General features: G+C 35.4%; 5 protein-coding genes across 6 annotated transcripts; 3 read left to right on the top strand and 2 right to left on the bottom strand.

Annotated features, from left to right (window-relative positions):
* Positions 1-1,679: 1,679 nt before the first annotated feature.
* Positions 1,680-3,518, bottom strand: LOC135838725 (G-protein coupled receptor Mth2-like). Its single transcript, XM_065354474.1, has one exon. The coding sequence runs from the start codon at positions 2,829-2,831 to the stop codon at positions 1,983-1,985; it is 849 nt and encodes a 282-aa protein (XP_065210546.1). The 5' UTR covers positions 2,832-3,518; the 3' UTR covers positions 1,680-1,982.
* A 9,308-nt stretch (positions 3,519-12,826) lies between these two features.
* Positions 12,827-25,637, top strand: LOC135838729 (uncharacterized). Of its 2 annotated transcripts, XM_065354477.1 has the most exons (9): positions 12,827-12,929; positions 13,000-13,071; positions 14,052-14,245; positions 14,705-14,829; positions 14,921-15,018; positions 17,829-18,076; positions 18,163-18,422; positions 18,546-20,076; positions 24,148-25,637. In XM_065354477.1, exons 3-8 carry the CDS (start codon positions 14,069-14,071, stop codon positions 18,676-18,678), a joined length of 1,041 nt encoding a protein of 346 aa, XP_065210549.1. In that variant the 5' UTR covers positions 12,827-12,929; positions 13,000-13,071; positions 14,052-14,068; the 3' UTR covers positions 18,679-20,076; positions 24,148-25,637. The 2 variants fall into 2 exon arrangements, with proteins under 2 accessions (XP_065210549.1, XP_065210548.1); XM_065354476.1 differs by lacking the exons at positions 12,827-12,929; positions 13,000-13,071; positions 14,052-14,245; ... (2 more) ...; positions 17,829-18,076; positions 18,163-18,422 and having other exon boundaries at positions 19,745-20,076.
* A 2,404-nt stretch (positions 25,638-28,041) lies between these two features.
* On the top strand, positions 28,042-35,412 carry LOC135838724 (calcium/manganese antiporter SLC30A10-like). The gene is made up of 7 exons (XM_065354473.1): positions 28,042-28,209; positions 28,551-28,751; positions 29,003-29,127; positions 29,212-29,321; positions 34,433-34,602; positions 34,678-34,952; positions 35,067-35,412. The coding sequence occupies exons 2-7, from the start codon at positions 28,566-28,568 to the stop codon at positions 35,242-35,244; spliced, it is 1,044 nt and encodes a 347-aa protein (XP_065210545.1). The 5' UTR covers positions 28,042-28,209; positions 28,551-28,565; the 3' UTR covers positions 35,245-35,412.
* Positions 35,413-39,219: 3,807 nt separating this feature from the next.
* LOC135841188 (uncharacterized) lies at positions 39,220-47,213 on the top strand. Its single transcript, XM_065358025.1, has 9 exons — positions 39,220-39,835; positions 39,937-40,419; positions 41,805-41,935; positions 42,057-42,101; positions 45,113-45,219; positions 45,320-45,512; positions 46,303-46,459; positions 46,577-46,698; positions 46,778-47,213. The coding sequence occupies exons 1-9, from the start codon at positions 39,721-39,723 to the stop codon at positions 46,955-46,957; spliced, it is 1,533 nt and encodes a 510-aa protein (XP_065214097.1). The 5' UTR covers positions 39,220-39,720; the 3' UTR covers positions 46,958-47,213.
* A 3,774-nt stretch (positions 47,214-50,987) lies between these two features.
* LOC135838728 (uncharacterized) lies at positions 50,988-61,945 on the bottom strand. The gene is made up of 3 exons (XM_065354475.1): positions 60,068-61,945; positions 59,483-59,645; positions 50,988-54,796 (listed from the first exon to the last, which is right to left on the bottom strand). The coding sequence occupies exons 1-3, from the start codon at positions 61,499-61,501 to the stop codon at positions 54,648-54,650; spliced, it is 1,746 nt and encodes a 581-aa protein (XP_065210547.1). The 5' UTR covers positions 61,502-61,945; the 3' UTR covers positions 50,988-54,647.
* Between the last annotated feature and the right edge of the window lie 10,144 nt (positions 61,946-72,089).

The raw sequence follows: 72,089 nt of genomic DNA, 5'->3' as shown, positions 1-72,089 counted from the left end.
CCAATATTATTATATAGCTCAATTTTTAATATAATAGTAAAAATTGAGGTGGGGGCAGAGGCACTGGAGGGGTGTGGTTGAGGGTAGCATTAAATTGGACGTCATATTCGTGTTGAGGGGGTTCGATTCATATGGAAACGACACCTCATTTACCAAAAACAATAATTTACACCAGAATTCATTGTTACCCCCTCTGTTAGTTTTTTCAATTTTTGACCACGACCCACCAAAAATTTTTTTTTGAAAAAAATATGTTTTGTAGGGGTCGAATACACATTTAAAAATGCTATTCCCATTTTTGTGCAGAATTATGATCATTGCTAAAACGGGCAAATAAAGCTAAAAAACGTCATTTTGGGGGGTAAATATGGGGGGAGGGGGGTGAACATTTTTGTGGGGATACCTCTTATGGATGTTTCCAACATACCAAAAAATCGAAAAAATCGGTTCTCATGGGGCTGAGAAAAAAATTTCTATTGTAATTTCATAAAAGGGGGGGTTTCTCAAAAACGGGGGGTCTGGGGGTCTGAAACTTTCGTGACGGAAGGTGCTCAAGGGTACCCACCTTCCATGCAAATATCAACCCTGAAGCTCTCGGGGGCAAATTCGCCATACTTATCCACCTATAGCCTTTTAATTTTCCAAAAAAACGTCATACAACCTTTCAAAAAGTCGCTGGAGGCGCCAAAACGACTTGAAATTCACCAGCAGTCAACTTCGTAGCGTATTGAAATTAGTTTGCAGAATGAATTTCGACTCTCCATCTGAGTTTGATGAAATTTTGTGAAAATTTAAATTTTCGAAAATCTGCTGGAGGCTCTAGTAATTTTCAAAAAGTCGCTGGAGGCCCTAAAATTACTTGAACCCACTTGAAGTCGTCTTCAGAGGGTGTTAAAATTGGAGGGTGGAGTAAATTTCAGCTTTCCATCGCCATTTGATGAAATTTTGTGAAAATTTAAAGTTTCAAAAATCTGCTGGAGGCTTCAGGAATTTTCAAAAAGTCGCTGGAGGATCCAAAACAACTGAAATTCACCTGCAGTACTTCGTAGTGTATTGAAATTAGTTTTTAGAATAAATTTTAGCTTTACAACTCCAATTTGATTGAATTTTGTGTGAATTACGAGTTTCAAAAATCTGCTGGAAGCTCCAGAACTGCTCAAAACGGGTTGAAACCGTTTCCAATTGATTTGGCATGTCGAAAATATGGTATATTCCAAATTTCAGCTTTCTTGGTCAATTTGGTGAAATTTTGATTGTTCCCCTCATTTTTGGCCTCAATTCGATTTTCAAAAATTCACCAAAAATCGAAAAACCCACTTTAACACTTGAAATTTTGACAGGTGATGAATTTTTGCATGATCTTTCGATCTACCTTTGTGAAAGTTTGAAAAACTTCGTGGAAGTCCTATGTTAAAACGCAAAATCTGCAATTTCGGCTGACCTGTCAATCAAAATGGCCGCCATTTTGTAAGTAAGGCCAACTTTTTTTTGGCAAGTTTGCTTTAAAATGTTCCTTAGGATGTCCCCTTTAAGAAAAAAGTTGTCCCGGAGGATCGCCGGGGGGGGGGGGGTGCAATTACTCCTATTGTCATATGCCGGACTAATAAGTATATCCAAATTTTGTATTCGGTTGCTCGATGCTCACTATTCGGACACCTTGGGCAACAGAAAAATTCTAATACAAATTGGTAAAAATTTATTAAGCAGTAGGCTACATCAATGCATGAAAGTTTTCTTCGTTCTAACCTAATTTGCGCGATAATAATACGAGTAATTTCCGATCTAAACATTTTATATGTTCATTATTTTATACCTTACGAATAAGTAGTTTTGTTTGTTTTTTCAAAGGCCCTTTTTAAAAATATTTTCAATCGAACACAAACAATAAAAATAAACGCAGAAGTATTTTGGTAAGATTGATAGGCAGGCAGAGAGGATTCACACATTTAATGTAATTGCCTCATCATATTATAGGTAATAATTTATATACATTTGAGAAATCTAACGGAATCGAGCACTTGCTTCCGGCAAGTAAATGCCACAGCTATGAACAATCCTTCGAACATGTTTATAGTTTGAAAAGCCAACGATAAAACATCCCATCCGGAATAGAAAGCTAGCTCTTCCAACGTCCACGTGAACCCAGTTATCAGCACCAGCCTCATATACAAACTGAATCTCTTGGCGAATCCGCTATCGGTCGTGTTCAAATTCCGAACCGAGTGATTACTCAAGTAATACAGCGAGCTGCCGAAAAACAACGAATTCGAGAACAATATCACGAGCAGGACGCATTCCTTGATCATGGTCAGCAGAGGATCGGATCTCGGGCACGTTTTATCATCGGTGATAACAGCGTATTTGGCGTTGAATTGCGGCACGACGTAATCCAAGGCTAGGAACAAGGCTGGAATTAGCCAACAGCAGGCGGAATAGATATAAAACCGTTTCCAGCGATTACCGGTGGATAGGGCGCATTGCCTCATCGATGTACGAATCGTACTCCACGTCTCGTACGACATGATTAGCATCCACATGTAGGACGTTAGTACGAAATAATTCACCGTAGCTGTTATCTCGGTGCAAAAGTAATCTTCCAGGACGACGCTGAGCAATATGGAGCTATACTCCATTAGCAGAGATACGCAAAACGAGGCTAAATTATGGCCAGGCAAGTTGTGTAATTTATTGGCTAATAAATGCACCACCAAATGTATACAGATGAATACTATCGATACGAAGATACCGATTAACGTGACCGTATTTATAACGTAATATTGAGGCGTACTGAACCTGTGTCCGATGTCGTCGGACACGGAGCCATTTGCCATTTGACTGGCATTTCTTCACTTCACTTTCGACGCCCAAGTAGGCACGTACTACCTACTCGTAGGCCTACCGATTGATAACGTCGTCGCACTGATAACCGAGATCGAGATCGAGATCGCACTTGATACAATTTGTTTTCGCGATTTGCTCCAACTTCGCATTTACCATCACGGATGCGACACTTTTGGGCGATCGATGATGAGGCGAATCGCCCACTATACGCTGAGACGATTGGCGAAATTTATTACACAATTTCAATGTCAAATCGGGCTGTCAAAATGGACCACTGCACGATACCTACAATTACATCCCTCCACGACTCGATCGCGAATCGTTGACTGAAATGTACGTTTAAATTTTCTCATTCAACGCAGGTGACCGCCTTTTCGATCGCAGATCGCGTCATCACTATACTTTGGCGTCGCTAGCTCACTGTGTAACCGTCTATTGCCAATTTTTTTTTCACTATCGTGTCACCGTCGCCTTTACCTTGAATTTCCTGGAGAGTGCTCGTCTAAAATCGCAATCCTACGAGTGGTTTGTCTGAACAGAGCTTTATACAGCTCGTGGTAGGTGGACGTGTTCAAAAAAACAGAGGAAAGCTTACCCTTTTTTTAAATGAAAGTCCCAGGTACACATATCTGATTCGAAAGTTTATTTACATCGCGACATACACCGTGTTTTAACCTTAAAATAAGCATCTCGTAGCGTGCAATGTCATTTCCCCTGCTAATGTAGTCTTCTCTAGACGTACTTGGCTCGATCTACGAGTATATGTGTGACGATGCAAACCCAGTGTTAAAAATAGCTCGTGGGCTGAGCCGAATTAATAAAACGGCCGAAATATTTTGTATGTGTAGGTATTTGCGAGGCTTATATACAAAGTTATACGTACGTACGTCTCGTTGATAAGAAATTTTTTAGAGGGGATAGGCTGGTTTTTTCGTCATTTAAACGTAATATTACGTCAGGACGTCTCGTTAATTTGTTTTTTAAAGCGCCCTTCTGCGGGGTCGTCATGCTTGCGAATATTTTTTGGGTTTTTCTTTGCTCCCACCCCTCCACGTTCTATCAAAGTTGTTGAATTTTTACTTACCCAATAGGTATTCAAATTTTTAAAATTGTGGAGTCAAAAAATAGATAGACTCGTCGTAAACAAAACATTATTTTTCATTTCTCAAAATACGAATTACGATGCAAAATAGTCAAAGTCTACCTTTTTGCCAAAAGTACATACTCGTAGCTAAAAATTTCACCTTTTGTCAAAATCCAAATAGCCTCGTTTCTCGCCAAAAATGAGTACTTTTTCTGAAAAAAAAAAAATCCAAGAAGTATCCATTCCCCTTGCCTAAAATAACCTAAAAATCCAGTTTTTTTGCCTAAAAAAATATAAATGAGCCAAAAATTTCTCCCATTTTGAACGAAGATTACGGAAAATTATCACTTTTGACCAATAATTGTCAAAAATTTGTGCTTTACCCCAAAAATAGTAGATCTTGTTAATTGCTTAAGATTGTCAAAATTTGTAATAGTGAGAGTGAGAGAGCCTGCGATATAGAAGGAGTATGATAATGACTGAGTATGAAAAAAATTCCTATAATTTTGTGTTAGGCTAATTCTAAGAAATATTCGTTAAGAGAGGAAATATTTCTTAGACGCCTGCTTAGCTCAAGATGGAGAGACTTTAGTCAATCAAACTACACTATTCACTTAGAACAATCCTTTTGTTACCTTTTAGATTATGAAATGAAGAGTGATATTCCAAAACTCGCTTTGTCCATTTTCACAATTTTTCAGGAGAGAGGAAAAACAGTTTCCCTTTAAACGGGTAAATTGGCTTTTTAGGCGAGTTTAGCACTTTATTTGGGTGGATTTATGATGTAGGAGTGTAGGTATACATTTCATCCACTAAATAATGCTGAAAAAAATTTCAATAAAAATGAACAAAGCGCGTTTTGGAACATTATTTTTTTTTAAATTTTTATTGAATTGGCTATTTAGGTGAGTTTAACACCTCATTTTGGTAGGTTGATGATGTAGGAATGTGAGTTAATACTTCATCTACCAGGTACCACTGAAAACCCAACTTTGATAAAAATGGACAAAGCGAGTTTTGGAATATCACTCTTCAAATGATAACGCAAGGAGCATTTATGTACAATTATTTTAATCAAGAAATATATACATAGATGAGCATATTATACCAAATAATTTACAAAGGGTCAAAACGTAAATTATTCTGTATTGCCATGAGATTCGATGGCGTCAGCCTAACCGGCCAAGATTAGGCGGCAAGATTACAACACACTCGAGTTAGGCTCGGAAGATTGGTCTAGGGGGATAAATTAAAGTACACATAAAAGCGAAATAAAACAGCTTCTAAGGTAAAATAGATCAATTGACAGATAATTAACACATCGTCATCTACCAATTGATACAATTACATAAGATATATTATTAACGTAATTAGATAAATTAAGGGTGCACGTAACCCTGATTAAAAGGATACACAATTACCTAGGTTGGTCTGAGTACATTTCTGTTTTGAATGTTCACATTGCCTGCCTCTCCCTGGCGACCCCAATAATAGTCGCTTTGGCAGGTCTGGGTCGGAGTTCCATTTTTGTAGAGACAAAGGCTCAGATTTCCGGATAAATCTGGCCAGTGACTAAAAAAGTACCACGATCTTACGCGGGAAATTAACAAAGATCGCGTTATTTAAAATAGTACCATGTCCGTACGAGGAAATTAACAACGCGACACGTTATACGTACAGTAAGTCCCGCTTATTAGAATCGCGGATAATAGGTAGAATAATTCGGTTAATGGAATGGAATGTGCTGGGACAGAACATGTGTATCTTCTTACATGCACATGTTTCCGTTTATTGGAATAAAAAGAGCATTTTATTCGGTTAATATAATTGAAAAATCTTCAAAAATGGGAAAAAATCATGAATTTTGGCAAAATTTTACAAAAATCAAATGAAAACATGTGAAAATGGCATAAAAACGCGAAAATAAATATTTTAAATAGGTAAAATTTGGTCTAAAATGATGGAATTTTTTTTTTAATTTTATAAAAATTGTACAAAAAAGTGTTCAAAACATATTAAAAGGCTAAACGTAACTAAAAAACCGAAAAAGTATTAGAATCAACTTCAAAACACATCAAAAAGTGATAAAATCTCAACATAATTTGGAATTTTGCATTTTTTATCTTTCCGCTTTATAGAATACTCCGCTTTATAGAATCAAACATGCCCGGTCCCAAATCGATTCTAATAAGCGGGACTTACTGTACAAAAATCACCATCTACGGATGGGTACTTCAATGTGTGGTTTCAAGAGAGCCTAGGCAGGGCTCCCTGGTCACCTATTTAGCTGGTTAGAGGCTTAAGAGAAACTATCGCGAACTCGTTACTTTTAAGACTGATTTTTCTAGCAATACGAAGCTGGAGCTGAACCTCTGCTTCGACAGAATTGTTGCACGATAGCCTTGAGCGCGCCCCTACAGTAAGATTCGCATAATCTTGCCTAAGATCGGCAAGATCATAAAACTACGTTGAGGAGAAATTACGTTAAGACCATGTATAGACGGTCAGGGCAGTCCTGCTCATCACAAATTTTCAGTTTTTGGATCATTTCATGTCAACTCAACCAAAAAAAGGCAATTTTGAAAATCATGTCTTTCGATTTCGCTCAAATTTTTTTTACAATATATATACCCATCTAGTAAGTAAGAACCCCGCGATTAGTTTGGTCCCAGCCCCCTCAGGTGGCGGGTGGGGAAGCTTCCATTATTTTCACATTGTCTCGAGGTACTCAACTTCAGCAGCACATTCCTCCAAAACTTTGATATTTTGATCAAAACTGATTTCACAGTTCGAAAGGGCATTGCAATCAGAATTTTTTAAGCATTTTTAAATTTTCAAAAGTTTAAAGTTGAACTTTCAAATTGAAAGTTCAAATTTCAAAATGGCGCTGTAAGTGGGAGCTACCATTTAAAATTTTGAAAAAATTTCCATAGATTTACCTTTTCATGCTTTTTCGAAATATTCAAGTTTCGTGATGGGATCTCTCAATGGAGGAGGAGCGCATCCCCACCTCCAATTTTGGGCGAAACTTTCGAAAGAAAATCTGGGGCATATGATATATCGAATTGTATGTTTTTGGTGACGCTGAACACGAATATGACGTCAGATTTTTGATTGGACCCCATACACGGTCCCAACAATTTTTTTGGATTTTTACCTATTGGGGGAGGTGTCTGGGGGCCATGTGCGAGGTTGATTTAAAAAACTATGGCTATATTAGTGTTCAGCGATATAGAAAACATAATATTTCATGTGTCACACTAATGTAATCCTTTTTTTTGTGGGGTTACCTCCTTTGGGGAGGTACTGGGGGCCGTGGACAGGTCCAATCAAAAATCTGACGTCATATTCGTGTTCAGCGTCACCAAAAACATACTATTCCATGTGTCGCACGTATAAAACACTTTTTTGAACTTTTACCCCCTTTGGGGAGGTGCTGAGGGCCATGGATGGGGTCCTATCAAAAATCTGACGTCATATTCGTGTCCAGCGTCATCAAAAACATAGAATTCGATATATCACATGCCTCAGATTTTCTTTCGAAAATTTCACCCAAAATTGGGGGTGGGTGTGCTCCCCCTTCATTAGAGATCCTATCTCGAAACTTAAATATTTCAAAAAAGCATCAAAAGGTACATTTGTGGACATTTTTTCAAAATTTTACATGTCAACTCCCACTTACAGCGCCATTTTGAAATTTGAGCTTTCAATTTGAAAGTTTAACTTTCAACTTTTGAAAATTTCAAAATGCTTAAAAAGTTCTAAATGCAATGCCCTTTTGAACTGTGAAATCAGTTTTGATCAAAGTATCATAGTTTTGGAGGAATGGGCTGCAGAAGTTGAGTACCTCGAGACAATGTGAAAATAATGGGAGCCCCCCACACGCTGGGACCAAACTGATTGCGGGGTTCTTACTTACTGGATGGGTACATATTGTAAAAAAAATTTGAGCGAAATCGAAAGACATGACTCAAAAACGTTGATTGAGTTGACATGGAATGACCTTTTTCGCAAAAAACTCAAAAGTTTCATTTTTTTTCAAAAATTATCCAAAAGTCTTCCCTATTGCAGAAAATTCTAGCTTTTTCGCAGTTGAAAAGCCTCGATTTTTTACGTAAAATTGTCGTAAGTTGCTAAGTGAAAAATCTCATTTTCGAAAAAAAAATGCGAAAAGATGTATGTATACTTAATTTCTTATTCTCAAAAATAGCTGATTTTTACTAAATTACCTATTAAATTTTTGCTTTAAAATTTGTTTTCTTCAAAACGATCCAAAAGCCCGTTTTAGGGTATTTGCCTGAAGTTGCCAAAGTATCTCTTTTTGTCAAAATTCTCTCAAAGTTCTTCTTTTTGCTAAAATTTTCAAAATCCTGCTGTTTGCTGAAAATTGTAAAAAAAATGCTCACTTTTTAACAAAATTTCTAAAAATAGTAATTTTTTCTAAAAATTTCGAGTTTTTACTTTTTTTGAAAACAATTGTGCAAATGTCTACTTTTTGATCAATTTTTTCGATCTTTTTCAGTCACAAAATTACTTTTTTTGGGGGAAAAATTGAGTACGAGCCCTGCCATCGCTTCACTCGGGTCTGTTTACCTACTTTTCATTTTCAAAATTAAAATTTTTAAAAACTCGTCATTCAAATTTTAGTGATTTTCACCTCTCGAAACCTGAAATTTTAAAAGATTTTGCCCTTGCTTCGTTGGGGTCAATTCTTATCTCTAAACCAAAAAAAAAAAAAACTCCCAGTTTGAAACTTCCATAAATTCGAAAATGAAAATTACAATTTTTTAATGATCCCATACTTAATGACAGTGGCGTAGCCAAGGGGGGCGAAGGGGGCCATGCCCCCCCCCCCTTGAGAGCGAAAATTTGAAAGAAAACATGCAAAAATGGACGTTTTTTCGTTGTTTGTACCCATTTTTCCCAAGAATTTTCGCTCTCGCTTCGCTCGAGCAGTAATTTTGCCTTCATTTTCATGAAATCACCACACATTACAATATATTTCTAGAAAATTACCCCTCATTTCGAGTTTTCGTGCCTAAAAATCTGGTTTTGCCCCCTCCTTGAGAAAAAATCCTGGCTACGCCACTGCTTAATGAAGTATTATCGTATATCAGTTGACAAAATTGTCGTTTCATCTTTTATTTGTATTTGTATTTTTTTTTTTTTTTTTTTTTGGTGTTTGTAATTACTTGATTATTACACCCGTCGTGTGAGATTTAAATCGAGTTGTTAAGGTCAAGTTTATTAATTAGGTCTAAGAATTTTTTAATTTCGGAAGGGTCGTCTGGTATGAATATGGATCTTTCATCTATTTGTAGGGATAGTCTGTGCTGATGTAAGGAGGGACAGCGAAATAGTAAGTGTTGGACAGATATAAGTTCTGACGTGCAGAACTGGCATGTGGGTTTTGGGGCCTTTTCATAGAGGTGATTGTGGGTGAGTTTTGTGTGGCCAATTCTCAATCTGGTTATAATGATTTCTTCAAGTCTATTTAGTTGAGATAGGTTTTTCCAAGGCTGAGTTGTTTTTTTGTGGTGAAAGAGTTTGTTTGATGTTTGGAGGGACCAAAAGTTTTGCCATTTCTTAAGTGTGTTTCGGGTGAAGATAGATTTAAGGTCGTCAGCTGTGATAAATGTGAGTTCATCTTAAAAACTCGTCATTTTATTCGACAAAATTGGTATTTTTTTTTCTCATACCAGTCGGCAAATTTTCAGTTAACACCCCCTCCTCCTTCTCCACTCCCCCTAAAAAAGTCCAGTTTTTTTCTTGTCAATGTCAGATCGACATACGTAGTACATATTTCTGCAGAAGTGAATAAAAAATTTGAAAAAAAAAACAATTGTAGCACAACTCGCATTTAAGTATCCGAACCTGAGAAAAAAAACAGTGTGAGAACGATTCGGAGGAGGAGGTAAAATTTTGATGGCCCCATTAGGTCCATCCGCCAGGTCATTGTGTTAGAAGCCCCCTGAAGATTAGTTCTGCGTCAGAATGATTTTAAAATTATCATCTTCTCCAAAGAAAATGCCTGCTGGCTACCAAAATAATGTTGGTTCTCCTCCTGTACGAAGCCCCTGCCCTTCAATGTTGAGAAAATAAAACAAAACTCCTCAACATTAAACCAAAATCGGTGCATAATTTATAAAAAGATTCAACTTATTACGATAGTCAGAATTCCTCTTAATGGCTTCCTAAAAAAAATAATAGAAATAAAATAAAAATGGAACAACGTGTTTTTTAAATGTTTCATTTCTGTATCAAAAATTTGCTTCGAATAATCTCATTTTCAAGAAAAAACTGTTCCCTGTCCCTTGAACAATGTCGATCCTTCGTTTTTTTTAAATCATTTTTTTCGACTTTGAGGGACTTTATAAAAGAGAACCAAAATCCTTTGGGTGACCGGGGGGGAGAGGGGAAGGTTTCTCTTAAAACTGTGCTTATTCAAAAAGATTATGCCCATAAATGAAAATTTCAATTTTTTATATTTTTTTACGTTTCCCAAATTTGAAAGTCCCATACAAGAGAGCCTACATCATTTGGAAATCCAACGAAGGGTTTTTCTTAAAAAAGGGGTCAGATATGTAGAACAATTCTAATGTGGAAATGAGATATTTCCAAGAAATTTTCCATGATGTTGATTTCTTTTCATTTTTTCTAATTTTTTCCAGGGGGGGGAGGTCCAAGCGTAAACCGAACTGTTAGAAAAATCGACCAGTAATAAAATAGTACTACACAGCAACTAGCAACTCGTTTGCGTTTTCCAGATTACTGCTAAATCTGAACCACTACCAACTAGAAAGAAAAAAGTTTCCAAAAAAAACGACCTAGGTACCTCGAAAAAAAAAAATATATTCGTCGAGTAATTTTCCTCTTTCACCCTCTTACCACACTTCTCGGTAGTCGGTACCGAACCGTATGTCACGCGTTATTTTCTCTATAAAATTTAATAGGTACTTAGTGCCATAGAAAAGTGTTACCATTTTTTGGACTAACAAAGAATTTTGTCGCTGAAAAGACGAAATGGAGGCAGTAAATCGAACAAATATTTTTAAATGGCGCACACCACCATAAAAGTGAAAGGGCATAAAATAAACTTCCGGACTTTTTCATTTCGCCTTTTTTCCTTTTTAATGTTTTTGTTCGATAGACCTGTTCGTTTTTTTTTCCTGCACCTTTTCGCGTGCTTTTTATATGAAAAGAAAATCGGATCAATGGGTAAGTGTTGAAAGTATTTATACCTACCTTTTAGACAACTTATGTACATAAACAGTACCAGATGGACTTATTTGGATGCATTATACAATTGAGTGAATTATACAGGGTGACTTGATGAGTCATGAAGTACACGAAAATCTGATGAACGTTACTCAGATGAATACGTGTAAGTTAAGTATGAGCATTATGTATTTGTATAGTATACGTAATCCAACTTTTATCAGGCAGTCTAACAAGAAACCATTTAAACTGGCGCACTCTAACTTCAGCGAAACGAAGTTTTTTTTTAAAAGAAAATCGAAAGAGCATATCTTTAAACTTCTGTAGCTGAACTTTCTAGTGCAAAAGTTTACTTTTGGATTTTTGACGAATTGCTGAAAAGTAAAAAAAAAAAAATCAAAAAAGCTCCGAATAATTATTACAAATTTTCAACTTTGAGGACACATTAGAAATGATAAAAATTCAAGGTTTCTCGTGCAGTAAGACGTAAAAGTCCAATTTTCAAACAATTAGAAGAATAATGATACAAAAACCAAACTTTCGTTTGAAAAAAAGGTCATAATTTTGCAAAAACTGTTTGATAATTGGATAAAAGTCGAAAACATTTGAAAATTGATGAAACTTGCCATAAAATGAATAAAAAAATTGAAAAGTTGAGTAAAATTTTGCACAAAATATGCTTTAAAATTTATTAGAACACCACGAACACAGTTAGAATGAAAATGAATAGAAACATGGCAAAAATTCAGAAAAATTAATTTCCAATATAGTATTTTTATGTATTCGATTTGGTTTTGTTTGGTCCCCTTATCCACCTCCCTCATCAACAAAACTTTCAACTCCATCAACAAAAAAAAATCAATTAAAAAAGGAATCCAATTCAACCGTCTAATTTCAGTTCGAGTTCAAAAACTTCTCGTCTTCTTGGAAACCATCCCCCTCCCCCCCCCCCAAAAAAAACATAAGCTGCAAATTTTCAACAGAAAGAAATTATTTTTCGATTTTTAAAGAATGCATTAAAATTTTTTGACTATAAAATACGATGACATTTTAGGTGCCTTTCATATTTGATCATCTTTCAATTTTTTTTGTAATTTAAAATCACAACCCTTTTATTTTAGTAAGTAATGTAAACAAAAAAAATGTGATTTTAAAGCGTATTTTGGGCGAGGGGCGAAAAATAGGTTCAAGAAAATTTGTTTTTCTCTCTTATTTTACCAAATTCATTATAACATGATTTTTGCGGTGTTTCGTCGACCATTCTTTACTTTTAACTTTTTTCATGACATCGCATCGTAACTCATTTTTTTTAAAAGCAAATTTTAGCAAAATTTTGGTCAATTTTTCAAATTTTATCGTTTATTATAATTATGGGGATTTTCAGGCCTTTTAATACTAATTTTACAATTATTTCGATACTTTACGCAATTACAGCAAAATTACATTTTGTTTCGATTTTCGATATCATTCATTAATTTTTTTCTCATTTTTAGCAATTTTTTTTAATTTCAGGTCGGTAGAGGGAGGTAAGAAAAATGTTAACGTATCTAGCTTATTTGGTAGAATTGGATATTTGAGTTGGTACATATCATCATCAAACTCCTCCTCCTCCCCCTCCCAGAAAAATGTCTTTAGTATGTTACTGGAGTTCAGTAACGATGCCAGAAAGATGGAAACAAAAGTTGATATTATATCTGAGCTTCGCTGGATATCTACGTACTTTGTTAGACTTAACAAAACTCATTATCACATGAAAAGGTTCAATAGGCCTAAACACAGTAGATAAGTAAGTACAACCACTACAACCAGTGTTGATGCCATTTACGTACGGTAGTATAGTAATTTTTAGCACATAGATTAGTGATCATAACTGTCAATCGTCGGAGAACGGAGAACGTTTGGATCCTCGTCTGGTTTCTTCGTAAAAAGTGAGTCATTAATTAATTTTCTTCATACCATCTCCATAAACTACTGCATGTACTTACAGTGTTTGTGATTCGGCTGTTTGTATATTACTTTTGTTATCAATCAACAGCTCGTCGAAATTCTCTTCGTAGGTACAGCAATCAGAAATAATGCTCGAATTTTCATCGACAAAATTTAATAGACGTATTTTTGGGCATCAAAATTTTTGGACCACCAGAAGCAAACACGATGTTTTCCCCTAGAAACTTATTATTGTTTTGAAATTTTTGGCGGACAAAATTAGTGAGAATTTTCTGCGTAAGTTCTTGCTCTGATTTTACGTTTCTAATTATGTTACCTACTGCATATTCATAAATTTTTGAGCCTTAAATTTTTTTTTGTTTCATTATTTTGTTTTCATAGAAAACCTATAAGTAGGTATTTAAGGAGTATCAAATCATTTATTCGTTTTGCCAACGATCGGTCGTTCGCGAGCTAAAATTCTGAAGGGGGGGAGGGTAAAAAAAATTAAAGAACAAAAATTAATACCTATGGTTTTTCGTTTTATTTTTTTTTACCCCCTCCCCTGCTTTAAAATTGTTACCAAATAGTTCTGATGAGAAATTTTTGTTCATTTTTATGGAAATTAGTGCGTCCCAATCCATAAAATCAAAACATACTTCTGAATTTTTTTTCTAAGAAAACCAGCTAAATTTGTATCAAATTTTTCGAAGTCTTCAGAACCATGAACATGAAATTGAAAATGAAGCTGCTCAAGGTCATCGTGTTCCAAAATAATCACAAAACATATTATTAACACGGTTTTCAAATCGATTTATGACTTTGGGAGATTATTTTTCACAAAATTGTGGAGGGGTGGGAGGAGTACAAAACTGGTCCGTTACCCTACTTGATCTTCTGCGAATTTGATACTTAAGCATAATATTCAGTTCAATCTTTCATTAAACATTATCTGTATGATGATAATTTTTGTGGTTTTCAGATAAATTATCTAACAATATGGGTCGATTTTCCGGGAAGCAATGCCGAATGATATCGATGTTCTGGCTAAACACAATATGCTTCTTCGTGGAGATTTTATACGGATACATTACAAACTCTACGACATTGGTAGCTGACAGCGTTCATATGCTGAGCGATGTGGCGACATTGGTAGTGGCTTTCATTTCGAACGAGGTACATACGTACAATAGCATCATCTTTGCAATATTTTTCACCCTTAGGCTAATTCGAAGTAAATATGTAAATCAACTATACAAACACGTTTCCAGAATCCCAGCAACATTCTCGATACTCCTCTTATTATCTTTGGTGATTGTTGAATACTTGTCTACATCCAAGTATTCAGAATCTAATGAAGAAAAACACTCAATTTCCATGAAATTCATTAACTTCAAAGTGGAATCTGATAGGATTTTTTAATGGATTCTTAAGACTTGTAATGTGTACTTTGTACACATGAAATTCTTTTCATAGCATGCACTTGATGAATATCAAATGTCGCGATAAATATTGAAGTGGCACGTTTAATCTCAAAGAACTATTATGTTACACTATTTAAGTATAGGTATTTCCTAAAGCAGCGAACAATTCAGTATCATTGATGTTAATTAAGAATGATTATTTTACTCGCAGATATCGTCGAAAAAATGGTCCAAAAGTACCTTTGGATTGGCAAGAGCCGAGGTTCTGGGAGCTTTTGTAAATGCTGTGTTTCTAGTAGCGCTGTGTCTTACAATCGCCGTTGATGCTTGTAAACGGTAAGTAAATGATAAGATAACGTTTCAGTATTCTCATTATATTTATAGTAAGTATCGTACAAAGGCATTGATAAATGTATTGATTTTCTAGGTTAATTCAGGTAGAAGATATTCGTAGACCTGAATTAATTTACCCCGTTGGAGTGTTAGGATTGATCGTAAATGTCATTGGATTGTTTTTATTCCACGGTAAGGTATCTCGATCTATCGTTCGAAAATTTAATTCATCTTTCATTAAATTTCATTCCTTTTAAAAATCTCAAGTTCTCCATGGAATATCAAAACATGTACCTCTACCTACTATTTTTCGACGAAAATTCAGAAAATTAAATCCTGAATAAAATGAAGAATTCTGAATTTTTGAGAGCTTTTGCCCTCGCCTCATTCGAGCCTCATTCATACTTATTTTTTAAAAAAATAGATAGGAATTATAATTTCGTGAAAACTGAAAATGCTAAAGCCATGAAAACTAATTTTTTGCATCATTAAAAATTCAAGAAATAATGTTGTTGTATGTAAGTACGTTTCGAATTATCATCAATTTTTCACACCTTTCGCTCACGAGTCACGAGATCATTTTTCTTTTCTTTTCACAGATCAAAGTTGAAGGGTTGAAAAATTATCAATTTTCGAAAGCTTTTGCCATTTAATTATAATTTACTATGAAAACTATTCTTAAAATTTTTAAATGTTAAAGCTATGAAAATCAACTTTTTGCATCAGTTATATGTTGCTGTTTGAATCATCAATTCTTGTAAAGCTTTTGCTCTCGTTTCGCTCGGGCAAATTAGAATTTTACGTGTAATTTTTCAAAAACTTTCAAGAATAAAAAATCAACTTCAGAAATATTCAAGAAACATAAACAAATCAATACCTACAGGGTTTGGTAAGAGTGCAAAATAACGAAAAAAGGTGTGAAATTTTATTCGAAAATAACAAAAAGCACAAAATTTTGGGGGTTTCACTACATTTTAAACAACATTTCAAGACAATTTTAAACCCCCCCCCCCCCCAATCACCCGTTCATTTTTCTTGGCTTTGAAATTTTTTCAAAAAAGAACGACAATTTTTTATAAATTTAAATTGTAGAGTAGAAAAGAAAATCGACCAGAGCAAATTGAGATAGAAGCTTTGTCAAATTTGGGATTCGAGAAGTAAGACGACGTTATTTTTATGATAAAAATCAGTTTTTTTTGGCAATCTTTGACATTTTTTATTACTTTTCAGCCGCAAATCGCTAATTTTCACTACTTTCACTACCTGTTAGATATCCAGGGTTGAATCTTCTTATTATAATATTTATTAAAAACGATTTATTTGAACTACACAAATAGTAAATTTTCTGAAGTTTTTGGCTTCGCAAATTTGATTTTCAAAAGCCAAAAAGCTAAAAAAAAAGATACGATAAATAATACTTATTATAAAAAATTGTCAATTTTAGAATATTTTGAATTATTACAATACCAACCTTGCAATAACACAAACTCAAATCTTTTGGCAAGTATAAAAAAGCATCGTTTTTGAACATTTAAAATTATTCAACTCTTTAGTTTCCAACTCTCTCTCCCAATATCTGTTCGAACTACATCTGGCTAAATAACATGAAAACTACTGTGGGGAGGAAGGGGAATCTAGAATAAGAAGTTGGGAAAATCTGGCAAAAAAAGTTGAGGAAATTTCAGTCTCACCCCCCCCCCCCTTCTCGGCATACCAATTCATCACGTCTTATAATTATAATCTAAAAAAAAAAAAAAAAAAAAAAAAAACTAACCTTAATATTTTCGAGTCCAGAACCCTAATCAAGTAATCACAAAACCCTAACAAGGGAACTACCTGAACCGGCAGAAACGAAAATGAACGAATCAATGCTAGATCGAAAGGGGACCACCTCAGGACCCCAAATCCAAAATTTCAAGTGCTAAAGTTGATTTCTCGATTTTTGGTGAATTTTTGAAAATTGAAAAATCCGAAAAATTATCAATTAATACCAAAAATAGAAAATATTGATGAAAAATGGAATTTTCTCGGGAAGTGGCTCAGATTGTGTCCTTAACTCATTTACGACTATCGAAATTCGTAAAACCTCAATTCCAGTCATTCTGGAGCCTCCAGCGATTTTTTATCATTTCTCCAGAAACTTGAAATTGCTATGGACCGGCTAAAAATCAACTTTAGCACAAATAACTTTATTTAGGGCCTATGTGGGTTGCATTTAACCATTTTTTGCGGTTGTTGCGAAAATCGGCGTCTGCCGGTTCAAATGTGTATTTTTGACCACTGGAAAAAATGACAAAATTTTAAAATGTTAATGGATGCTCCAGAATGGTCGAAATGGAGGTTTTGCCTATTCGGAACGTCGAAAATCGGTCAGAGCTTGATTTCGAATAGGTCGCATCGCAAAAGATGGAATATTTAACATTTTCAAATTTTGTCATTTTTTTCCAGTGGCAAAAAATACACATCTGAACCGGCAGACGCCGATAATCGCGACAACCGCGAAAAATGGTTAAATGCAACCCACATAGGCCCCAAATAAAGTTATTTGTGCTAAAGTTGATTTTTAGCCGTTCCACAGCAATTTCAAGTTTCTGGAGAAATGATAAAAAATCGCTGTAGGCTCCAGAATGACTGGAATTGAGGTTTTACGAATTTCGATAGTCGTAAATGAGTTAAGGACACAATCTGAGCCACTTCCCGAGAAAATTCCATTTTTCATCAATATTTTCTATTTTTGGTATTAATTGATAATTTTTCGGATTTTTCAATTTTCAAAAATTCACCAAAAATCGAGAAATCAACTTTAGCACTTGAAATTTTGGATTTGGGGTCCTGAGGTGGTCCCCTTTCGATCTAGCATTGATTCGTTCATTTTCGTTTCTGCCGGTTCAGGTAGTTCCCTCGTAAGTAACCAATATTTTTTCCATTTCTGTTAACAATTAATATCCCCAATTAAATTACTGAATGGTCTTTTTCTTTACAAATCATTATTTTCACAACAGATCACGGCGGACACAGTCATTCGCACAGTAGAATGTCGCACAACCATTCAAAACTAAAGCAATTAGCTTCAGCCGGCGCCACCAATGCTACAGCTACAGATGACAATGAAAACGCTGAAAGATTCCAACCACCTAATCTTGTTCACGAAGAAAAGAGCACATCATCGCAACAAATGAACATGAGAGGAGTATTTCTCCATTGTTTAGCCGATGCCCTAAACTCAGTTATAGTTATAATTTCTGCTATGGTAGGAAATTTTCTGAATTAGGTATTTCAACAGCATTTGGATCAATTTCATTCATCGGTGATGTGTATTGTGTATTTTATACCTAGATTGTTTGCGAAACGAATTGGAAGTACAAAAATTACGTAGATCCAACGCTGAGTTTATTAATGGTTACGATAATCCTTCGATCTGTCTGGTCACTGCTACGAGAAACTGCGTTAATTTTATTACAAACGTTTCCTCCGCATATTCAAGTAGATGAAATTCGAAGTCGACTTTTAAAAAATTTCAATGGTATCTCCGCGGTTCATGAGTTCCACGTGTGGCAGTTGACCAGCGACAAACTAATCGCATCTGCTCACATAAGGTGATTTTATAGACACGATTATGTATTCTAAGTATAAAAATTGACTCGACAAAATATTGAGCTTGAATCAGTTCATGGATGAGATTTTGATTTTCTTAATGATCGTAAATTTTCTTATTTCAGATATAAAACTTTATCCGAATACACGAAATTGGCGGAAAAAGTCGAAGAATTTTTCCATAATGAAGGAATTCATTCTATCACCATACAGTCGGAATTCGTTGAATCGTTGACAGATCGAAGCTCTTCGAATTGAACGCAACAAACACGTCGCGAAGAGCTTTTAACATCAAATCTTGACTTTTTGTTTATCTAGAAAATTTGACGTATAGATCTAAATTTTGGTCATGCAACCTTTTTTCATTTTGAACATACTACTTAGTCGGAGAAGACATAACCAAACGAACATAATTCCAGAATTTTGTAATACTAAATGACCTGTTATTGTATTTTTATTCATTTATTCATTCGAATTTCACCTCTGAAACAACTTTTCTCTTAAAGAGGACACCCTAACTTAAGGAACATTTTAAAGAAAACTTGTCAAAAAAAAAGTTGGCCTTACTTACAAAATGACGGTCATTTTGATTGACAGGTCAGCCAAAATCGAAAAAAATTTTGATTTCCAACATAGGACTCGTACAAAATTTTTTTGAACTGAACAAAGGTATACGGATCGAAAGAGCATAAAAAATTAAAAATTAGCACGAAAAATTAATCAAAAATTGAAAAGACGATTTCAATAGCTGAATATTTATTTGGATTTCCTCAAAAATTTCCATTTCAATTGGGCAAGATTTTTCAAAAGATGAAAGCTGAACATTATTTCTTTGTAGGAAGATGTACTTAATGCAATTTTTGCGATTTCCATTTTTTTCATATCTTTTTGAAGATTGGTCCAACTCGAAGTTTCATTTTTTATCCAAGAGAAGATGAATTTAATCTTTCCAACAAAAACAACAATATTGAGTAGATGACTTGAAAGAAAAAATTTTTCGATTTCAAAAATATCAAGTTCTATAAGAAACTGAAGGGCGGAGGACATTCCAGCGCTACGAGTCCGGCCATTGAAAGAAGACCGTTCCAGTTTCGTTGCCCAGCGCCAGTTCTACTCAAACTGGTGCACTAGCAATTCCACTGATGTGGGCTGCTTCGTGCAGCATCTATACACGATCTCTTGAAATTATTTATTGTGCCCCTTGCTATTATTCTACCCCTTCATAGTCACGAGGAGTAAACTCGTTTTCCTTTCATCTCTGTATATACGTTTACTGGTTCTTTTCCCCCTCGACTCTTACCTGTTGACGCACCACCCGGCACCTGCCAGTCACCGTTTTGCAACGTACCTTGTACGACCGCGTGTGTATGCTGTATGAGACTGAGACTGTATACGAGTTTCATGTTATTTAAATGTAACAGAAGTGTAGTTTTTGGAAAAGGTTCTGTCTAAATATTCAACAGTGAATTGTGTATTATTTTAATAATGACTACGAAAAGAAAAAAAGGACAAACCGTGCATAGTGAAGGACGAAATATAATCCGAAATATCATATGTGTTTGTGAGGAAGAAAAACGGCGAAATTCAACCATCCTTGAATTGGATAAGGCTATGGCTAGAGTGGCACTTTACGGAGATGTATCGGAAAAAACAGTGGTAAGGGTCTTGAGAATGTTTTATTTTGGATGTCATTCCACCTCAATTCGACCCACGTTTTTGAGTCATATCCTTCGATTTCGCTCAAATTATTTTTAAAATGTCTACCCACCCACGTGAGGGAGCCCGCATATTGATCAATTGCACCCCCCCCCCCCGGCTGATCCTCCGGGACAACTTTTTTCTTAAAGGGGGAGTCTGAGAAACATTTTTAGCTTTGTCCTGAAAAAAAGTGGCCCTACTTACAAAATGGCGGCCATTTTGATGGGCAGGTCAGCTGAAATCGCAGATTTTGCGTTCCAACATAGGACTTGCACAAAATTTTTTAAACTGTACAAAGGTAAATCGAAAGAGCAGGCAAAAATTCATCACCTGTCTAAATTTCAAGGGCCAAAGTGCCTTTTTCGATTTCTGGTGAATTTTTGAAAATCAAATTCAGGCCAAAATGTGGGGAAAAATCAAAATTTTACCAAATTGACCTAGAAAGCTGAAATTTGGGATAAACCCTATTTTCGACCTGTCAAATCGATTTAAAACTGTTTCAAACCGTTTTGAGCAGTTCTGGAGTCTCCAGCAGATTTTTGAAACTCGAAATTCCAAAATTTCATCAAATGGGGTTGGGAAGCCGAAATTCATTCTGCAAACTACATAATTTCAATACACTACGAAGTCGACTGCAGGTGAATTTCAAGTCGTTTTGGAGCTTCCAGTGTTTTTTGAAAATTACTGGAGTCTCCAGTAAGTAGATTTCTGAAACTTGAAACCCTTTTATGAAATGGAGATGGAAAGCCGAAATTAAATATCTCTGCACTCCAATTTTAACACCCTCTGAAGACGACTTCAGATGGGTTAAAGTCATTCTAGAGCCTCCAGTGACTATTTAAGGTTGTACCCTGTTGACAAAATTTTTCAGAATCGTTAGAAAAAATCGTCAGGCAGTCGCTAGCAACTTTTTGGGATAAAATCGGCCGACCAAAATTGTGGTGAGTCGTTAGCAACTGACGAGTCTGCAGTCGTTAGTCAACTAGCAACTAGCGATTAGCTGAGAGTTGCTAGTTGCTAGTTGACTAACGACTGCAGACTCGTCAGTTGCTAACGACTCACCACAATTTTGGTCGGCCGATTTTATCCCAAAAAGTTGCTAGCGACTGCCTGACGATCTAGCAACTTTGAAATCGTATGTATACGATACCACAAACACTATTTCAATGAAGAACACGTAGCATTTCTAGCGATATTTGTAACAAAGAACAACATTCCGCGCAATTGAAAAAAACTAACACACACATCATACATGCTCAGTGACGTAGCCAAGATTTTTTAAGGGAAGGAGAAAGCAAAATTTTTTGGTACCAAGAACAATAAAAATGTAAATACTCGTTATTATTTTATGAAAATGGAAGATAGAATCACAGCTAAAGCGAAATAAGAGCAGAAAAAGTGTTCAAAGAAAGTTCAAAAAGTTCAAAACGTCTATTTCTGTTCTTACCTGTTGGATCAAATTTTCTTCCGCTTGAGCTCGAGAGAAACGCAATCGCCCCTAATGCTTTTTTGTTGGCTACATCTCTGAATTTCCTCAATAACTGCAGTCTGCCACTCATTACATATAAGTATCTCCATTGATGGATCCCAGTCTCACTCGTCACAATATACATAATTATTGTATAGGCGTACATAAATCGAATGAATACGAGATATTTTGCAATAATATTATTATTGCAAAATATCTAACTTGGCTATAGAAAAAAACCACACATCTTTCACTCATATACGAATACACATTTTAAGAAATCGATTTCTTATACTGAACTACACAAACTACCAATGCTAGATAAACAACTGAACATGCCGTGTATCCGAAGTAACAGTCACATCACATACTAACAGCTAACACTAACAATAAGAACGGAAATTGAAATCCGTTAAAAATTTGAAAAATACTCAGATGGCCGAGGGGAAAAGAAAGGCATGCAGTATGCGAATTACACAAAAAGAGTCGTTAGTTGCTAGGGTCAAGTGGCTAGTCGTCACCTAAAGAATTACTTTCAACTAGAGATATCTAGAAAAGTCGCTTGTGGTGTGAACAACTCACGATTTTTAGAACAGTCAAATGTTGCTCTGGAAACAAATCACTGTAAAAATCTCCAGTTGCTTGGACGACTGACGATTTATCATAATAAAAATCGTCAATTGTCCCAGCCACTAAAGATTTATGCAATAAATCGTTGGTTGTTAGCCTATAAATCGTTAGTTGATACAAAAAAGTGGCTAGTCGCTAGCGATTAGGCGATTTTTTGATCAATTTTGTCATAAGGGTATGGCGTTTTTAGGAAAATTGAAATTTCCAAAAAGTCTCTGGAAGCTTCAAAACCCCGTTTGCAGAGTGAATTTTGGCTTGCTAACCCTATTTGATGAAATGTTGTGAAAAATCTGGTGGAGACTCCAGTAATTTTCAAAAAGTTGCTGGAGGCTCCAAAATGACTTGAACCCACCCAGGGGTGCTAACCTTAATTATTTTAATTAAGGTTACGGTTTCACTCCAATTTTTTTGTTAACATTTTTCGGTTTTGGTTTTGAAATTCAAAATTTCGGTTTTACTTACAAAAATTTCGGTTTCGGTTTCGGTTTTCGGTTTTTTTGGGTTTTACATATTTTTAAAAAAAATTTCTTCACAACCCAAACAGCAACAACCAAGGACCCAATTCGTTAGGTTCAGTTCATTATATTTATCAATTTCCCTGGATTTCGACTTTCGAGTCTCAAAAGTCAGAAATTAGAAAAATCTCCCAAAAAAAATTTAAAAAACCGAAAAAAACCCAAACCGAAATAAATTATATCGGTTTAGGTTTCGGTTTCACTCACGCTGCTTCATTATTTTCGTTATGGTTTTTTACGGTTTTTTAAAAAACCTATGAAATTTCGGTTTTTGTTTTCAGTTAGGGTTTGAAAATGGCTAAAATTATGGATCTTGTTTGGGGTTGGGTTTGGGTTTTCAGTTTTTTGCGGTTATGGTTAGCACCCCTGCCTGAAATCGTCTTCAGAAGGTGTTGAAATTGGAGTGCAGAGTTAATTTCAGCTTTCCATCTTCATTCTGATGAAATTTTGGGGAAATTTCAAGTTTAAAAAATCTACTGGAGGCTCCAGTAATTTTCAAAAAAACGCTGGAGCCTCCAAAACGGCTTGAAATTTACCTGCAGTCGACTTCGTGGTGTATTTAAATTAGTTCGCAGGATAAATTTCGTCTTTCCAACTCCATTTGATAAAATTTTATAGGAATTTCGAGTTTCAAAAATCTGCTGGAGGCTCCAGAACTGCTCAAAACGAGTTGAAACAGTTTTAAATCGATTTGGCAGGTCGAAAATAGGGTATATCCCAAATTTCAGCTTTCTAGGTCAATTTGGTAAAATTTTGATTTTTTCCCCACAATTTGATTTTTGAAAATTCACCAAAAATAGAAAAAGGCACTTTAGCCCTTGAAATTTTGACAGGTGATGAATTTTTGCCTGCTCTTTCGATTCAACTTTGTATGGTTTAAAAAATTTTGTGCAGGTCCTACGACGCAAAATCTGCGATTTTGACAGACCTGCCAATCAAAATGGCCGCCATTTTGTAAGTATGTAGTGCCACTTTTTTTTGAGGATAAGGCCTAGAAATGTTCTCCGGACTCCCCTTTCAAGAAAGAAGTTGTCCCGTGAGATCGGCGGTGGGGGCGGGGGGTGCAATTGGTCCTAATGCTGGCTCCCCGACTTTTTGATCAAAACTGATTTCACAGTTCGAAAGGGCATTGCATTTTGAATTTTTCAAGTATTTTGAACCTTCTCAAAGGAGTAAAGTAAACAAAAATTGTTTCATTCGTGTGACACATGAAATAGTATGTTTTTGGTGACGCTGAACACGAATATGACGTAAGATTTTTGATTCGGCCCCATCCCAGGCCCTATCACCTCTCCAAAATCACATTTTTTTGGTCGAATTGACATGGGATGACCCTTTTACAAGTTTTATGACTTATGACTACCATACATACTTTGGACGTTCATATAACATGTATGATTTCTATGGCTTTTGCAGAGAAGGATTAAGAAGGAAGCACAAGAATCCACTTCTAGCAGTTCAAATGAGACTTGTGCGATGCCAAAAAAACTTAGTACACCTGGTAAAAGAAGGAAACGTGCAGAGAGTACTTCGCTAATGGATGAATTCAATTTTCAAGTAATCAGGAAAACCATTCAAAGTTTTTACTTCGAGGACAAACCACGAGTACCATCTCTTCGAAAACTACTACCAGTACTACAAGAAAATATCAAATTCCCCTACAAAAAAGAAACGCTTCGAAAAATTTTACATAAAATGGGTTACCAGTGGAAGAAATGCGGTGCTCGAACGAAATTGCTTATTGAAAAACCTGAAATCGTACAATGGAGAGGGAAGTATATCAAACAAATTCGAGAATATCGACGAGAGGGCCGTCCCATATTTTATATCGATGAAACGTGCATCAATAACAACTCGACTTTTAAGAAATCTAGGCAGTCGGAATTTTCAGAAGGAGTGATCGTAGATACTTCATCGAAAAATCGGTTAATTTTGGTACACGCAGTTTCAGAACATGGTTTGCTACAGGGATCAGAATTATTATTCGAAGCTAATTCTACTAAAGGTGATTACCATGGTCAGATGGATAGTGCCAATTTTAAAAAATGGGTGAGCGAGAAATTAATACCTAGCCTACCACCAAAATCAGTGATTGTAATGGATAATGCTCCATATCATACAACACTGCTCGATAAGGTACCAACAAAATATGCCACAGACACGGTGATGAAAAATTGGCTCGAGGCAAACAACATTCCATACAACGACAAAATGAGAAAATTTGAATTATACGAATTAATAGAAGCCCATAAACCACCAACAAAAAAATATGCTATCGATGAGTTATTTAAAAGTCAGGGCCATGATGTCTTAAGACTGCCACCATATATGTGCGAGCTTAATGTCATTCAGTTGGTGTGGTCTCAAATAAAAAAAGAAGTTGAAGCTTCAATTAATATAAGCGGAGGTAATTTTTCATTAGTAAAATTACAAGAAGTTACTCGAAGAAGTATAGATAATGTTAAGCCTAGTGAAGCGAAAAAGTACTCGAATCATGTCATAAAATTGGAAAATAAATACTGGGAAACTGATACTCTGATGGAAGACAAAGTAGATGAAATGATTATTCGTCTCAGCGATGAAGATAATAGTGAGTATGATGACGATATCTCTTTTGATGAATCATCAGAAGAAGAAAGTGCGGAATCTGACATAGCTTGTGCTCTGAGTGATTCTGATTGACGCATAAAATTGCATTACCGCGGATAATTTTATTGTAAAAAAAAACATGTTAATTATAAATTTCAAGTTTTGTTTGTCCTTATTAAAATATAAAATTCAGTATTCACATTAGATTGATATGTATGTATTTCATAATTTGTATCCTCTTTTAAACTACGTAATAAGATGTATTGAAATTTTTACTGTATAAATTTTCTCCAAATATAATTTTCATTGACACGAATTTCAATTTTTAATGATTTAATAATTTTGAAATAATGAAAAACCACCTTATGAGTTATGATTCTCCATGAACGTAATGCTATTTTCAAAAACCATCCAAACAAACACATACTTACTGAAAATAAAATTGAAAAAACCTCTCAGGTATGTAGGTATCTATAAGAGTTCTGATTCTTCGCCTAGCTAAAGTTGATTTCCCAAGTACTAAGTACATATATAATCCAAAAAAAAAAAAAACATGTGTAATTTGAAAAACGGTTCTCTGTGTAGTTACCCAGCGTTGTCTTCAAAACCTATCCAAAAAACTACAATAATGAGAGGCGACGTTTTTTTTTTTTTATTGGCGATTCCGACTTACTTTTTCACAAGAAATCGAATGGTGCAATCAGATTTCGCCTAGCTCATCAAATTCTCGTTTTAAATTATTTGAACATGAATACTCAAAAACTCACATTTTTGGGAAATCAAAAACAACGTTTTTTCGTTTTTGATTTTTAAAAAAAAACATTAAAAAATGTCGATGGAAAAATTATTTTTTTGTTGTTACCTATGTAAAATTTCATGGCGAATTCGAATTTCTCGGTATTTTTTTGCGGGGTAGTCTGTAACATTGTGTAAATTCGGCTGTTCACCACAAGGCCCCTTTTCTAAATCACGAATATCAGACGATGATGAACGAATTTCGTCAAAATTCCCCATCCAACCTATGCGCAAGACAACACTGCACCTGAAAATCAAAAAAAAAAAAAAATCGAAAAAATCGAAACGATTCAATGTTTTCTCTCCTGAAAAAATTGAAATATCACCACAAGGGACCTTATCGCAAAACCCCTCTCAAATGTTCACAATTCCCACAATTTTTCTGTCATTTGAAGCCTTTTTACGTGATTTTTGCGGAGTTTAGTCAACCATTCTTTATTTCAAACTCTTTTCATGATATGGTAACTCATTTTTGAGCAAATTTTGACAAAATTTTGCCTAATTCGTCAATTTTATTCATTTATTTTGAGTTGATTTTTCAGTACTAGATATTGTTTCATCTATTTTTTCTCAGTTTTAGATTAGCAATTTTTTGTTATTTCAGGTAGGTAGGTAGGTCCAGGTACTTAATTTTGTGATTTCAACTAAATGCATATTTGACCAATTTTGAAGCAATTTTACCAACAAAAAAAAATCAATTTTGCTGCTACGCCAACATCGCAGATTTTGCGTTCCAACATAGGACTAGGCAAAAATTCATCACCTGTCAAAATTTCAAGTGCTACAGTGCCTTTTTCGATTTTTGGTGAATTTTTGAAAATCAAATTTAGGTCAAAAATAAGGGGGAAAAATCAAAATTTTACCAAATTGACCAGGGAAGCTGAGATTTGGGATATACTCTATTTTCGTCACGCCAAATCGGTTGGAAACGATTTCAAACCGTTTTGAGCAGTTCTGGAGCCTCCAGCAGATTTTTGAAGCTTGAAATTCCCACAAAGTTTTATCAAATGGAGACGGAAAGCCGAAATTCATTCAGCAAACTAATTTCAATACACTACGAAGTCGACTGCTGGTGGGTTTAAAGTCGTTTTTGAAATTTCCAAAAAGTAGCTGGAAGCTTCGAAACCATTTAAAACCACTGTGCAGTCGATTTCATAATATCGTATTGAAATTAGTTTACGAAGTAAATTTCAGCTTGCTAACTCCATTCGATAAAATGTTGTGGGAATTTCAAGTTTCAAAATCTGGTGGAGACTCCAGTAATTTTCAAAAAGTCGCTGGGGGCTTCAAAACGACTTGAAATCCACCTGCAGTCGACTTCGTAGCGTATTGAAATTAGTTCGAAGAATGAATTTCGGCTTTCCATCTCCATTTGATGAAATTTTGGGAAATTTTGTGCTTCGAAAATCTGCTGGAGGCTCCAGAACTACTCAAAACGGGTTGAAACAGTTTCCAATCGATTTGGCGTGTCGAAAATAGGGTATATCCCAAATTTCAGCTTTCTAGGTCAATTTGGTAAGATTTTGATTTTTCCCCTCATTTTTGGCTAAAATTTCGAAAAAGGCACTTTAAGCACTTGAAATTTTGCCACACGTTAAATTTTTGCCTGATCTTTCGATCTATTTTTGAACGGATTAGAAAATTTCGTGCAAGTCCTACGTTGGAATGCAAAATCTGCGATTTTGGATGACCTGTCAATCAAAATGGCCGCCATTTTGTAAGTAGGGCTGTTTTTTTTTGAGGACAACGGATAGAAATGTTCCTTAGGACTCCCCCCTTTAAGAAAAAAGTCGTACCGGAGGATCGACCCGGGGGGGGGGTGCAATAGATCCTTAAGCGGGCTGCCCGACTATGACTAGAGTTACGAACGGTTACGTGGCAACACTGCAAAACTCACCATCCTTCCACGAAAAGATTCAATAGGCCTCAGCAGTAGGCACACTGCACCGTAGATGAGTAAGTGTACAACCAGTCTTGATGCCATTTACGTGGTAGTAATAATAATAGTAGCACATAGTTTAGTGAATATTGCCAATCGTGGGAAAATATTTGGATCCTCGTCTAAATCCAACTCTTATCTGCTAATTGATTTAGGTATGTAATAGTGTATAATATTTACCTACTTAGGTACCACCGTTTTTTGCGAAAATCATATTAAAATATTGCAGTCAAGTCAAGTTCTATCGAAATTTCTCACTTTTGGAAAAACACTCGACTAAGTACCAATTTTTTCCACTTGTTCGTGAATTTTTTTTTTGAATTGAAAAAAATTCACGTCTTCACGAACTTAGTTTGTTGATATTTTTTAAACAATTAAGTATGTATGTTTCAAGATAACGATTTTTCAACTCACAATTTCTTATCACTGTAATGTGATAGCCTACCACTTGATAGGTACCCCTACCCAATTGTGTTAATTAGCTTATAATTTACAGTCAAATTATCCAACAATGGGTCGACTTTCCGGGAATCAACGCCGATGTCGCCGATTGATATCGATGTTCTGGCTAAAGACAATAGTATACTTCTTAGTCGTGGAGATTTTATACATTGCAAACCCTGGGACATTGAAACCTGACAACATTCAAATACTGAGCGGTCTGGCAACATTAGTAGTGGCTTTTATGTCAATTAAGGTAGGTACCAAAGCATCATCTTAGCAACATTTTTTACTCCTAATTCGAAGAAATTTCAAAATAGTAGGTATCTAATACGAATGATGAGAGAATAATAATTTGTACTCATGAAATTCTTTTCATAGTACACGATGAATTATCAAATGTCGCGATAAATATTAAAGTGACCTGATAATAAGAATTAATTGCTAAAGCAGTGAACAATTTAGTATCATTGATGTTTTAATTAAGAACGATTATTTTACCCGCAGATATCGTCGAAAAAATGCTCCAGAAGTACCTTTGGATGGGCAAGAGCCGAGGTTCTTGGAGCTTTTGTGAATGCCGTATTTCTAGTAGCGCTGTGTTTTTCAATCACTGTTGACGCTTGTAGACGGTACGTATAAATGATAAGATATAACGTTTTAGTATTCTCATTACACTGTGTACAAATGCATTGATAAGTGTATTGATTTTCTAGGTTTTATCAAGCATTTCAACCAGGAAATATTGAAGATAGACCTTGTTTATTTTTCCTACACGGAGTGTCCAGATTGTTCGTAAATGTCATTGGATTGTTTTTATTCCGCGGTAGGCATCTCGATCTACATGAGTATTACATTCGTTCGAAAATTCAATTCACCTTTCATTATACCCATTTACTGTTGGATGAATTCAGAGGCGTGCCAGCCGCCCTCCGCCCCACCACCGATAGAAAAATTTGGGCGAAAAGTTGAGAATTTTTTGGAAAAATTAGGGGTAAAAGGTCTCTTCAATGTATTCCAGTTAAAACTGCTAGAAAGTCTCAACTTCTCTTGGAATATCTAAAAATGTAAGGGTATTATTTTTCGACGAAAATTCAAGAAATTAGGTCGTGTAAAAAATGAAGAATAATTCCGAATTTTTGAGAGCTTATGTCCTCGCTTCGTTCGACCCCCTTCATATTTTTTAAAAATATTATAATATCCAGAAAACTGATAAAATGTTAAAGCCATGAAAACCCCAATTCTTGCATCATCAAAAATTCAATAATTAGTATGTTGTTTCACGTTTGATGTTACCTTACTTTTTAAAAAGTATTAATTTTCGAAAGCTTTTGCCCTCGCTTCGAGACTTCTCACATCAAAAATAATGTTTAATACGAATACTTGAAATTTTCCAACCAAAAAAAAAAAAAACCGCCAGAAAGTCCCAACTTCTGCTGCGATATCAAAAAATGTCATATTTTTCGCTAAAAATTCGAAAACAACAATTTCTAATTTTGCCAAACTTGGTTGTTTTTGGAAATATTTGAGGAGCTGAGAATCAAAACTCACATTTGCCACCATAAACGATTTTGAGAAAAACGCGAAAAACTGAGTTAGTAGTGTTGCCAGTTGAAAAAACTTATAATACCAAAATGAATCATTAGATAGCGCTACTAGCACACGATTCCGTGTGTTGGCTGATTTTCACCTAGCTCCCTTCTGCTTTAATATCCAGACAAAGAATGGCAAATGTGAGTTTTGACTCCAAGATTTGCGATCAAATTTTTTTTCACTGTTTTAATTACGACGATAGGGAAAAGTTTGATAACAAGCTGAATTTTGGTACTCGGGGGTTTTTTGATACGCTGAACACGACTTTGGAGTGTCCAGGTGAATCCGGTGTACGCTTCCCCCTTTTTTGTGGACCTTAAGCCCCCAAATTTGTTTTTTTGCGTTTAAGTCCGAAAAAAAATATGCAATTTTATGCAAAATTTATGTTTTTTGAGTCGCAGAATACGAATTTGACAATATTTTTTTTATAGGGGTGGGGGATGAGAGGGTGAGGGGGCGAGAAATTCAAAATTTGACTATAATGATGTGTGATATGTTGAAATGTATGTTTTTGAGGGTGTAGATCACGAATTTGACAATATTTTTTTCGTAGGGGTCAATGGTGGGAGCTGAGGGGTGAAAATGGTTGAAAATTCAAAATTTGACTATAATGATGTGTGATATGTCGAAATGTGTGTTTTCGAGGTTGTAGATCGCGAATTTGACAATATTTTTTTCGTAAGGGTTAATGGTGGGGGATGAAGGGGGTGAAAAATTCAAAATTTGACCATAATGATGTGTGATATGTCGAAATGTATGTTTTTGAGGGTGTAGATCACGAATTTGACAATATTTTTTTCGTAGGGGTGAATTGTGGGGGATGAAGGGGGTGAAAACGGTGAAAAATTCAAAATTTGACCATAATGATGTGTGATATGTCAAAATGTATGTTTTTGAAGGTGTAGAAAAGGTGAAGGGTGGGGGATGAAGAATTTTCTATTGGAGAGCCGTCAAAGTCCCTGGAAGAAAAAATTTGTAACATTTAAACAAAATTCACCATGATTTTTCATTATAATTGACTGTTGTGGTCGCCGGGGCATTCGGGGGCAAAAATGGCAAATGACATCTTGAAATACACTATCTTAAGTACTAGCCCCTGGGATTTCCCGTGCATCTACGTGCAAAAATTTGTTCTATTCCTATTTATCAGGGCTTCCTGTAACGTGCAGCTCCGCACATTTTGTGCAGCTCCAAAAAAAAGCTGTGCAGTTGGAAATTGGTTTGTGCAGTTCCATTTTTATTCCCAAGATTGAATTTTTTTTTAAATCATTAATCAAATATTTAAATTTTGAAGCAAAAATAATAAACGTCATCGTTTTATCACACAAGAAAATATCGTTTTTACTTATACCTCTCGAAATATCAATTTTCAAGAGCTTTTACCCTCGCTTCGCTCGGGCCCGTTTGCTTTGTATTTCGAATTTTAAAAAAGTCATCATTTCAATTTGAAATTTTGAAGCAAAATCATAAACTTCTTATAAGTAGGTAACTCCTGAACAGGGGAAAACATCGTTTTTTATACCTCTTAAAAAACTGATTTCTGAGAGCTTTCGCCCTCGCTTCGCTCGGGCCATTTGCTTTTCTTTTTTGATTCTTAGATTTATAAAAAATCATCATTCAAATTCCATTTTTTCATGCTTCTCAGGATACTAATTTTTGAGAGCTTTTGCCCTCGCTTCGCTCGGGCTCGTTTGCTTTTTATTTTCACTTTTGAATTTTTCAAAAAAAATTACTATTCGAATTTCAAAGATTTGAAGCAAAATGATAAACTTTTTGGAAGTAACTCATCACACAAAAAAACATGCCTTTTTTTAGTTTTGTTTGCCTGTACATTTCATTCTTCAGAAATGAGTTGTAAATTTTATTTCTAAGGGGGAAAAGTCCTGAGTTGGCATTTTCATGTATTCCTCCTCCCCCCCCCCGGAAAAATTGCGTCGAAACGGTCCTAGCGGTGTACCATATTTCTATAAAGCTTTATCCTATCCCTACGTTTATGTCTAATAATGAGGTTTTCCGTGTAAGTACACCTTCAACCACCCCCCTCCCCCCCACTCAGAAAAAAACCTCGATTGTAATCATTATCGAAAATTACTTCAATTTATTCAAGCTTGTGTAGCTCCAAAATTTCCTTAGAGGAAGCCCTGCTATTTATGTAGCAGAGTAGGCAAAAAACGGAGTTTTAACGTAAATTAAACCTCTATAATGACTTTATAACAACTAAAATCGAGTAAATTGATGAAAATTACTCACTTTCAGTTGAATTATTCATACTTGGTACATTTCGACATATCACACATCATTATAGTCAAATTTTGAATTTTTCACCGTTTTCCCCCCTTCATCCCCCACAATTCACCCCTACGAAAAAAATATTGTCAAATTCGTGATCTACACCCTCAAAAACAAACATTTCGACATATCACACATCATTATGGTCAAATTTTGAATTTTTCACCCCCTTCATCCCCCACCATTAACCCTTACGAAAAAAATATTGTCAAATTCGTGATCTACAACCACGAAAACATACATTTTGACATATCATACATCATTATAGTCAAATTTTGAATTTTCAACCATTTTCACCCCTCAGCCCCCACCATTGACCCCTACGAAAAAAATATTGTCAAATTCGTGATCTACACCCTCAAAAACATACATTTCGACATATCACACATCATTATAGTCAAATTTTGAATTTCTCGTCCCCCTCACCCCCTCATCGCCCACCCCTACAAAAAAAATATTGTCAAATTCGTATTCTGCGACCCAAAAAACATAAGGGAGGATACCATTGTACCATTTTTTTAGGGTTCATTGTCTGTTTTTGAATTACGCCCGTTTTGAGGGTGCTCACAGTCCACTGTGCACCCCTACTTTGAGTGACCATAGGTTAACCCCCTTTGGGGTGGGAAACTTCGCTGACTCTTCATTCGACGTGGAATAGTGAAACGAAATCGATGAGAAGCATTTTGCATAAAATTGCATATTTTCGGACCTGAACGCTTAAAAACAAATTTGGGGGCTTAAGGTCCACAAAAAAGGGGGAAGGGTACACCGGATTCACCTGGACACCCCAAATTCGTGTTCAGCGTATCAAAAAAAACCCGTGTACCAAAATTCAGCTTGTTATCAAACTTTTCCCTATAGAATTTTGCAAACAAAACTAAGTTTTGATTCTAACCCTTGGTTTTGAAAGTGAATTTCACACCAAAATGACTTTGATCCAAAAAAACCGAATATGACACATTATAGAGTGTAAAACGGTATATCCAAATCTGCCATAAAACGGTTTTTTTTTTGGCAAATGTGAGTTTTGATTCTCAGCTCCTCATTTGTATAAAAATTATATTCCGAAAAAAATGAAGAATTCTAAATTTTTGAGAGCTTTTGCCCTCACCTTGCTCGAGCCAGCCCCAGCATTCACATTTTTTCTAAAATTATTTAAATTTTCTGAAAACTGAAAACGCTAAAGCCAACAAAACTGCAATAGTTTTTCCATCATTAAAAATTTGAGAAATGTTTTATCAATTTTTCACACTTTTCGGCCCTGGCTTCGTTCGGACTAGATCATTTCCCTTGAAATTATCAATTTTTCAAAACTATTACCCTCGCTTGGCTCGTGCTTTTTATTCCAATTTCTGAAAATATTATATAATTTCCTGAAAACTATTGTTGAAATTTTTAAATGCTGAAGCCAAGAAAATCAACTTTTTGCATCAATTATTTTACTTTTCGAAGTACGTAAGCTTTTGCTCCCATTTAGCTCGAGCAAATTTAAATTATTCTAGAGAGCAATTTTTCAAAATGAAAAAAAAAAGTGCAAAATAACGAAAAAAGGGGGCGAAATTTTATTCAAAAATACCTACCAAAAAGCACAAAATTTTGGCGTTGAAGCTTCTTAGATTGAAAATAATTTTCAAATCGCAAATTGTAAATTTTCCGAATCAAAAATATTCTATTAAATTTTTTTGAATTCGATTTTTAAAGGTCAAAAAGCTAAAAAAAAAATACGAAAAAAAATGCCAACTTTTATTTTTGATTTTGATACCAATCTTGCAATAGAACAATTCAAATTTTTTGTCAAGTATAGCAATGTTTTTGAACACTTTAAATTATCCAACAGTTTTGTTTTCGACTCTCCCTCCCAAAATATGTTCGAACCACATGCATGAAAAATACTAGAGGATGATCTGGGGTAAAAAGTAGGGAAAACCAGGCAAAAAAGTTGGAAAAACTTCAGCTTAATATAAGTTACGAGAAATGTAAAGAATATTAGAATTACAAATATTGATATCAATATGGCAAACAAACGAATGTGAATGAACTAATAATTAATTTCAGCCGGTGCAAATGCTACAGCTATAGACTCAAATGAAAACGCTGAAAGATTCCAACCACCTAATCGTGTTCAAGATCAAAAAAGCGAATCTCCACAACAAATGAACATGAGAGGAGTATTTCTCCATTGTTTGGCCGGTACCCTTAATTCAGTTAAAATTATAATTCCTCTGGTATAGGAAATTTTCTTGTTAATTATTTCAAAGGCATTCGGATCAATTTATTAATCGGTGATGTTTATTTTATAGCTTGTTCACGTTATGGTTGGCCTATGGAAGTACAAAGGTTACTTTAATCTCGTCGACCCAACGCTGAGTTTATTAGTGGTTATGATAATGCTTCGATCTGTCTGGCCACTGTTGCGAGAATCGGCGTTCATTTTATTACAATCGTTTCCTGCGCATATTCAAGTAGATGAAATTCAAAGTCGACTTTTAAAAACTTTCGACGGTGTTTCAGCGGTACGCGAGTTTCACGTATGGCAATTGACCGGCGACAAAATCATCGCATCTGCTCATATATGGTGATTTTATAGACACAATTATGTATTCTACAAAATTAACTCGACAAATTGAGCTTGAACCAGTTCATGGATGAAATTTTGCTGTTCTCATTGACCGTAATTTGCTCATTTCAGGTATAAAAGTTTATTCGAATACATGAAATTGTCGGAAAAAGTCGAAGAATTTTTCCATGATGAAGGAATTCATTCCATCACCATACAGTCGGAATTCGTCGAATCGTTGAATGTCACTTTAAATCGAAGCTCTTCGAATTCAACGCAACAGTACGTTGAAGAGCCTTCAACATTATAAATCTCTAATTACGAGAGTGTACATATTTCTGGACTATTTTAAATATTATCTACAAAATTTGAGGTTCAATTTTGTTTTCCCTTTTTTCATTTTGAGCAATATGTTAGTGCGAGACATTAACAAATGAATAGAATTCTAGAATTTTGTAATAAATGATCTGTTATTGTATTTTTATTCATTTATTCATTCAAATTTTCACCTCCGGAAAAACTTTTTCCCAAAGGAACATCCTAATGAACATTTTAATAAAGAAAGCTTGCCGAGAAAAAGTTGTCCCTACTAACAAAATGGTGCACTGAAAAAAATGATTTTTGAAATCATGTAGGTACTCATCACCTGAATTAATGCAATGAGTACTGTATACAAAGCGGTATATTGCGCTGTCATGTAATGGTCCAAGTTACTTGCAGAAGGAGTGCATTGTTTCATGTAGTGAGTACTTGATGGTAATGTATAGGTTCCCCCTTAGAAATTCATGCAGTCATTACTGCGAATTACCTTTTTTTAAATAATTTATCTCGATGTACTCAACATTGTCTTCAAAAACTACCCAAATCCAAAAAAGTACAATTAATGTATCTACCTAATAAGATTCAAGTCTTCATGTAGTTAACGTTGTTTTCTTCTTCTCCTCCTTCTTTTCATATCCGGGACATTCGGATCACCATAAACTCTCCCCTTCCATCACTGCACCAGGTCTTCTGTGCAATTGTCCGTTTCTCCCCACAGCTCCTCTCTAGTGTATGCAGTGCCTGTGCCACATCTTTTCATAAAACTCCTCCTGGACTTCAGCCTTGAAGTCACATCTTTCTAGTTAAACATAACATGACGAGGGTCTTGTTTCTTTTTTGTCCTCTCTACATCTGCTGCCGCTCCGCGAGGGCACAGGTTGTTGTCGCTAGAGGTAGTCTCTAGGTAGTAGCTCGGATCATCAAGAGGAGCCAGTCCCCCAGGACAGATGAGAAGGCGAAGACAACACCAGGGGTATTCTGCGCGTCCACGTCGTGTGGGGTGGTAACATGTTGCTGTTCGATGGACTCGGAATCGATAAACATGGCTAAAGCAGAATTCTCCAGTTGGTGGAACGACGGGGAGGAGTGGCAAGTCGAAGGCCAAGCCTCTACATAAATCCGGATTACAAACAAGAATGCATAAGAGCTGTAGAACACCAACAACTCACTCGTTCCAGCCCCAGGGAAGCGCAAGAGCTTCAGAGTGAGTAGGCGAATACCAGCGCCTAAAAACTGGCAAATTCGGCTAAGGGAGTAAACCCCAACAGAAAATCATGGTGGAAGGCAACGGGAAACCAACACCATTATATTTCCCTAGAATTATATGGACATCAATGTAGCAACGGCCCTAAGTCTCCGTCAGGCTGATCCTCATCCGCCAAGGCAGCCGGATAGGGTGCTAAGAATACGCGGAGTTAAAACAAGGCGGAACAACATCAACGTCGCAACCTGGAATGTACGAACTTTGTATAAAATTGGACAACTTGCTAGTGTAATTAAAGAAGCCAGGAGATTGCAAATCGACGTGTTAGGAGTAAGTGAGACCCGATGGACTGGAAACGGTAGATACCGGGTAGATGAAAATTATGAAATGATCTTTGCTGGGAAAGACACACACGAACAAGGTGTGGGTATATTAATACATACCAGAATCAGCGATAAAATCAGTGCCATAATTCCAAAATCAGAGAGGATACTACTCGTGAGATTGGAGGTCAAGCCAAAACCAATGGTGATAATTCAAGTTTATGGTAGAGATCATAAAGAAATCAAATCACGGATTGGAATGGCAAAGACTGCTTTCAACAACCTTGCCAATGTGCTGGGAAATCGAACGATGAGTATTGATCTGAGGAAGAGAATTGTGCGATGCTACGTATGGACCATTCTGAAGTATTCCTGTGAAACATGGACCATGAGTGCAGAATGCGAGAAGAAAGTATCCGCTTTTGAGATGTGGTGCTATCGAAGGCTACTACGGATCTCATGGAAGGACTTCGTTACCAACAAGGAAGTACTAGCAAGAATAGGAGAGGAGCGGAAAGTCGTAGTTGAAGACATCAAAAACAGAAAGCTAAAGTATGTAGCTCATAAAATACGAGAAAATGGTATTTTCATGCTAGTGGTACAGGGGAAAATCCAAGGAAGATCGACGAGAGGGAGGAAACGATCGGAACTGTTAACAACAAACTCACCGGCCAACTCCCCCTGCAAGACCCTGGAAGAAACAATTAGATACGCTAGATACCAGCTAATATAGATGGACATATACGCTATCTCCTGTAAAGGTGCGCGACTACGACGACGACGACATCTGCTGCCACACACCATCTTATCCCAGGAGGTGGAATGCCACATATTCTTGGTAGGTATTTGACACTAGTTGGTCAGAAGCAACCAGACACAATTCTCATGGTGTTGTTGAGAGCTACTTTGATCTTCTTAGTGTGTGCTGAGCGGCCCCAGGCGGCGCATCCATCCTCTGCTGTAGACGTAGAGTAACACAGTCCTCTGTGTCTTTGGCGTTCCTCCCCATCTTGTTAATACCAGTTTCTGCAATAAGTTGTTTCTTGCTTCCACCTTCATTTTGGTGTTCTCACAATGTCTCTTATATGTGAGGGTTTAATAATTTATAGCGTGATTCCTAGGTACTTGGGATATCCATAGTTCTTCAGCTGCAATCCTCCACATACCACCTACAATGTGCACTTTGCCTTCACATTCTTCAGGTGGAAGCTACACACTTGAGTTTTGGATGGATTTGGTCTGAGGGCATTCTCCACATAGTAAGTCTCTAGTTTATTCAGAGTTTCCTGCAACATTCCTTGTACCTCTAGGCTCTATGTGTGTATCCCCCTGAGCAGTTGCTGCCAGGTCATCTGCATACAGAAAGTGTCTGGTCTGGTCTCCAATTGGCTGCTCATTCGTGTATATGTTGAACAGGATTGGGACGAGAACACTCCTCTGTGGCAGCCCATTTTTTTGCCTTCTTCATCTGCTGGACTTTCCCATGTGGATGACATAGAACATCCTATTACTGAGCACAGATTTAATGATGGTGGTGAAATTGTGATCATGGGTGACTTTGTATAATTATACTTTCTTGCACAGTAGATGGTGGTTCACAGTATTGTATGCAGCAGTTAGATCAACAAACACTGCACTTGTGATTTTCTTCTTCTCAAACCCATCTTCAATGTCGTTGTACTAGGCTGGTGGCCTGAAGTGTACAGCTTTTTTCCTGGTGAAAACCAGCTTGTTGTGGAATAAGTTTGTCACCAATTATTGTGTCTGTTGTTTTCTTTAAACTAGCATTTATATTATGCTTATAAAGGTTCGCAATTTGTTCACAATTCCCACTACCCATTTCTCTGTCATTTGGAGCTTTTTTGCGCAATTTTTTCGAGATTTTTGTGGTGTTTCGTCACCCATACCTTATTTTATACCCTTTTCATGATATCGTAACTAATTTTTGAGCAAATTTTAGCAAAATTTTGCCCAATTGGTCAATTTTATTCGTGTATTATGAGGGGATTTTCAGTAGATACTATTGATTGTTTCATTCAATTTTTCTCAGTTATAGCAATTTTTCGATATTTTAGGTAGACAGGTAGGTCCAGGTACTTAATTTTGTGATTTTAACTATGTTCATTTTTGACTAATTTTGAAGCAATTTTGGCAACCAAAAAAAAATTCAATTTTGCTGATAAGGCCAACACCATACTTAATTATGATTTATGAGTTTGTTAGCTGCTTTCTACATGAAATGCTGCTGGGTTGAAGTCCAGGGTACTGGGTATGCGGGTATGTAACTATGTATGGTGTAAAAGGGACAAAGGGCGGTAGTGGGCACTGGGCAGGTAACAAACATTTTAGCTACATATACGTAGAACGTACGTAATCTACGTATCTACATCTAGCATAGTTGGGATCTTCAAAACGTATCCCCTCCAAAAAGATGCCTTCGGTATGTGACTGGAAGTTCGGTAACGAATAACGATGCTAGATGCCAGAAAGATGGAAACAGAAGTCATCTGACGTGAGCTTCGCTAGATATTTTGCTAGAGCCCTTCAAAGGTAGAGCCCTGATGAATGAAGACTGAAGAGATTTCCAAGGGCAGCAAACTTGCAACGTTGATGTTGATGTACACTAATAACTATGAATACCGGTTTCGGGGTTTCGGCGGTTTCCGCCTCATACACCGCGCAGTAGTCCGATAAGGTTGACTCTTGTTACCTGCCATAGAATGCGACGAACTTCCAGTGTCTATAGTGGAGTACGGCACATCTACCGGAAATGAAAATTTGATAATGATTATGAGATTTCCTTTAGGTTATCAGATTATCTACATGTAGGAAGAGGAACACAAGTTTAGATAACTAAAACGATACGACTTATTCTTCATTCTATAAGAATCAACGGCAAGTTTATCATTCAGTTTTTCATATTAGTTAAATATTGAAAATGAATAATTTTAGTGAAAAGTTAATGAAATTGTACGCGATTATTCAAATTTTATTTGTAATTAATGTGAATTTTGCGAACGGTTATAATTCATGTTACGATCAACCGGAGAAAGGTAAAAAAAAAATAGATAATATTATGTGTCCGTGTATTCTATAAAGTAACACAGCTTCAGTATTGTTTTGAAAACCTCTAGTTTTCTTCTTTTTTTTTCAGTTTTAAAAGAAAACTGCAAAGTATTAGATACTGGGTTAAGCAATCCATCCGATTATAAAGCTTTTTTTCCAATTCCTAAAACGGACAGCGGCGAAATAGCGTTGGAATTCTTCGTCAAAGGAGATCAAGACGTCTCCATATTAATTTCGCCAACAGAAGAGTTGCCAAAAACGAAAGAAGAAGACTTACACGCCTACGAAATAGTTTTGGATTCTGGCAAAACGCATTCATCAATCCGAAGGCATCGATTACATAAGGATGTTGCGGTGCATCGCCAAGGGAACGTTTTATCGCCGAAAGAGTGGCGTCAATTTAAAATAAATATATCAACGGATGGAATTATTCGAGTCGGAAACAGTTCCAATGAGGCTTTCTTGTTTTGGAAGGATCAAGACGTGCTACCAATTGATTACTCGTATTATAGCTTTTCCAGTCATTTTCCGCACCGGACATCTTGGTATCATGAATGCAAGAATGAAGCTGGTATGGAAAAAATTGAATTTACCTATTTTCACATTTTATTAATTTCAGAGCTACAAGTAATTACTTCGCAGCGCAGGTGGTGGGCGCGGGGGGGAATGAGTAGGTATTTCAGTTTTTAACATTTTCTGCAATTTACGAATTGGTCAAAAATTCACGTTTGAACTGACATTCCTAAAATTTAGTGATAACTACATACCTAAAACGGCCGACATGGTGTCAATTAAGCACAGATGGAACTCATATAGGTGCTGAAGTTCATTTGAGACATTCGCAGAGCGTTTTGAAATTTCACGAGAGAAACCCCCCTCGAGATACATACCAGAGTGGTCCAAAACTAGTAGTTGTTCATGTGTGGAAGTTTAAATTGAAGAAATCATTCATGTTCATTCACTTTACTCGAAAAATTTAATTAATAATTCGTGAAAAAATTAATGAAATCGCCCTCAATATTTTACAGCCTTTTAAATTTTTTGAATTTTTAGAAATTCGTCAAAACCCCAAAACTTAACTTCGGGAATTTTACAATGTTGTTTGTTAATTTTCACAATATTTTCAAAATGCTATACTTCGTTGCTTTATTAGGAAAAGGTCGTAACTACAATTTTTATAAAAAATGAGATAGTGGTATCATTGGAAAGAGAATTTTGTCCTCTACATGATGCAACACTTGAAATTGAATTTTGATGTTTTTTGTTCTCGTAATAGCCGAAAACAAATGGTTTTAAATATACGTTTTCAAAACCGTTACAATGAAAAGGTTCTAAATGATATTGTTTCTCAGATTGAACCTATTTCTTTCGATTTTTGTAATTTGTTGGTAAGAAAAGTCATTATAAACACATAATTTCACGTAATTTCACTGATAAATTGCAGAAAATCAACCTCATCACCTTAAGGATATCGTTCCTGTGTATTTCTTATGGGCTTTTGATGAAAAAAGCTTGACTTAAGGTGAAAGTTCCTTTGTTGAATTTTACTTTTTTCAGTTCAGAGTTCCTCAAATAAAAAAATGAAAAATCAGTGCTACCAGGATGTTTATTTTGAAAATTAGCAGGAAAATGATTGCAATAACCAAATGTTCTCTTACCTTATCTAAAACTATCAAGTGTACTTGATAGAATGCTCTTTAAAAATTAAAATGCATTTTCTGAGAAATCAACTTTCATGTAGTTACGACCTTTTCCTAATAAAGCAACGACTTTTATAATATTCGGTGCTACATGTAAGTATTATGTATAATACATAATTTGTGCGGCATTAAAAGGAGTTATCTCAGAAGTGTTACCACAATTTAGTAATGACAATGACTGTTTGTCAAGTACTAAATTACATATACGAGTATGTACTTTATTGTATGGTAAAACGCGTACTATCCATTTTTTCAGGTAAAATATACAACCAAGAAAAACTTAAATACAATTTTTTTGGTAAGGGTGGCTATCATAAAGAATTTCGTCCAAACCATATCGATAAAGCATCACCGCAAATCGAAATTCAAAGTTCGTATTTGGATTTGGTAAGTTCGCAATTTTCGCATGCTTCAGCGTTGTAAATTATTTTTCTTGAAGTATCAGCTACCTAATCTTACAAACACACCCCGCGATAATTTTTTTAACAAATTAATTTCCATTCCACAGAATATTCTAAATGGTTTCATGGAATTACGTGGGACGATAATTATAGTAAGTATAAGATCGTTTTCTAGGTAATTCATTGAAAGGGTATTCCACGGTAAGATAGGCGAAATGGCCCTGTTCCCAGATTTGGAAAATTATGATGGATTATTGTTGGGTACCTCCAATGAAAATTTTTGAGCGGAATTTCCGCCCCCCCCAACCCACCCCCCTTGGTCTGTATAGCCAAAAAACGCGTTTTTACGAGAAAAATTCTCTATCCATGAGTTGTGGGGAGAAAATTTTGGTACCACGTGGAATGTGTAAGGGAAGCATGGGTCTTTTAACACGATTTTTTTCAAAATTTTTTACCATAGTGGTGGGGGTGAAATTGACAAAAGAAAACTTTGAACCGCCACAGCTCCGGAGTATATGGGTAATCCAAAAAACTGTTTTCGCCAAAATGTGTCTTTTTACTAGTACTTTCTCACTACCAATCCATAAAATCGAAATTCTGTCTGAAAAATGGTCATATTTACAAAAAACCCTGGAAAATACGCGTTTTTCGCGTTTTTTTGCAAAATAATGTGGAATATGCGAAAAATACTTACATGGGACAAAAATGTTAAGCGTCAAATTTTACCTTAGAAAATATGTTCACAAGGTTGTCAAAACGCTCATCTACTGAGCTGCCTGCCCGCACACGCCGCCTCTTTGCAGCAAAGTCAAGAGATGAGGTATTATGGCACCTGCTAGGGTGGTCCTTATTTTCGAAGTTGGAATTTTTTTGCTCCCACCCCCCAAAGTTGTTCCATTTGATGAAAAAATAAATCCTACGAAGTTTCAACCCCCTATGTAAAAAAAAGTGGTGCCAGAATGTCCCCCAATTTTTCACCCCCCCCCCCCCATTTTTCAAAAAATTGAAAAATGGAAAATGATGCAATTTTTTTAAATTGTTGATTGTTTTCAATCTATCACACCCCAATATTCCCTCTTTGAACCAAAACAGCCCCCAGAAATTTTTTACCCCCTCCCCTGTGAGAAAACAATAATTTGCTATTTTGCTATACCGTTGGAGCAGAAAAATTTATGGTCTCAATTTCGCTGAAATTGAATTATGTTGGAGATTGTGCGTTAAAATTACCCCAAAAAAAAGTTCAGTCCCCCACGTGCCCCTGCGGTGAAACTGTGCCCCCCCCCCCAAGTAGGGCCATTTTTGGGGAAACGTTTTTTTGAATTTAAAAGTACTTACCAATACCCACTTTTTCCGAAAACGGATAGCACTCAAAAGGTGCGATTTGAGATTATGAACCGAATAGCGTAATCGGTTTTTCGATTTGACCCCAGCCAACCCCTCCAAAAAACGCTTGAAAAGTCGCGAATAAGCGTTTTTTCGCTATTTTAATTGAAAATATACTTAGTCGATTTAGACTTTAACGTGATTTCATGACTATGATTAAGTATTACTTTTCACATTGAAACAATTAGTGAATTCAGCTCGTATTCCAATCTCCACTTCTCCCCCTTTCCTGAGGGCGCCCCTGCCCCATATTCCAAACTTCCCTACCACCTTGAATTCAAACAAGAAAAATCATGGAATAAAAGTTGCTTCTTGGAGAATTTTCTAAATTTTGGTTCTTACAAAAATTTTATTTGGCGCTACCCTTGGGCCCCAGATTACCAAAAACAATTTCCAAAAAAAAGTCAAAGAATGATATTTTTTCATTTTTTATTTTAAGCTGCTATAAAATCGTGTCTTTGGTCAAAATGGCCGAAACTATTTCCCCTTATTTACCGGAATTGTCTAAAATTTTTTCCGCTCCAAGTGTATAGCAAAATAGCAAATTATTGTTTTCTCACAGGGGAGGGGGTAACAAATTTCTGGGGGCTGTTTTGGTTCAAAGGGGGAATATAGGGGTGTGATAGATTGAAAACAATCAAAAATTTAAATAAATTGCATCATTTTCCATTTTTCAATTTTTTGAAAAATGGGGGGTGAAAAATTGGGGGGCATTCTGGCACCACTTTTTTTTACATAGGGGGTTGAAACTTCGTAGGATTTATTTTTTCATCAAATGGAACAACTTTGGGGGGTGGGAGCAAAAAAATTCCAACTTCGAAAATAAGGACCACCCTAGCACACTGAGAGAACTGTTTAGTAAAAGTTACTGTAAAATCTAGTGAAGCGGCCCTCTGGTAACCCTTTTTGTAGAATTTACTACATTTTGTAGTACATAATACTAAGAAATGTAGTAGAAACAGTACATTTTACTACGTTTCTTAGTAGTTTGTACTAAGAAATGTAGTAAATACTACAAAAAAATGACCAGAGGTCCTCTTTACTAAACTTTTCAGTAATTTTTACTAAAGTGATTTTTCTCAGTGCAGGTGCCATAATACCTCATCTCATCTCTTGACTTTGCTGCAAAGAGGCGGCGTGTGCGGGCAGGTAGCTCAGTAGATGAGCGTTTTGACAACCTTGTGAACACATTTTCTAGGGTAAAATTTGACGCTTAACATTTTTGTCCCATGTATTTTTCGCATATTCCACATTATTTTGCAAAAAAACGCGAAAAACGCGTATTTTCCAGGGTTTTTTGCAAATATGACCATTTTTCAGACAGAATTTCGATTTTATGGATTGGTAGTGAGAAAGTACTAGTAAAAAGACACATTTTGGCGAAAACAGTTTTTTGGATTACCCATATACTCCGGAGCTGTGGCGGTTCAAAGTTTTCTTTTGTCAATTTCACCCCCACCACTATGGTAAAAAATTTTGAAAAAAATCGTGTTAAAAGACCCATGCTTCCCTTACACATTCCACGCGGTACCAAAATTTTCTCCCCACAACTCATGGATAGAGAATTTTTCTCGTAAAAACGCGTTTTTTGGCTATACAGACCAAGGGGGTGGGTTGGGGGCGGAAATTCCGCTCAAAAATTTTCATTGGAGGTACCCAACAATAATCCATCATAATTTTCCAAATCTGGGAACAGGGCCATTTCGCCTATCTTACCGTGGAATACCCTTTAATTCTGCTCAAAGAATATTACTAAGTTTGTACACATGTATAAATCTAGGAATGGTTCGATGAACGACTGACTTGGTATCCATACCAACATGATGGACAAGATTCGTTTGAAATTGATTTGAATCCCATTTGGAGACCGGAAATACAACTAACAAAGTAAGAATAATAATCAATCAACAATAAATTAACACCAGTTAGGGCTAGATACTCCTACTTTCAAAGATATTTTACGCATGTATATTAATGAAAATTTCAGCCAAGTTTTCGTTCGCGAATACTTTATCGGTGTTGGAAAGACGATCATATTTAGAAATGGATGGATCAAACACACAGCATCGTCAAATATACAATCGAGATGCCAAATCGGTTCAAATTCTAAAATCTTGGATATTTATACATGTAACCTCAACTTTAATATGGATATTCACGCCAATTTCACTTTTTCCAAGGTAAGCACAAGATAATGTAAGACAATTAGCCTACAACTAGACTGACTAGTAACAATTGCACCCCCCCCCCCACCCCAATCATCTGAGACAAGTTTTTTCTTAACGGGAACCTTCCTATAAGCGTGCGAAAAATTCATCAGCAGCCAAAAATTCAAATGCCAAAGTGAATTTTTCGATTTTTGGGGAATTTTTAAAAATCAAATTTAGGCCATAAATGAGAAAAAAAATCGTTTTTTTGAAATTAATGAAGTTGGAAATCCAAAATTCACGCTATGAAGTCGACTGCTGCTGGGTGTAAGTCATTTTGGAACCTCCAGTGACTTTTTAAAAATTCTTGGAGCTTCCAATACATTTTTAAAAATTGAAATTCCCACAAAATTTAATCAAATTGAGTTAGAAAGCTGAAATTTACTCTGCAGAACTATGTATTTCAATACGATATGAAGTCGACTACAGGCATTTTCAAGTCGTTTTGAAGCTTCCAGCTACAGATTTTCAGAAACCGTAAATAGAGGATGTAATAAAAAATCGTAGATACGAGACACTTGAAATTTGTTATGGAGGAGGGGGGCAAATAGGTGATCCACGAGGCAAAAAACTGGTCACCTACCCGGGGGGGGGAGGCGGTGCAGTTATTTCTATTGTCATATGCTTGGCTATAACCGTAGCGGCAGATGGGAGACTGTAAATCAAGAGGTAACGATTCTCTCAAGAAAGTTCAACATCTACCCTACTCAAAAAATATCTAATGTATACTTTTAATCCTACATTTGTTTATTGTTTTTTTAAGCTGACATACTCGGGTGTAACATCGCCGTGGGTAATAACAGAAACCCAATGTACATATTCCCTGGTAAATGATGAGACGAAGCGATTGGAGACGGCGTCAATAGACCTGAAATTAAAACGAAATATTTCGCAGCCATCATCTTCTAGTGTATTTGCAAGTTCGTATAATTTTGAATTCAAATTAAAAATTCCCTGTTTAACGCAGTAGAAATTCACTATTTATAAAAGTTTTCTACAGTTTTGTTTAAATTTTGTTGATATTCTGTATTTTACAGAGGTTGGATTCGTCGTGTTGTTATTGCTAGTGGGGGCATTTAGCTTGATCACTGTCTACTTGTTGGTTCAATTAGCCAAAAACTCACGTCCGCCTTCAAAAGATGTGCAATTGAGCACTTTGGTACGTACGTGATGTGGTACATATATTTTCTCTACATAATTAAGCAGGCACCTAATAATCTGTTCATTTTCAAATTTAGAGTTCTGGAGATACGAACGATAACGAAGGCGAAAATAGCTCAGCAACAGGATTGCTACAACCAGCAACTAATGAGGAAAACGCGGGAAAGTCTCAAACGAGTAACAACTTACAAATAGCCATAGTAATACAATTATCAACATGTGCAATTTGCTTGTTTGTCCTTATTATATATTTCTGATCACAAACTGAAATTTTTAAAATAACATTTGAATTAATCGACTTAATCGTTACGGTATTTCGAAAGGAGGTAATATTCAATAGGGTGATTGTGGTCGTTTTATTCGTTTGTGTCACCATGGCACAATTTGTACATAGTTTGTTGTATTCGTTGATATGATAGTTTTAGGCTATGATAATGCATCGTCATGTTTTATTATTGTTCGTTATAATAAATTTTAAAATAAAATACGTGTATAAAAGAGACTTAATTCGAACCTAATTAAAATACTTCTTGGAGAACGCTCGAACACTCCTATCAATACTTTCGTCCTAGCCGAACAACTCACCATATTTTAAGATGCCCGTTCCCAATTCGGAAACAGTAATTTCTAATTTTTGCCGAAATTGGTTGTTTTTGAAAATATTTGTAAGTAAGTAGATACATATAAAAATTATGTATTGAAAAAAATGAAGAATTCTGAATTTTTGAAAGCCTTTACTCTAGCCTTGCTCGAGCCCCATTCATATTTCTAAAATTATTTTAATTTTCCGAAAACTGAAAAATATCCTAAAGTCACGAAAACTAGTTTTTTTCTTCATTTGAAATTTAAGTTTGGACTAGATCATTTTCCTTGAAATTATTAATTTTCGAAAACTATTACCATCGCTTCGCTCGGGTTTTTTATTCCAATTTCTGAAAATATTCCAATTTCATTTTCTGAAAACTATTGTTGAAATTTTTAAATGGCGAAGTCACGAAAGCGTGCGAAATTTCATTCCAAAATACCAAAAAGCACTAAATTTTGGCGTTAAAACTTTTTAGATGAAAATATCTTTTTCATCACGCAAATTGTAAATTTTCTGAATCAAAAATATACTAGGCCTATTACTTCTTTGAATTCGATTTTCAAAGGCCAAAAGGCTAATTAGGTATAAGACATATAATTTTTTAAACTTCAAAAGGAAAATATATTCTTGCTGGTAAAATTTCATTCAACTACAAAGGTTTCAGGAAATTCTCTTTCGATAATCGATGCATAAGCTTAAATAAGTATTACTTTCTATGGTAGGTACTGTAATTGTTTTGTTTCGCTGAAGTTAGAATGAGTTCAGTGGCAGGTCGAATGGCTTACTTTGATTCTGTTGATGAAGGCAATGAACCACACAAAAAATAATACTTTCAATCCGTCAAAAAAGGAAGATATTAAAAAGGAATCAACTTTATGCAGATAGAGATCAACTAGATATAGCTTATAAAATGTACGCAGTACGCAGCAAGCACATGAATCAACTTCACACTTCAGTCAGAGTGTAATCTAACAATCTACGAACTACAATACAGCTTCAATTTTCAATTTAGCTTTTCATTTTTTGCTTTGCAAACAAAGTTCAGCAATATATCTAGATACCAACTCAGTTGAATGTAGCCCAGTTTTCTACAAAGTTCAACTCGAACTAGAAATTTAGTTTGGGAATTTGGTTTGAAAAAATTATTCTCCACTCAAATGATGGTATAGAAGCAGAATACTCTTCATTGATACACCTTTGAGGTCATTGCATCGTCAAGGAGTCGAAAACACAATCATGAATCATCAAATATGTAGGTAGTTCAATAGCCCTACCGTATTCGAGATATTTCATGCTTTCAAGTTTCAATTTCAAATATCTCAAACGAACATGATATTACAGGGTGCCCAGAAATATCGAGTACCCCTAAGAAAGTTTTTAGTTTTTCATTAAAAATATAGGTTGGCAACGTGAAATAGATGCATTATGATTGGTGGAATGTTATCTCTCCAGTTCAACAACCAATCATGTGCTATCATTATTATCATTCACTGTGACCAACCGAAATATTTTAGTAGAAAACTTTTTAGGGGTACTCGATATTTCTGGGCACCCTGTATAAGTACTTTACAGTTTACTCTATCACTATGATCTGTTTCGAACTTCATTGCTATAAAGAGGCAATGTAAGAAGATAAATATGCAAACAAACACTTACATTTTGTTGAACTAAGGCTCTATATGATAGTTGAGCAGGCGATTTTTCCAAATTCCAACATCAGCATCGATAGCATCATGGCGCTCACAATAGTACGGTCATCAACAGAATAAATCGTAGAACAATTCCGAATATTTGCACGTACACGACACATCGAAGATTCCGTAAAAACAGCGTGATAATAATTAATTATTCCGAAATTAAATCAACAAAATAATGCACCCTCGTCAAATTATTACATCATAAAAATGCCAAATGCCGGTCACGTCACAAACACAAAGAGATTTCATCAGGAGAGGGGACGGGGAGATCACGCGAACGAACAAAAAACAAAACAGACACAGAACGCAACACTCCCGACATCTATATAGTATCTACGTAACAAACATGACGAACAAACTAGTGACGTCAATGACGTCATAAAGGGACTCATCTTTATATTTTTTTGTCCTTTTCTCAAGGTAAATTTATTTACCTTGGACTTGGTCCTTTACTGTGAGTTTACCAATTTACTGATTCGCTTGTTTCACTTTGAGTTGTTTTGATTTTGAATGATTCTGTTCTTTTTTTATTCATTTCATTAGTTTTATTCAATTTTCCTGTTCGGTTCCTGATCCTGATCTTGTGATCTCTGATCTGCGATGTAGCCAGGTTATGGCAAAGGCAAAACTTCTGCATATCAGTTTTCAGTATTTTAATGTATTTTTAATTTAGTTTCGGTTTTGCTCATTTCACTTTCAGTTTTACTTTCATACTTTGAGTTTCTGTTTTTCATTTAGTTTAGTTTTAATTCCACTTCTTTTTCACCGGCAAATTCTTCATGTTTTGGAAATTTTTCAGAAAGAATGAATCACAAAACATCAGGTTTTTTTTCAGTTTCTGACTTTCAGTTTTCAGTTTTTGGTTTCAGTTCTACTTTTTTCAGTTTCAGTGTTGAAAGAACAGGAAAAGAACGGAACAAAATTTAAAAGAATGAGGCACTTTTAGAAGAACAAGAACAAAATCGGAAATCAATTTTAAAAGAGAACAAACGAACGTGATCGTGAACAAGAACAGGAAAACAATTTTGAAAGAACTAGGAACAAGAACAAAAAAAATCGGAAATCAAATTTTCCCAAGAACAAGAGAAAGAAAAAACCGAAATCAATTTTAAAAGAGAATAAACGAACGTGAACAAGAACAGGAAATCAGTTTTGAAAGAACTAGAAACCAAGAACAAAAACGTAAAAAATTCCAGGCTTCTTTGTTCTTTATTCGTTCTTTCTTTTAAATTCTTTCATTTTTTTTTGATTCGAGTGAAGTTTTTGAAACTTCTTTTTCAGTTCTACGAGTACAATTTTCATTATTGATTAAATTGATGATCGTTTTACATTTTTCATCATCCAGGTATTTACTTACTTAATAAAAAGCGTATTTACAAATCTTACAGATTTTTATTTGAAAAAAAAAACAAAAAAAAAACAAAAGGGATTTCATGTCGTTATGAAAATTATTTTTCAAAGATCGGAAAAAAAACATTTTTTTTTTTGTTTAAAATAATAAAAACTGAAAACTTATCAATTTTATCACTTTTTAAAAATACAAAAACTGACTAAAAAATGTAAAAAAAACCAAGTTTGAACGTTTTTTTTTTTTTTTTTGTTTAAAAATCAATCAATTCTTTGCTCTAAACAGTTTTAAACATCGCGTTTTCCCAAAATGTCTGAACTCTTGTATTCTTTTAAAAATTGTCCTGCTTTTGTAATTCATATTTTAAAAAATAAATCGTTTTAAGTCGAAAACTTTCGAATAAGAACATATTAGATAAGTTTTTTGTACACCATTTTTGACTTTTTTTTGAGTAATTTTCGATTTTAACTCAATTTCTGACATGTTTTACCTTCACTTTCTTTTTTCTTTTTTAAAAGTGTTTTTCTTTTCAACAAGAATAAGACCAAAAACGAGAAAAAGATTCTTTTCAGCTTCTAAACCAACATTTCATTTTCAATCACACGACACATCACAAAATCACCGATCATCAATCCCAACACAAAAATAAAAACCACTCAACTTTTTAATCATTTACTCGAGTTATAATCCATAAATGTTAAATAAATGACAGAATGTATTATAACTAATAAAATAAAAGTTTTTTGCATTCAAATCTATACAAATTAAAAATAAAAAATATCCATTTACACATTTTAAACAAATACTAATTACAGAAATCATCATACTTTAATATGTATATATCTTCATCATCGCATCGTAATATATTATCGAATTAGGAGCAGGAATAAACACGGTATACTCGAGACTTGACGTAAATTTTTCGCAAACTTGTTGTAGGTATGTACTCAGTAAACAGAACAAAACAAGGGGGAGTGGGCGAGAACGAAAAAAAAACCCTAACTTAATCCGCTAAATTTTCCAAAAAAGCTTATTTACATACAAAATGACAACACGACGATACAGAGCAGAAAATCGCACCGAAACGTCCAAAAAAATCATCTCGCTACGTCGCGTCGCGATTTCCTCAACTATAGCTTTTTCATCTTCGATAATAGTGGTAATCAAAATATTAGCGATTTGTTTTCTTTTTTTTTCTTCTTTTTGCACACGTAAAAAAACCTAAACCAAACCACCAAAACTGTAACGTTACATTATTATACTTTCGGGTAAAAATATAGGTACGTAAATTGGTAAACAGAACATCAAAGAGAAAATAAAAATATTCAGAAGCGTGTCGGTTATAAAAAAAAAAAATTACAATTTTCAGTGCACTCGAAAAAAAAGGCAGCATGCATTTCAACTTCTCAAAAAAAAAGGTAAAAGACGACCGTCGACATGTTTTTTTAAATTACTCATCACCTTACACACACACCGAACGATCGTTATTCAACTAGCTTGCACTTTATCACATAAATTTGTACTAATTTTCCACGAGAAAAAGAAAAATAATAATAAGGAAAAATCAAAAACCCAATGAGAAACAATACAGACAGACAGAGAAAAAAACACCATGAAATTCAAAACAAAAAAACCCTGTGTAAAATAATGCAGCAAATACAGATGGCATTTTCGTCTTAAATTTTCCACTTCGACCTGTAAATTATTATCTGTAGGCAGGCGATAAAATACTATGGTAACTGGACCCGCACACAGTAAATAACAAATTCCAGTTCGTGTACGCTAAAAAAAAAAAAAAGAAAAAAAAACAACTGCAGAAGAACGATCAAAAAACACCCTCTAAATACATGAAAAAATCATCCATCTCTACCCTCCTTATGGTTTATAGGTCATCTCGAAAAAGAAAAAAAAATACATAATGATATGAACCGCTAAACAAAAAAAATATTAATATATACACATCGAGGACACCACACAATCTCTTTTTTAAGGCTCAATTACATGGAAAGAAAAAAATTCATCATCGAACAAGGAGAAGACGTCGTCGTCCGACGAGAGCGAACACTAGCTCGATACGAATCTATCAATCCGACGTTCGTGCTTTCAACACACACACACAAACAAACATTACATAATATGGCCAATTAAACATATACAATTCGTTTTTTTTTTTTTTTTTGCAAACATGAATAATAAAACTATACAGAGAAAAAAGACAGAAAAAAATAATACAAGACACGATCGTCGTTCGACAAATTCGTACCAGCGTTTTCAAAAGTGTGATCCCCTTTTTACTTCGAAAATAATAATTGACATTCTGATTTGCTCGCGTCGGATGACTCCGTCCCTTCGTAGTCCTGTGGTCAACAATTTGTCACTCTTTAGTATACAACACGCGACTACCGAAAGAGAAAAAAAATCGTTATCGTTAAATCTATCACAAGGCGGAGCGGCAACAGCGGCAGCGACAGCATCCATATATAATCAAAATACATCGTTACGTGAGAAAAACAAAAAAAAAAAAAGGAAAAAAAAACAAGGCGAAAAAAAATTACAGTAATGATAAAGAGGAATTAAAAATTAAGAGAAAAAAAATCATATATAAGGGAAAAGAGAAGAAAAAAAAAACACAAGTACATAACGAATCTACCCTATTTTCAAACTTAAATTAAGTAACAAAAGTCCAATATCGATTGAATTTAAGACAAACATATCACACAAGCTTCCTTTAATACTAGAGAAAAAAAAATCCAAAAAAAAAATCATAATAAATCCGTAAAAATAAACACAAGAAGCCGGGTCAATTTAATGCGTACAATCTCTTATCTCATATTATATAAATCAGCCAACAAACAAAAGAGAAAAAAAATAAACGAACTAAAAAAAAAAGAAAAAAATAACGACGAAAAAAAAATAAGAAGAAAAAAGAGAAAACTTAACCGAACAAAATTCAATTAAAAATTCATGCCAAGGTAATATCATCATCGTTCTAATACATAATTTTTTATAAAGGTTCGAAAAATATCAAAAAAAAAAAAAAAAAACGAAAACGAAAACAGGACTAAATCAACGCGATTACACTCATCATTAGGACCATTTTGGCGACTCATTTTTTTGCGATACGATGCGAACAAACGAACGTCGAATCGAAACAGAAACAGAAGGTAAGTATTTCTAGGAAGAAGAAATACCAAAAAAAAAAAAAACATACAAGATTAAACGTTTATTAACGTAGTATTTTTCGACGACAAAAAAATTACTGCATTTTTTGAATTTCCAGACGATTACACGAAATTTAATCGTTAGATTTTTCACATCGAATTTTTGAATCTTCAAAAAAGTGAAATTTTCTTCAAAAAAAAAAAATGGTGAAAATTTGGCAGGAAAAAAATCATCCGAACGTAAAATCGTGTAACCGCCGATCCGAAGACACTAAAAATTTCCAGATCTCATCCAGTCTGTGGTCCAAAAAACGAGTGAAAAATTCGCGTTTATCCAAAAAATGAGATAAAAGAAATCCGAGAAACACGAACGAGTACAACATTCGATAAGTAAATTGAGAAAAAAAAGACCACTTTGTACGGTAGGAAAAAAGAATAATAAGTATCCGGGCGATTTATTTTTTTTTCAAAATTCGTTCCAAAAATAAAGGAAAAAAGTGGTAATAAAGACGACACACAATCGACACGAAATTCAGTTGAAAATTGAAAATTCGATCAAAATTGCATTATAGGTAGGTACCAAAGAGACAAAAAAATATTACAGGGAGCGAGAGTGGGGGGGACAGGGGGCGGGAGGTAAATACATAATGATACAAAAATGACGACGACGACGAGGGGAGGAAGGAAAAAACGCACCATTATATCATATATCGCATACGTAGGGGGGTATTATAGTAAAATTATACATATAAAGAGAAAAAAAATCAAAAAAAAAACAACATACGAAATAAAAATAATCATAAATCGTTCTGGCGGCGCGCAAACGCGTTACTTGGTAATCGTACACACACACACACGTAAGAGCAAGAAAAAGAGAGGTATTAAGCTATTAAAAAAAACGACTTTTTTTCTTTTTTTCTCATTTTTTTTTTTTAGTTTTGTTTTGTTTATACACATTTGCGACGGCGGCAGCGACGACGACGACTTCGATTAGAAAAGGGGGAAAAAATAAACAAACAAAAAGAAAAAAAATTCAAAATCAAAAATAATATAAACGATCCGCGCGTAACGATGAAGGCGACGACGACGTAGACAAATTAAACGAAGAAAAATAATAATTAAGAAGTACGACGACGCGTCCGTCAAGCGGCGGGGTTAAATTTTCTGAATTTTCTCTCCGATCACGACCGGATTATTTCGTCGTATTTCTTGAGCTCCCAGTTGTCGGTAATCGAAAGTACAATTGTGTTTATCTGAATATCGGTGAATACCGCAGTACAGGCCTCCGCAACGGCATTCGAAACCTGTTGGCAAAAAATAAATTCGAAGAAAAAACATTAGTACATAATATTAATCATTTTTAACGATAGAATAATAATAAAAAAAAATTAGAACTGCGAAGAGAAAAAACGCAGATTTCGTCGAAAATACTCCTCGTATGACCATACATACTGTATTTACTTATGCAGGCGCATGAGCCATCCAGCATCCAGGGTCATTTCCAGCCCGAGGGGCACACTCGATGAATTTGCCTGCCAATTCCACTCCCTCTTTCCTCGCCTCCTTAGAGACGTTTCGAGCATACGCGATGGAGAGGCGATGTAAATCATAATTCATAATATACGAAATCGACACCTCGTACACGAATTTTTACCATTTCCACACTCTTTCTGTTCGTCTTGCTCCCTTCACCTCCCTCCCATTAGCTCAATTGAGCGGTTTTTCAAGCCTCCGGACGTGAAAAACAAACCACGACGTAGTATCTTCTTCCATCACTTCAGCCTCTGCCTCTGCATTATCTTATTTCATCATTCACCACGTCAGCGAGAAGTCTGCTTGTTTGGCCAAATGGAATTTCACGATTAGTTCGGATTTTTTCCCCTCCCCCCTCAGGCCCATTTCAGCATCACAAAGTGCTGAAATCTTGACATCTCTAAATTTTTTCAGGAAATTTCAACGTTTTTGCCGTCATCATATTGAGGTCAGGGTTGCCACCTTCAATCTAATTGAGAAACCCTTCTTCCATATTTTGCTAACTGGTATTGCCAAAATTGAAAAAATCGCAATTTAGAAGAAAATTTTCGATCTCACCATCTCTGGGATTTGATTTTCAGACTTTCCTTCCACCAATGGATTCGTTGTTGGATAAAGATGTGCCAGGGAGAGAAGAAGGAAGAGGAATTTTCAGAATAATATTGGCCTTTTTTCAACGATCATCCCCTCCCTTCCCTCCTAGATTCCATCTAACCATCTAAAGCTTCGTTTCATTGGCATTGATAAGCTTTTTCACCATTTTCATGATTTTTTTTTTCATCGCGATCATAACCTTTTCAAAAACCAGGGTTGCCACTCACAATTTTACAAAATATTTGCCAAATTTTTGAATATTTTGCAGACTGGTAAAATTCTGATATTTTCCATTTCGAATACAATTTTCGATCTTGCCAAGATAGAGCAAGGATCCCAGAGAGGAGGAAGATGAACTGTTACAACGATATTGGCCTTTTTCAAATCTCACTCCCGCCTTTCCCTTGCCAGAATCCATCTTTACGTTTAAAAAAATATTCTCTAAAATTTTAGAAACTTCTACACAAAATTGGACACATTTTTCATCACGATCATGATCCTTTCACAAAGTGTACAACAAAACTCGCTGACAAAAAATCACCACCTATTTTTCACATTTCTACTGCCTGAAAATACCCCTCCCCCATCTAAAAATTGAATAACCAGAAACTGCGATGAATTTTTTTTCAATTTTTAGGCAAGTAGGTATTCCAGTTTTTTTATTTTTCTGATTTTTTGAACAAATTTTCAATTTTTTGATTTTTTTTTGATTTTATGGGCTTTTTGAAGAATTTTCAAGTGTGTTTCGAGCAAAATTCACGACTTTTCACGACTTTCAAGACCACCTACCAAAATTTGTGACTTCTTCGTGACTTTCATGACCGCCAGACACCCAGTTTTATAAAATCAGGTAGGTCATTCTTCAATTTCACTCGTTTTTGCGTATTTTGCAGGCCCATTTTGTCAAATTTTCACAAAATTCTTCATTAGGTAATTGACAGCACTTTCTTCAAATTTCGAAAAACCAATTTTCGAATTTTTAGGCAATTATTTTTGAATTGAATAAATTTTTTGACAAATGAGATTTTTTTTTAAACCGAAAATCGTATCCAAGAGTCAGAAAAAAGTGTAAATTTCTGAACGAAATTCACGATTCAGTTTCAAATTCTCAACCTGTGAACCTGAAATTTGAATTTCTACAGCTTTTCTCACATTAATAAACAACTCGTCTAATGAAGGGGTGAGGGGCGGAGGGAAGGGGGAAGTAGAATTTTCACGTCACAACGTCAAGTCTCAGAATCGCAAAAGTCAACGAAAATAAATTTCTACCACCAAAAAAACACAATAAAAATTCAATTGACCAAATTCAGAACTCTATTTTTTGAAAAATTCTCAATTTTAAAAAATCGTTCCCAGGATTTTCATTCAAAAATTAGCAACTATGGATACTTCGATGACTACACCAGAAGATACTTCAATCAATGGCAGAAAAAAATGTCAACAATTCTGAAAGATGCGAATTTCATCACTTCATCGCATACTTTCTCATAGCCACACAGTCTTCGTTCATTCTCAACAAGCAGCATTGCTCAGCCAGGAAACTCGAATTGAATATTAAATAAATCTATTTCTCCTCCAATTACCGACGACGAGCTGCCCACTAGTCATCGTATTGTTCCATACGACATGTCCGGATAGAAACATAAAAAAAGACTAGCCAATTTGAGAGATGGAGAAAAAAATCAGACCAGACTAATCGAAGGAAAAAAATGAATGGCTTTTTAATTAAGGAAGATTTTTTTTCAACCCTTTTTTGTTTCCTCGGCTCGTATTTTTTTCCTTTTCCTTTTTTAAGGTTACACGCGCATCGAATGTGAAAAAACTTGGACGAATGAGAAAATGTGTAAAGATAAAGATAACATCCAAAATCGTCGAACATGGAAAGTTGAAAATCTTCGCTTTTTTTCGCTAAATTTTATTCGAGTGGGAGATCGAGAACACAACGATGAAGGAAACTTTGCATCATCTTCGCTAATTTCTCTATCGCAATAAAAATTATCCCTCGGATTAATGATACGAGTGCTTTATCGCTATACACATCTGTACTCCGCCCTCCTCCTCCTTTCAACTCCTCAATTTATCGATCTGCCAAAAATCCGTCTCTCTATAATATAAGAACAAATTACAGGCATTTACGTCATTTTAGGCCACTCGTATCACGAGTCTACTTATTTGCTGCTAATTTCACCCCGAAAAAAAAGGTGACCGATAAGGGGGAGGGGGTAAAGGGAACGGGAACAGAGAAGTCGATTTATCGAAAAACTGTCTCGTTCGCAGAATAAGGCTTCGTGTAGACATGGAAGGTCGATTTCGACGCGTAAAAAAACTTGATACGTGAAAAAAAAACAAAAAACAAAATCTGACGAAGATAATGAATTTTTTTCCACCTCGCGTACCACAAGCGGGTAATTGACAAAGACAGAAAATTTTCTCCTTAGAGAAATTTCGTCTCAAAATATATCTACCTTTCTGTCGAACCAAATCTCGAAGTAAACGCGAAAATTTTCATTAAAATTGAAAATTTCTCATCTCTTGAGTGTTTTTTTTTTTCAAAAATACCAAACAATTTTTCTATGGCGTGGAAAAATCGATAAAAGTAACCAAAAGTACAACATTCGAGCGTGTATTGAATTTTCAAAATGAGATTTCAATTTTTTTCTCGCTTCTAAGATTTGATTTTTTTGAAATAATTTTTGGAAAATGTTGAAAAAACGCATCATGAGGAGTGTGGAGAAGGGAAAGGGGAAGAGGACAATCAAAATTCAGATTTTAAAATAAAAATCGTAAACTTTCAGTCAAAGAATTCCTCAATTTTTAAACATTTTTTTTTCCTATCAGAACAATTCATTAACAATGCATGCAACTCCCCTCCCCTCTCTTCCCTCATTGACCCATGCGAATCTGAGTAAAAAATTGAAATTTTCAACAACTAAGTAGTTTTTTCCAAATTCATGCGACCCCTCCCCCTCTCTTCTCCCAATTGGTCCAGGCGAATCTTGGTAAAAAATTCAACTTCTCAACCAAGCAGAAGTTTTATAAAAAACTACTTTAATTTTCATTCAAAAAAATCTCAACTTCAGATGGTTTTGAAGAAAAATTTTCGTTAGCGATGTTTCATTTAATTTTTCTCCACATTTTAATATACGGAAGCAAGTTTCCAAATGAGCCAATTTTGAAATGCGTAAAAAAAAACAAATTTCAACTCGAATAATTTTCATACTCGAGCAAATGAATAATAATTCTTATTTTTCCATTTCTTTTCATCGTCTTCCTTTAGACAGGAAATCCGACCAAATTGGTTCGTATTTGTTCACCTTTTTGAGCATTCTGCTGATTTGGACAGAAAATTCGACCATCAATTGCAGTCGTTTCACCCCGGATGGTCACAAACTGCTATTTTCTTCACACTAGATGGACAATTGGGCAGTGGACACGTATCATTAATTTTTTTTTTCGCTACTTGAAAACAGACATTGGAAAAAAAGTTGATAAGTGACAAAAAAATGATTCCCAATCGAACTGAAAACATTCAAGTCTATTCGCTCCAACGATTAACAAAACCGAGTAGAGAGGAGGAGGGGACCAAAAAAACTGTCCAATACAGAACTTTCCTCAAGAAAAAAAAATCACAACATCCTGACAGAATTTCAAGGTTGAAAAAATCCGCAACGTTCAATCGACACTCGTCCAGTCCTGGCATCGTTCCTCAAAATCACCAAAAACTCCTCCTTCGATAACCCAAAACCTGGATTATTTTCACTGTTAGTGGTAGTTTCACACAAAGTGTCAATCCGAGGAGTACTTTCGACGTAAAATTATGGCGAAAATAACGTAGAAGACAAAAGGATAGGGTATAAGCTCACCTGTGAGGCCGACTTTTTTACGACACAGCGCGCAGCGATTCTTTTTCTTAGCCTTGGAGTCGTTATCATCGTTGTTACTGTCGTTTAAAGCGTCGCTATTGCCATCGATGGCGGATACATCGGCGTTACTATTCGAAACTGAAGCATCATTATCATCGTTCAGCTGAAACAGAAACGTGAAAAAAAGGGCGTTAAAATAAGGCTCAAAATCAACGACCTCGAGATAAAGTTACGAAATATTTGTAGTATGAATTTTATCAACATACGAGGACATTAAACTACCTTCAAAATTCACTCAGAGTAACACGAGCACCTTCTAAACTACATTTCCAACGTCAAATACCCCTTCATTAGTAAAAAGACCAACTCCATACACAAATTCTTCCTCCGAAGCTCTTCATCCTGCTCATAAATCGCCACCAGATCCCAAAATTACTCCACCATCCATCAACTCCAAACTCGATCGATTTCAGCTCCGAATAAACGCTCGTGAGACCGAATTCGTCAAAGTCCAAGCCCCAAACTCGTCTCCAGCAACCAGTTCGCGATCCCGATCACTCCTCCGATCAATACCGATCAACTTACCGATAACTTGGCCGCATCTAGATTATCGCGTTTCAACGTAGTCGACGCAGCCGCGAACTCGGTGGCGACCGCCGTCGATTTCCACGCTGAGGTGATCGGAGCCGTCGTTGTCGTAGCGATCAGATCGTTATTCGGCTCTTTACGCCGGTTATTCGCTCGTTCGTTAGCTTCTTTGGCTCGCAGATCCAAATGACTTCGTACCAATTTGTTGATCTTGTTTTGGCTATCGGTATCCCAGACGTTGGCTGAGGAGGTCGCGTTCTCAGACGACGACATACCGTACTCTTTGAGTAACTTGTGCAGAATTCGGTTACGACTGCTGCGTTGATCGGTGGCCAGTCTCGATTTAGTACGTATACCGCTTCTGATTAGTTTGGCTTCGCCGGTGGCCGCCGCAGCAACGGGAACAGGAGCAGTAGCGGTACGTCTAATTTTAGCAGCCGGTTCGTCGGTATCGGATGATTTGGCCGGAGTGGTCGATCTGCGACGAAATCCGATAATCATACGTTTACGCAGCACGTCGTTGTTGGTAACCGGAGTCGTGGTCGTGGCCGTTGCGGCTCCTGCGGCTCCGGCGCCTCCGCCATCGTCTAGTAAAAGCTTGATAACTTCGTCTGGTCTGTTGAAGCTATGCCACTCGAACACTTTCAGTCCTTTTTGATCGAATTTCCTCATTAGCTCGTCCGGTAACTTGTATATACGTCTAGAGCGTACTTTCGTGCACAGATTACGTATCTCTTTCGGGCATTCGCCTCGTTTCAGGGCTTCGATATCTACCTTGATGCATTTGGCTGCGGCGGCGCTTTCTTCGTCGCGACGTCGTTTAGCCGCCGCAGCCTCGCTGTTTACCTCGATCCGGAACGGATTACGGTCCAGGACGTCGACGATCAACAGCAATTTACTCTCTTCCGAGTCCAAAGTCTTAATACGGACGATTTTCACATCAGTACGAATCTGATCTCGATCTTCACTTTGGTCTTGGCCTGGGTCCGGGTCGTCGTTGCCATCTCGAGTCTGCATCATCGTCGTTGTAGGGGTTGTTTCGGCGGCCATGGCTAATTCTTCTATCGTAGTAGCTACCGGAGGAGTCTCGAGCTTCGGATCTACTACCGTTGTGGTTGCTGCGGCGTTGAAAGAAACGTCGTCTTTGCGAGTTTCGTCGTCGCTCTTACCACCGGCGGCACGACGTTGACGTTTAGTAGGGTGATCGTTGGTTTTGGGCGGTTTAGGGGTCGGCGTGGTCGCTGCGCCCGACGCCGGACCCGCGTTTTTCATCAATGATTCCAGTACCGCGTTACGTATAACGTCCATATCGTCCGAGTAGTTGGATGAAGAGCCGGAGCCCGACGATGACGAGCAACACAACGGTTGTTCGTTCGCACCATTTCTCGATAATCGGAATTTTTTTCGATTATTTTTGTTCGAGCGAGACATTTCCACGTAAAAAAAATATACGCTGGAATTCGATGAGCGAATGTAAAACACTGCGACTTACTACGGCTCGCTCGCCACCCCACAACCGGCTGCCCCCCTTCGACCTTGGCGTATTTCGCATTTCCATAGAAATACACGTTTCAATCGCCAGAGAGTTGAGTTAGATCGAAGATCGCAAATACCATCAGACGATCGTGATGACTACGACGACCTAGCATCACCCATATCTACTCGCCAATTATCCTTAAAGCCAGAAACATCCTCAGAATGGCAACCAACCTTTCTCTCTTCCTGTCTTTCTCGAGTTTCTCTTCTGGACTTGAAAAATACGTAAATTCCTGAGGTTCACGAATACCTTGCCCAAAAGCTGATTCGCTCATTATAAAATCACCAACAATTTGATACCCTATAACTTCATTCTGATAAAGAGAATTGTTATTTGTTTTTTTTTTTTAAACTGAACGAGAAATAGAAAACAAAAAATAACATCGCAATTGAAAGGACGCAGCAGCATTCGAATCCAAACAAGCAGATATTTTCCATTTCATTTGTAGTTTCAGTTTCCAGAAATAACTGATTTCGGATATTATGGTTTCCATTTTGAAAGTTGTTGTTGTTGTTGTTTTGATTCATCGAAGCGTAGTATGATCATGTTTACTGATTTCGAATGTGATACGAATACTGGATTCTGACTCATGTCTCCATCAATTCCGCATATTTTCAATTTTCAAAACGTGTTTGTTTTGGATTTGAAAATTTCACGTTTCATTTTCACATAAATTTGTAAAAAAGGAAACTATTCTAAATTTTTGGTTCAATTCTTAGTGCTTTTTTCCTCATTTTGGCCCTATTCTGGTGCATAGAACTGGATTTCATTGCTTTATTTTCTTCCTCCCCCCTGCTGTAAAATTCTCCAAAAATTTTTTGAGGTCCCCTCTCCCAACTAATTCTGTAGTCTTGTCCAAAACACATGGAAAAATTAAATTTCACATTTTTACCGCATGAACCTCCCCCACACCCCCAAAAAATCAAATAAGGAACCTAAAACTACCTGGAAATTTTTTTCAATTTGTAAGCAAGTTTTCATTTTTCTGATTTTTTAAACAAATTTTTTATTTATTCATTTTTTTTCATTTTATGGGCTTTTAAAAAAATTTTCAAGTATGTTTCGAGCAAAATTCATGACTTTTTCATGACTTTCATGACCGTTAGACACCCTGATTCAATTTTTAATAATTTTCAGTTATCATTTGGAATTTTTGCCAAATCTTATGCAACTTTCAAGACATTTGATCAAGTTTAATGATAATGTATTATAATCCACGCAATTTTCACAGAATTTTGATCGAATTTTGAGAAATTTTGATATTTTTAACAATTTTTAATTGTTTTTATGTCATTTGAACAAGACTTGACTCTGTTATATGCCATATTTCAATTAAATTTTGTTCAATTTGACTGAAATTTCGTCACTTTTGAATTATTTAAAAAAATGTAAACATTTTATTCATAGATTACGAAATTTTTACAAAATTGGAACAAATTTGATCGGTTTTTGATAATTTTTATCACTTCAATTTTATTTTTCAGTGTTTTTGTGTGATTCTCAAAAATGTTTTCGCGATGTTTCGCAAAAATTTTGCACAATTTCTACAAATTTTCCTGAAATAGCATCAGTTTTTAGTAATATATAATTGAAAATTTTATTGAGGAAGGAGGGAGAGAGGGGAGGGGAGGGGAGTTTTTTTTTCAATCTATTTTCAATTCAATTTTTGCTAAAATTTTCACAAATTTTGCTCGAATTTCGTCGATTGTTGATCAGTTTTGTTGATTTTAGAGCGCTTTACGGGTTACTGTCACTTTAAACACATTTCAAACAATTTTTAAAGCGATATTTGTTAAATTTGGCTCAATTAAATCATAGATTTAAATCATCCTCGTGTCTTTTTAAAATTACATATTTTTTTGCCATTTATATCTAATAAATTTTTACGTTGCTTTATGAAAAATCGATCAAACTTTGACAAGTTTTCCTGAAACTTCATCAATTTGGATAATTTTGAATGATTTTAATGCTTCTTAACACATTTCAACAATATTTTGTTCAATTTTCATTAGGTTTCGCCAAATTTTGAGAAAATTTCCATCTGTTTTTCGTTATTTCAAATGATCGTGTACCAATAATGCTTTAGAAGTATTTTTATGCCATTTTTGGCAATTTTTTGCATCAAATTTTACTCGAATTGAACTGTTTTAAAAATTCAAAATTGCATAATCCTTCAAAAATGAAGGTAAGCCAATGCCAAAAATCGCAATTTTCAGCTTAAAAAATGCTCTACAAGTTCCCTAGGTCGAATTTTTCAATTTGAAGCTGTTTCAGGCATTTTTCTGTGGTTTTAAATGCTTTATAGAGTAATTTTTTGTAACTTTTGCTAGAAATTCATCAGTTTTCGATGTTCTGTGCAAATTCGAGAAGTTTTCTTAAATTTTACAATAATTTTGTCAGTTTTTGTTGATTTGAAATGATTTGGATGCTTTTGAAAGTGTTTACACAATTTTTTTTTGTTTCAATCTCTCAATTTTTGGAGTGTTTTGACCTTACTTTCTTGGACTTGAGAGAAAATGAATCAAAAAATAGGAAAAAATATTTTTTCCTCGGATTCAACAACTTAAAAACAGAGAGATCATAAAAAAGCGGAACTTAAAAAAAAGGATCACCCTCAGCTGCCCAATTGCATTTTTCTGGATTTTTACAATTTTTTTTTTTTTTTGTGAAAAATTGAGGACTGAACGTCAAATTTTTGAGAAAAAAACCTCTACGATTCTCATTTTGGAGGCCTATTTAGATACAGATAGCGACCCAAAATTAACCTCACAGCTCTAATTCGAAAAAAAAAATATTTTCTCCTCAAAATTTTCAAAATTTTGTCATCATGAAACCCTAACGAAAGATTCAAACACACATTCGCCACTCCTCTCCCAAAATAACTTTTCACAATATCTCCCTCAAATTCACTCATCCCTGACTCTTCTTATCCATACTCACATTTCTACATATCAACAAAACATCAATTCAATAACCATAAATATGTAGAAAATACAAATTTAATCCGACTCACCTCTCTTTTTTCCGCGTTGGCTTGCGCGTTAACTACAGGAATCGTTGGAATCGCCGTGTCCATAAACGTGGCAGCGGCCGATGCGGCTTTAAAGGCAGTGGTAACAGATTCGGATGTGGACGTCGTAAAGGCGGATGACTGTGCCGACGCCGAAGGCGATGGTCCCGGTGGTTGTTGTTTCTTTCTTAAAGCTTCTTTATAACAAAGTGAACAAAGGCCGTCCGTAGACGGATTACCGTAAAATCCGCACCCTGATCGGCACAAAGCCTGCATCGAATTCGATTCTCGTTCCATAATATTTATAGTATTTGTATTTATATTGGTAGGTATTATAGGGCCTACTACACGATAATTAGGTAATACGCGAAATACGTCGTATTTGGAATCGTTTCTCGTCCGAGAACGTTCTTCTCTCCTTTATATCGAGAGATGAATGAAAAACACGAGCCAATAAAGAAATTCGCGAATTGTTTTTCTACTTCGCAACGTGTCTTCTTCTTCTTCTATATAGTACGTTGATATAGTATGTATCTAGCGCGTGTGTTGTCTTGTTTGTATTTATATTATGCACCGCTGCCGAACACTAAAATGCTGATGCTGATGATGACGGCGAAGACGATGGTGATACGGGAGAATACAGGCGCTAAATTTAGCTCGCTGCTGTTACGAGGTATTCGCTGTGCGGCTGAATCCACCTCGCAATTCCAACTTTCAGCTAAAAATGTCCGAAATTGCTGCAACAAACGTAAGCAAAAAAACCAACGGAAAATTAAACGACTGAAGAAAAGATGAAAAAAATCAATAAAATAAAATAACATTTCTATAACGATGCTCGTAAAGTAACGATAAGAAAATTTGACAATAATATAGCGATAAAGATGCAAAAATTGATCAATATTCGCGAAGAGCGCAAATTGGAGGTATTTTGATTTGAATAAACCACGTATTTACCATAATTTACCAGAAAAACATGATATTTATGGTACAACCAGCCACAAATATCCAAATTACACATATTTACAGAAATTTTCCAAAACTAACGCGTATTTACAGTAATTTACCAAAATTACGCGTATTTACGGTAAATTACCAAGATTACTCGTTTCTACGGTAATTTACAAAGATTACTTGTATTTACGGTAATTCACCAAAATTACACATTTTTATGGTAATTTACCAAAGTTACCAATTTTTACGGTAATTTACCAAAAAATACGTGTTTTTACAGTAATTTACCAAAATTACATGTATTTATGGTAATTTACCAATATTGCATGTATTCACAGTATCTTACCAAAATTACTTCTTTTTGCAATAATTTACCAAAATTACACGTATTTATGGTAATTTACCAAAAAATACGCGTTTTTACAGTAATTTACCAAAATTACATGTATTTATGGTAATTTACCAATATTGCATGTATTCACAGTATCTTACCAAAATTACTCCTTTTTGCAATAATTTACCAAAATTACACGTATTTATGGTAATTTACCAAAAAATACGTGTTTTACAGTAATTTACCAAAATTACATGTATTTAGTGTAATTTACCAATATTGCATGTATTCACAGTATCTTACCAAAATTACTCCTTTTTGCAATAATTTACCAAAATTACACGTATTTATGGTAATTTACCAAAAAATACGCGTTTTACGGTAATTTACCAAAATTACATGTATTTACTGTAATTTACCAATATTGTATGTATTTTTCAGTACCCTACCTTAACAATTACTTCTATTTGCAATAATTTACAAGTTTACCAAAATTACACGTATGTACGGTAATTTACCAAAAATTACTCGTATTTACAGTAATTTACCAAAATCACTCATTTTCACGATAATTTATCAAAATTATGTATATTTACAGCACACTTAACCAAAATTGAGGTATTTATAATAATTTTCCAAAAATACAGGTAATTACCATAAATAATCACGATAAATTGGGGTAATTTTTACAAAAACGAGTAATTACAACTATTGTTGTATCCAATCACTCATTCCAAAATTACGCCAATAACGAGGTAATTACGACTCGTGCAATGCAAAATACCACTAGTAATAGTCATAATTAACACCGTAATGACGGTAAATTACGAAAGATTACCAAGAGTATTACCTTGCCAGTACCGAGCGAATTACTGCGCTGTGATATCATCGACGAAATTCAAAAGTCGCAATCGCATTTCCAATAACGATTGTCGTCAATTTACCGGGTATTTACGCATAATGACGCGTAATAACTGGTAATTTATCTTCAAGTATACCTGCAACTTTACAGCATTTCAAAGAGCAGTACGTGCAGAATGGATATCGAAATCCGCCAAATACATACAGTGGTAATACTTTGTAAATTACCGGTAAATTGGAAACTGCACCGTCATTTCAAGTAAACAGGCGGTAATTACGGTAATTTACAAAAATTACCAGTAAATCAAAAAAATGATCAGAAAACACGAAGGTAGGAGAAAAAATTATCCAAAATAAAGGCATTTTACGAGATTTATACTAATTAAAAATCATTATAACCTAAAATTTTATGAATAAGGTACGTAGAAAAAAATGGACCATATTAATGTGGAATTGAATCGTAAAAATCATCATTACAGTAACTGCTTTCAGCTAGCTTTAATAATTACGCATCGTTACAATGATGCAACAAATCACAACACCATCACTCGAGTTTCGGTTCTATTTCATACCAAGTCACACATTCGACAACGTGATCGTCTTAGTCTATCAGGCTACGTTTAGATGCAACTTAATCTCAATTCATTCGGAATAAATTTCGTAAAAACAGAAAAACCTCGACAAATCCAACTACATATAAATTTCAAGTTAACCATAAGCAAAATGTCTTCGCACTTGACCATCGTCGTCAGTCATTGTCGAACAACAATCGTCATCGTCGTCGTCGTAACATTATAAACACTTTACATCAGATACAAACACACATAATTACCGTTTAGCAATGTAGTAGGAATAATCACTATACGTGGACGGATCAGATGACGCAGTTGGAAAAATATCTTTTTTACACGTGTGTATCAAACATAACAATATTCCAACACATTGAACACGTATCTCTGTCTTCAACTCTTTACCGAAAAAAAAAATAAAAAGTCTACGTTATCCACCACGCAGCATTTTGCAAACACGCGTCTTTACGACCCGATCGAAAACGAGCAACAAATTTTAATCGTACATAGCATTTTGTTTCGAACGAGAGTCGAGAGAATTTTTTTACGATGTTATCACGTGCGATTAAAAGTCCATATAATAGGTAGGTAGAGGTATAGGTACATATTTTTGCGAGAAAAACAGCAAACGTATAAGCTGCAGGTAGGTAGGAATTTTTATTTTTCATGTTATCATTATCACGCACCCAAGGCACATTTAGTTCACACTTATCTACATATAATTAGTATACACTCCGAGAAATGAGTTAATTTTCGTGAAGTTTGAAAAAGATGCATCTCGCAGTCTCTGTGAATCTGCACATACAACTAGATTGATGCATTACCAAATAGTTGCGGTCGCTGCAGTCGCATCATCAATCGATAATGTAATTATGTACCTATACGATAAATGGCACATCGATCGGTAACAGTATTTGATACTTGTTGGTTGTTTAGCGTTTACAGCAGCAGCAACAATAACAAAAACAACGTGTTTACGTCGCTATTAATCGTACTCGTATATGCAAACCGCGTAATATGTATTAGAAAGGTATTATTAATGTACCTCTGCATATGGAGTATAATTGCGTACATATGATATAGTGTATAGGTTTAGGTACGTATAAACGAGGTGAATGCACCAATTTCGAAAAGAGGAAAGGTCATTAATCCTTTTCCCTGTTTTCCCAAGTTTGTACATATACCTATTATATCTAATGGATTAGCTTCTTCGCTTCTGAACAGTTTTCGATCATCGAATGGACAAAAATTCTTGAAGAAGAATGAACATGCCTCGATGAATTATGAATTACTTGCTTCAAATTTGGTACATATTTTTCAAACAAATGGCGCAGAAAAATTCGGTGAAAAATGTATGGAAAACGTACGTATGATTTTGAATTGAAATCCAGGAAGTGAAATCTTACGGAGAAATGATCTTCCCCCGCCCTTTGAAGTTTTTCAGGCCAATTTAGTTAATTTTTCAGATCTTCCAAATATCAACTTCGCACAAAATAATGGAAATAGACCAAAGGGGGAGGGGGAAAGGGGTGGATATTTTTTCGAAATTTACCTACCTGTGACGAACGAACTTTGTCAATTAATCCACTAAGCACTCTAGCTTTCGAAATTCACGAAGACAGGTTATGAGGATTGGGTTGCTGAGCTCGTTTTTACTTTGAAAGTTCAAAATCTATCAGACAGACATATCGATTTAACTTGAATTTTTCCTACTTTTACTCAAAAATCAAAATATTTAGCATTGAAAAGATTTTCTCAAAGGACGATTTGGATCGTACAAAAAAAAAAGCGAAAGAGCATACAAAAATACACCACGAAGACAAATTCACTTGTAGATTTTTCAATTTTTGGCGAACTTGTATAAACATTCCAAATCTCATAAATTTTCATAGAAAAAACGGAATTTTGAAGATTGAAAAAAAACTAAAGTATACTTCTTCAATTTTAAATTCGTAAAAATCACTGCAATTGTACAAGAAACAGAGCACTAAAGAAGAATCACTGTATAACGTCTCAAGAAAACTCGTTAAAAAGAATTTTATTCAATTGTGAATTTCGGCGATTTTTTGAGAGCAATTTGCTAATTTTCATTCAAAATGATTTTTCCAGGGTTTTTATAGCTTAGCGATTTCCACTGATTTCTAACGTGATTTAGGTACTAAATGATTTTTAAAGATTTTAAATTGATTTTTATAGTGATTTTCAGAGATTTTTAACTGATTTCTACAGTGATTATTCAATTGAATTTTACAATGATTTTACAGATTTTTTTTCATTTGTTTAGCGATTTTTTAAAAATGAACTTTCACTGATTTTTCTGGTAATGGTTTTCACTGTTTTTTTGTTTTTTTTTTAAATAGTGATTTTTGTTTATTTTGACATCGATTTTCCAAATCAGTTGGTGGTGATTTATGTAACTGTGCCAAATTTAAATGTTGTGGTGTCCCTAGCCTTAGTAGCTGTATATGGCACCCTATAAAATAAATAATAATAATAAAACGAGTAATTCAACTGTATAGAAATCAAGAGCTCGAGACAAACCGTAGAAGACTGGATCATCAAGTGTCCTGAAAATTTTGAATCGAATCGGATTTTTTTTTTACCCTCCCCCTCCCTCTACCACCTGCCAAAAAAATTGAAAGCGAACCTCAAGGATTCATTTTGGCAACTCAAAGAGCTAATTTGGTAGCATTTGAGAGCTTTTTAGGACAGCAAATTTTGCTCCTTTTAAGGTGGAAAAAAACGAAAATAGGGGCAAAATAAGGGGATGTTTAGCTTAATTCCGCTTTAAATGGGGTGGGGATGACCTAGGAAGCCAGGGTACTGTCCGATAGTATGATTTTGGACCCTTTTCATCCATTTGGGGTCATGTTATGCCCCTCCAAAAAAAAGACCTTTCTGTAATTTTCAACTTTGACCCTCCCCACTACAGAGGTCAACTCTAGCTCCCAAAAGAATCCCATTCCCCAAGTTTGACTTCATTTTATCAATTAGAACAGGTCACAAGTCCCAAATCATGAAATGTAAAATTATTGAAATCACATCACTTTGAGGGGTCGTAGCGCCACCCCCTTGAGGCTAGGGAGTTGGTCGATAGCTCATTTGATAGGTATTGGGGAAGAGATGAAATGATCACTGGGCTCATTTTACTCAAAATTCAATATTTCAGGAGTTCTTGATGAAAAACTGATTTTGGGGGGGCTGTGATCCACTGGGGGGGGTAGCTCGTGGGGTAGGGGCGGGGACTTTTAGTATGTTGTTCAGCACACCACCCTAGACAATATTCACCAAAAAACCCTTTGTTTGCAATTATGTTTGGGTTCGCCCATTTTTTTCTGCTATTTGCCTGGGCTATTAAATTGAATATTTTTTTCAAAAATTAGAATAATTAGAAAATCAAACCTAAGGGGAGGGTCAATCGTCATTTTTTTCCTGATAAGAACTTTTTTTTTACAAAAAAAAAAACAGTAGAATAATTTACTGAACTTTTGAAATGTTCTGATTTCGATTTGAAACCTGACAATTTCCGTATTTCCCTAACATTTCACCTATTTTACAAAATTACGAAAATTCTCTTCTTTTCTGAACACACATGTTCCATGCCTAAAGATCTGCTCAAATCGCCATTCGCCAGCACAAATCAAGTCGATCCAAGTTCAACTTTCTGGCAAGAAAAAATTTGAAACATTTTCCTTCAACAGATTCGTTATTAATTCTTTTACGCCTATTGTTCCATTCTCCAACACCTCTGCATCGTTTTTTTTTTCTTCGTTCTATTATGACGAATTATCTCATTTCGCCAATTTATTGCGTCGAATTGCGCTTTACCGAGTTGGATCTGGCTATTCACGTGCGCAGACGCCATTTTCTTTCATCATATCACGAATCAGCTGACTTGAGACGAACGAAAGTTATAATGAACTTATCTTTTGTACGTACTATGTACGAGTACACGGATGGATGCAATTTCTACAAATAATTCAACGAAAATAATACCTACTGAACTTTATCAGCTCACATAGATGTTTTCCTCGGCTAATTAAATTAATAATATTTATTTTCCCGGTGCAGCGCCTGCCTCTGTCGTTCACCTATCCATCCTCTCTACATCATCGTCCAACACCCAAGAACTCATCATAACCATAACACGTTTCTCTTATTCTACGTAGCATACACAAACACATCACACATCACATAACACACACTGTTTTTCCATCTCCTCTTTCCCTCCTGTGTAATATTTTGTAAAAGTAACGGTGAAGTGCAGAGTGCAGGTATTACACAGACACAGGTACTATAATATTTGTACGTAGGTAAGCCTGCTTGCCTGGTTCTCCTCGCACCTTCTCCTCCTACCCTTCTAACTGACTGGATATCAGCTGATCATCACTCGGACGGCGCGTGAATAATTTCGTACGAAAAAATTCATTCGCCGCGTACCACGTCATTTGCACTCGTCCGCGTGTTATTTTTTTCTCTCGTAATTTTTCTTATTCTTTTTCACAAGTATAGGTACCTACCTACGTCTTCTTCGTCGTCGTCGTCGATGGTAACAAATACAGAATGCGTACTACCTACATAAGTGTACTCGTACGTGTATCGAAAAAAAAAAAAAATTAAAAAAGAAAGTATTCTTGCGATTTTTTTCGCTTTTCGTCGATGCCAGCTTATTCATTCCAACCGAATGCGAATCGAAATACACGAAAAAATAATAATTTCTCGAGCGTGTGATTTTTGTCCAAACTAGTATAAATCGA

The sequence above is a fragment of the Planococcus citri genome, chromosome 3 (assembly GCF_950023065.1).
Source record: "Planococcus citri chromosome 3, ihPlaCitr1.1, whole genome shotgun sequence".
Lineage (NCBI taxonomy): Eukaryota > Metazoa > Arthropoda > Insecta > Hemiptera > Pseudococcidae > Planococcus > Planococcus citri.
This window is presented reverse-complemented; position numbering and strand designations above follow the sequence as displayed.

Coding starts and splice junctions, on each gene's coding strand:
- LOC135838724 (XM_065354473.1), top strand. CDS start 28,566: ATGGGTCGACTTTCCGGGAATCAACGCCGATGTCGCCGATTGATATCG. Junction 29,322..34,432: donor TGGATTGTTTTTATTCCGCG/GTAGGCATCTCG, acceptor AATTAATTTCAG/CCGGTGCAAATGCTACAGCT. Junction 34,603..34,677: donor TTAAAATTATAATTCCTCTG/GTATAGGAAATT, acceptor TTTATTTTATAG/CTTGTTCACGTTATGGTTGG.
- LOC135841188 (XM_065358025.1), top strand. CDS start 39,721: ATGAATAATTTTAGTGAAAAGTTAATGAAATTGTACGCGATTATTCAA. Junction 41,936..42,056: donor AAAGTTCGTATTTGGATTTG/GTAAGTTCGCAA, acceptor TCCATTCCACAG/AATATTCTAAATGGTTTCAT. Junction 46,460..46,576: donor ATCTTCTAGTGTATTTGCAA/GTTCGTATAATT, acceptor TGTATTTTACAG/AGGTTGGATTCGTCGTGTTG.
- LOC135838725 (XM_065354474.1), bottom strand. CDS start 2,831: ATGGCAAATGGCTCCGTGTCCGACGACATCGGACACAGGTTCAGTACG.
- LOC135838728 (XM_065354475.1), bottom strand. CDS start 61,501: ATGTCTCGCTCGAACAAAAATAATCGAAAAAAATTCCGATTATCGAGA. Junction 59,646..60,067: donor TAGATGCGGCCAAGTTATCG/GTAAGTTGATCG, acceptor TTTCTGTTTCAG/CTGAACGATGATAATGATGC. Junction 54,797..59,482: donor TAAAAAAGTCGGCCTCACAG/GTGAGCTTATAC, acceptor TTTTGCCAACAG/GTTTCGAATGCCGTTGCGGA.
- LOC135838729 (XM_065354476.1), top strand. CDS start 19,906: ATGACTACGAAAAGAAAAAAAGGACAAACCGTGCATAGTGAAGGACGA. Junction 20,077..24,147: donor ATGTATCGGAAAAAACAGTG/GTAAGGGTCTTG, acceptor TGGCTTTTGCAG/AGAAGGATTAAGAAGGAAGC.